This window comes from Gossypium hirsutum, chromosome D02 (assembly GCF_007990345.1).
Source record: "Gossypium hirsutum isolate 1008001.06 chromosome D02, Gossypium_hirsutum_v2.1, whole genome shotgun sequence".
In the NCBI taxonomy this organism is placed as follows: domain Eukaryota; kingdom Viridiplantae; phylum Streptophyta; class Magnoliopsida; order Malvales; family Malvaceae; genus Gossypium; species Gossypium hirsutum.
In genome coordinates this window covers 4595579-4662629 of record NC_053438.1, presented here as the reverse complement: position 1 = coordinate 4662629, position 67051 = coordinate 4595579, and the positions used below count along the sequence as shown (strand labels likewise).

At 31.9% G+C, this 67051-nt stretch overlaps 7 protein-coding genes across 10 annotated transcripts in view; 5 read left to right on the top strand and 2 right to left on the bottom strand.

Moving 5' to 3' along the window:
* Positions 1-9918: 9918 nt before the first annotated feature.
* LOC107927761 (ATP-dependent (S)-NAD(P)H-hydrate dehydratase) lies at positions 9919-13668 on the top strand. 2 transcript variants are annotated; one of them, XM_016858866.2, is made up of 12 exons: positions 9919-10071; positions 10206-10475; positions 10628-10704; positions 10800-10909; positions 10993-11116; positions 11856-11918; positions 12021-12184; positions 12748-12809; positions 12964-13030; positions 13106-13171; positions 13265-13393; positions 13471-13668. In XM_016858866.2, exons 2-12 carry the CDS (start codon positions 10244-10246, stop codon positions 13496-13498), a joined length of 1122 nt encoding a protein of 373 aa, XP_016714355.2. In that variant the 5' UTR covers positions 9919-10071; positions 10206-10243; the 3' UTR covers positions 13499-13668. The 2 variants fall into 2 exon arrangements, with proteins under 2 accessions (XP_016714355.2, XP_016714356.2); XM_016858867.2 differs by having other exon boundaries at positions 9941-10071; positions 10287-10475.
* Positions 13669-14179: 511 nt separating this feature from the next.
* On the bottom strand, positions 14180-16752 carry LOC107927762 (nuclear transcription factor Y subunit C-3). 2 transcript variants are annotated; one of them, XM_016858868.2, is made up of 2 exons: positions 16583-16752; positions 14180-15211 (listed from the first exon to the last, which is right to left on the bottom strand). In XM_016858868.2, exon 2 carries the CDS (start codon positions 15200-15202, stop codon positions 14426-14428), a length of 777 nt encoding a protein of 258 aa, XP_016714357.1. In that variant the 5' UTR covers positions 15203-15211; positions 16583-16752; the 3' UTR covers positions 14180-14425. The 2 variants fall into 2 exon arrangements, with proteins under 2 accessions (XP_016714357.1, XP_016714358.1); XM_016858869.2 differs by having other exon boundaries at positions 14180-15229; positions 16583-16720.
* Positions 16753-28487: 11735 nt separating this feature from the next.
* LOC107927625 (stem-specific protein TSJT1) lies at positions 28488-36817 on the top strand. Its single transcript, XM_041088110.1, has 5 exons — positions 28488-28880; positions 32946-33186; positions 34460-34580; positions 34656-34765; positions 36553-36817. The coding sequence occupies exons 1-5, from the start codon at positions 28678-28680 to the stop codon at positions 36601-36603; spliced, it is 726 nt and encodes a 241-aa protein (XP_040944044.1). The 5' UTR covers positions 28488-28677; the 3' UTR covers positions 36604-36817.
* A 988-nt stretch (positions 36818-37805) lies between these two features.
* On the top strand, positions 37806-39992 carry LOC107927659 (organelle RRM domain-containing protein 2, mitochondrial). Of its 2 annotated transcripts, none has more exons than XM_041088109.1 (4): positions 37806-38241; positions 38354-38422; positions 39267-39373; positions 39469-39992. In XM_041088109.1, the coding sequence occupies exons 1-4, from the start codon at positions 38019-38021 to the stop codon at positions 39481-39483; spliced, it is 414 nt and encodes a 137-aa protein (XP_040944043.1). In that variant the 5' UTR covers positions 37806-38018; the 3' UTR covers positions 39484-39992. The 2 variants fall into 2 exon arrangements, with proteins under 2 accessions (XP_040944043.1, XP_040944042.1); XM_041088108.1 differs by having other exon boundaries at positions 37830-38241; positions 39455-39992.
* A 1913-nt stretch (positions 39993-41905) lies between these two features.
* On the top strand, positions 41906-47376 carry LOC107927654 (DUF21 domain-containing protein At4g14240). Its single transcript, XM_016858764.2, has 14 exons — positions 41906-42246; positions 42370-42446; positions 43420-43503; positions 43589-43702; positions 43927-44010; positions 44106-44177; positions 44339-44406; positions 44637-44724; positions 44830-44865; positions 45502-45539; positions 46117-46471; positions 46721-46767; positions 46862-46943; positions 47039-47376. The coding sequence occupies exons 1-14, from the start codon at positions 41985-41987 to the stop codon at positions 47087-47089; spliced, it is 1458 nt and encodes a 485-aa protein (XP_016714253.2). The 5' UTR covers positions 41906-41984; the 3' UTR covers positions 47090-47376.
* Positions 47377-57828: 10452 nt separating this feature from the next.
* Positions 57829-62532, top strand: LOC121214451 (serine incorporator 3). Its single transcript, XM_041088107.1, has 6 exons — positions 57829-58195; positions 59205-59438; positions 60162-60273; positions 60355-60529; positions 61064-61304; positions 62009-62532. The coding sequence occupies exons 1-6, from the start codon at positions 58021-58023 to the stop codon at positions 62302-62304; spliced, it is 1233 nt and encodes a 410-aa protein (XP_040944041.1). The 5' UTR covers positions 57829-58020; the 3' UTR covers positions 62305-62532.
* Positions 62533-64714: 2182 nt separating this feature from the next.
* The window catches only part of LOC107927754 (mediator of RNA polymerase II transcription subunit 33A), a 10408-nt gene continuing 8071 nt past the window's right edge, over positions 64715-67051 (bottom strand). The window contains exons 10-12 of the mRNA XM_016858856.2: positions 66834-67051; positions 66242-66448; positions 64715-66083 (exon numbers count right to left, since the gene is read on the bottom strand). The exon at positions 66834-67051 is cut by the window's right edge and continues 443 nt beyond it. Of these exons, the coding sequence (XP_016714345.2) occupies positions 64966-66083; positions 66242-66448; positions 66834-67051 (1543 nt within the window). The 3' untranslated portion in view covers positions 64715-64965. The remainder of the gene's footprint in view (positions 66084-66241; positions 66449-66833) is intronic.

Sequence of the window (67051 nt, the reverse complement as noted above, 5' to 3'; positions counted from 1 at the left end):
AAAATATTATATTTATAAAAATAACTTAGGTTTAAAAACAATCACCAAAATAACCTGAAATGAATAGTAAAATTGGATTGTGGCCTGTCAATGGCCGGAACCAACTCGTATTTTGAACCTATGATTGCCTGATAATTGTGTCAGACTTAAAAAAAATGATTTTTCTGGTTCTGGCCTGTCAATGGCCGGAACCAGTGTATTTTTTTAAGATTTTATAATACTGATATACAAAAAAAGAATTTGGGTGCTGGCCTGTCAATGGCCGGCACCCTTGTACACGGAAAAAAAAATTTTCGAGTTTTATCTGTCAATGACCGGTACCAGAATACGAGAAAAAGTAAAAAAAAATAGTGGTGACTTGCCAATAGAGGTGTTCATGGGCCGGGCCGGGCCCATAAAAAATTTCGGCCCGCATACTAGGCCCGGGCCCGGCCCGCCCCGAAATATGGGCCTGAAATTTTGTCCAGGCCTGTCCCGGGAAAAATTCCTTAGGCCCGAGCCCGGCCTGTTTTTTAAAAATAAACACCACTTTTTTAAAAAAATTTAAAAAAAGCATTTTAAAAATATTTTAAAATTTAAAAAATATAAAAAATATTTATTATTATATATTCGGGCCGGGCTGGGCCAAAAAAGTCGTGCCCGAGGCCCGGCATGTTTTTTAAACGGGCCTCATTTTTTTGCCCAAACCTATATTTCGGGCCTATATTTTTACCCGAACCCTTCCATATTTCAGGCGAGCCGTCGGGCCGGGCCGGACCGCCCGGCCCATGAACACCTCTACTTGCCAATGGCCAGCACCACCTTTTTTGTGGAAAAAAAAACATGAAAAGTCACTAATCTAATTTTCAACTCAAGCAACTTGAATTGTATTGTGTATTGCCGCGTTGATGTAATAGTGAGAAAGAGAAGCTTATGAAGCGAAATAACATTAAAAAATCGCAAATAACCAATGGGGAAAGTTACCCGAATTTTAAGTTGAAGTTTAGAAATTGGTTTGTAAATCTAGAAAAAAAATCTAGTCTTTTTTTAGGAAAAAGGAATGTCAAAAACGAAAAGAGAAGTTAAAAAATAAGATAATGGTGAAATTTGAACTCAAATGGCCACGAGTAATTGGCGACTGACGATAGAGCATGGTGGCCGACGATAGTTGTCTACTCAAAATTTTTATATTCAGTTTGAAGCTACGAAAAATATTGATTTTAATTAAAGGAAAATTAAATTAAAAGAAATTCTAATTGGTTTTGTATGATTTTTTAGGAAATTGATACTATATAATTTTACATTATATATGTATTTCTAATTTTTTATATTTTATTTTTATAAAATTTTAAAGTTTATATATTTTTTATAAAAGAAAATTTATATATTATTATTTAAAATGTCACATGGTACTTTAGAAATGGAATGTTAAAGTTGTATACACAACCAACATGTAACCGCCTTGCCACCTGGCCGATCACACATTTATCATATCTCGAGTTTGTCAATGACGTGACTCTATTCGATAAAGGGTACCCACCTCCTATAAATACCCCAAGGCACGATGAATAAAAGATATTTCTTCCTTCTCAACAACCTTAATCTTATAGCAACGCACAATCTCCTCCTCATTTTCCTCATCTCCTCCCTCCTTGCTTACTCTTGCTCTCTGCTAGTTACGGCGAACAGACCTCCTTGTCACCACCATCATCTCCTCCGTATCTTACATTTACTAATATCCAATATCAATAGCCTTGATTCTAAAAAATCTAACCATCAACATTGTGTACTTTAGTTTTTTCTTTTTCAAGTTGCTTTTCTTTATGATCCTTTCACATAAAAAGTAAAAAAAAAAACAAATTTATTAACTAAAATTGATTAAAAATAAATAAAAAATGAAAATAGACAAAAATCCAAAATAATAATTTTTATATTTTCTTATTCTTTTAAAATTAACCCTTAATGTTACAAAAAAAAAGTAAAACTGAAAAAAAAAAGAGACCAAAGTTCAAAAGCTACCACCATTAGTCAACTGGTGACAAAAAGAAAAGTGAATAGTAAGGTGACAATTTTTTAATTTTTTATAATTGGTGAATAAACTTTTGTTTTCAAAAAGTTAATTTTTTAGCTTTTAGTTGAAATGATTGACTTGTTTTTATTAAAAAAGTCTAATAAATTTTCTTCTTTACAATATTATACCTAAAATAGACATTTTATTTTTTGAAAATTATTTTTTAACAATAATGATAGACAGTGTCAAACGTTGAAGACTTGATCAAATTTTTTGAACAATCTCATTATAGGCTTTGGTCGTATCTGTTATTTTTAACATAGTACCTAAAGCTACCCATAGCCCCTCTCTAACCCTTAAATATGAGGATAATGCGCTTCAATGCACTCGAACCCACATCCTTCTACACTGATATACCTATATCAATTGAGCTAAAACTCAATCGACTTTTACTTTTTTTTTTATTGAATTGGATAAATTAAATCAAAATTTTTTTATCAGTTCATAAAATACTAAATATTAAATTATATAGACTTGATTGATGAGATCCCCGTTTTTAATGGCATACACAAATTGTCCCCTAGATGGAGTCCTAAATTAATTTGCACTCAAAGTATGTGATCTAACATAATTTAATTTAATTTAATTTTGTACTCTTAAATCAGTGCACTGGAACTTTGATGGAAGTGTTTTAAAATACCAAAGCATTGGAGTTGAGAAGCAGAGTTTCCAGAGAGAATATTTTATATTTATAGTGATTTTAAGAAAGAAAAAAATATCAGATTATATATATATATATATATCCCTTCCTCACATTGCCATGTTATTGATTATTCATTAATTGAAGTATGGAAACACATTCCAAGAGATGCTTCCAAATAGTGTATGGATCTTTTTACCATCCAGATTTAATTAAATTTAGAGTTGAATCGGGTTAAATTTTAAATAGGGGCTTAAGGGTATTGAATTCATAATAGTTGGTATTATTTTGTTATTGATTGTACAAGCTGGTACGAATTTTGAAATGGTTAATTTTTATGAATAATAAAACTAACATGAATTTTGCATTAATTAAAAAATATTTTTTAGGTTTAAGATCATATTATAAGTACCTTGTCATGAGACCACCTAAACCTCTCCAAAAACGATACCTTAACAAAGTTAAAGAATACAAGAGCGCATATTCAAGACACTTGAGATCCCTTAAGAGTTATCTTGCCAAGGATTGGTGTTAAGCCTTACTTTGCATGACTTACACATAGACCTCGCTTAGCCTATTTTCATCACATCACTGCTCACCTAGAAGTTATCGTGCCTCCTCAATGGCTAACCATGATGAGACTTGTGTTATACACATGTTAAGACCTCAAGTTAAGAGAATGTTACATGCACCTATAAATACTTCACTCCAACCAAGAGAAGGGATCTTCCTCTTTTTTTTCCTCTTTCGACCTCTTTTATTCCTCTCCTCCCACTTAAGAATCAGATCTCAAACTCTATCATCTTCTACTCACAACTCTCTACACGTCATCTGGTGAACTGTCACCTCCATTTTCCTCATCTTTTTTCTCATCAATAGATCACAATTTTGATTTTTTTTCTAGTAGCATGTGTAAATTAATATTGATTGGCCTTCAGTAAAGCTATTTTTCTTATTTTCTTTTTCAAATGTACCAAAAAATAACTTAATATAATTCATTTATTTGTAAATTTTGTTAAAACCAAATAATATAATAATATTTTTCTTTAAATAACACACTTATTAACAATAAATACAAAAAATCGAAAACATAACGTTGTTGTCAAAGGTAAGGATTGTAAAACCCGAACTGATTTTCTCCAAATGGAATTGATTTTGTTTTTTTGTTTCTTTTGAAAAGTGGATATAGGGTGGGGTAAGGTGGATTTTTTTTAGAGTGGATGTACAGCCCAAGTTTTCATATATTTTTGAACTGTTTCTTTTATCATTTATGATTTTCTTTTATATATTATCTTATTCTAGATTGTTTTAGATTAACTAGTATTTGTCTCGAGTCTTATATTTTATTTATTTCAAATACATGTGTACATTTTTATTTTTATAAATACATACACGTTTATATCTTTACATTCTCATATAATATATACATCTTAAATTTTTACATATATGCATACATTTTGTGAAATATATCTGTATGTAAATATTTTATATAAACATGTACTTATTTTCATATTTTTATAATTTGTATACATCTCCATATATACCTATATACATTTTATTTTCATGAATATAAATATACGTACCTTTTATCTATATTTATATGCATATATTCTTTATATTTTATGATCTTAAACTATGCATACGTCTATATATTTTTGTAATACACATACATACCTATATCTTATAATTTATATATTTATTATATTTTGTAATTTTAAAATATGTATAATAAAAACATACATGTTTTATTTTATTTTATTTTTCTTTTACTCGATGTTTATTTATTAATTTACCTACATGTTTATTATTATTTTAAAAGGACATTTTAATCCTATTTGCTTATTCATTTGTTATGATGCGATTGATCCAACTCTTACTTATTTATTTCATTGTTAATGTTTGTTTGTATTGTTTATCCTTAACTTGCTGCATTCTTTATTGTTTCGTCACACATGTTAACACCATGCATCAAAACCTTTTTTCCTAAATAAGGCAATATTTCGCGTTTGGAAAATTCGAGAAAACGTGCCCTAACGTGCTGGGTTTCGATTTCTCGTTCGACCAAATAGCCAAATATCCTTTTTAAACTTTCAAAACGAGGCAATGTTTTGCGTTTGGAAATTCGAGAGAACGTGCCCTAACGTGCTGGGTTTCGATTTCTCGTTCGACCAAATAGCTAAATATCTTCTTAACTTTCAATCAATATTATTAGAGTTTTCTTTAAGGATCGTATTTTTAAAATTCTTCAAAGTTTTCAATCTTCGACACTAAGACACTAATTAATCAACTAGGTACCAATTTTGGGCGCATCGAGGGTGCTAATCCTTCCTCTTGCGTAACCGACTCCCGAACCCGTCTTTCTGAATTTCGTAGACCAAAAAGCGTTATTTTAATAAATCGAATCGTTTATTAAAAATAGCCATTTTTCTAAGGTGACCCGATCACACCTTATCAAAAAGGATTGGTGGCGACTCCTGTTTCATTTTTACTTTTCAAAACCCAAGTCGACTCGTTTTTTTCATCCAAAAAATGGTGTCAACAGCTTGGCGACTCCACTGGGGAATAAAATAAGAGAGTCAAGCCACGAGTTAATTATTTCTTGTCTTTTTGTCGAAAGTTGAAAATGTGATTTAAATATACGATCCTCTCATTGCATTTCATTTGTTTTGAGTTATAGTTTTCATCATGTTTTGTATTCTAAATTTTTATATCTTTCTGCACATTGCATTGCATGACAGTTGGTCACACCTTCTAAGTGGGAGTGAGAAACTAGTCCTTCGTGAGGTTTTCACCTCCGTGCAGGATAGTGGATCGCTTCCGGAATACATCTGTACCTATGTCTTCGTGAGATTTTCATCTCCGTGCAGCCATAGGGAAATGTATTCCCCTGAATCGAACTCGGTCTATATGAGCCTATAATGGGTGAAGATCGAGGAATCTGCTGGTTCGGGTACCTTGACTTTAGAACCAACCCTCATATAGTAGACTTAGGCTCTTAACCTAGGTAGAGCCACTCCAAACCCCTAGTATCTACTTGATTAGGTACTTTTTGTTTTCTTTGTTTGCTTATGTTTTGTACTAACCCCTCTTGTTGTATTTTGATTATGATTGCATTGCATTGCATTTGCATCTTAGGAAAGAGATATGGATTCAAGTTCGATTACTAAATTAGAAATCTTGTCATGGAATACGAATTCCTTGATAAAGTGGAAAATAATACGACTTCCCGAATATATTCTGAGGAACGCAAGAAGGGCGATGGAAGAGTCCGTGGCCCTGCTTCGTGGCCTGAAGATTCAAGGCGATTGTCTAAGAGCCTTCGACGTTCTAAGAAGCTGACGAGCCTTATGAAGATGGGCAGATGATGGATCGTGACCAAGATCAAAAGAAAGAGCTAACAATGACATCTATTGGCGAGATTACCTCAAACATGCGGATGAAGAAAAAGATCGATGTTGTTTCTTGGAATATGAGGGTGAGGCCGTACATGTATCCGTTTTATGTAAGAGAATTTGCTTTCTAGAAAAGTTTCCTAAATGTAATTGAATTAGAATCAACATCTCTTTAGGCATTCATTTCAAGCATTTGCATCACATTGCATTACATGCATTAAAATCCATTGAAAGAGTTTAAACGAGTAAATCTATTTCAGCTAACCTGGAAAACCAACCAACCAAACACCCTTACGGTATCCAAGCAAAGACTAGAGAAATGGAACAAATGTTGGAAAAATTAGAGCAAATGCAGATCCTGATGCGGGAGCAATTGACTGAATTTCAACAGGAGATGAGAGATCAAATGTTAGAATTACGGAGAACTATGATAAACCAGTTCAACCGATTGCTAGCTGGAAAGTCAAAAGAAGTGCAAGACCCGGTGGTTTACTTTAGGGTTAATAATGAGAATATTGTCTATTCCTTAGATTGTACCCCGACAAGTGCCCAGGTCCAGCCAGATGGGTGCCCACAAGGGGCACTCTTTACTATCGGATCCCAATATTATCAGACTGGTACATCGACACCAGTGAATTGCCTGACAGGCTTAGGATCCAATTTGAAGAACGATTTAGTTAATCATGTTGCTAATCTAGCCGAAATAAAGCAGATGAGGGTAGAGTACCCAGATACTGTAAATGCCCCAAGGAAAAAGGGGAATAAAAAGGATAACGCAGGCGGATATAACAAGGGCCACACAAAACCAATCACTATGGGAAGGCCAAAGACGGAGACCACCAGCCATCAGAGCCCTTTAAAGCAAGGACCTTGTGTGAAACAAGGTACGGAGAACCTCCAGTTTACGCCAATCTCGATGACGTATAAGTAGCTATATCAAAAGTTATTCGATGCGCACATTGTTTCCCCTTTCTACTCAAAACCCCCACAGCCTCCGTACCCCAAATGGCACGATGCGAATGCACAATGCAAATACCATGCGGGAAATACGGGGCATTCCATAGAGAATTGCATTGCTTTCAAGAAACTGGTTGAAAAATTCATCAACATGGGTGTTGTCAAGTTTGATGACTCTAGTGCGAAAAATCCGTTACCCAATCATAATTGATAATGGAGCCAATGTAATGCACAGAGAAGAGTGGGAGGTGTTCACATCGACGAAAAGCAAATGAAAATGGACCTTGTTGGAGTGTTTTAAGCAATTAGCTTGCGGAAGAGATCCCTATAGTTTTTAGAGCTTTTCTAGAGTAATGTTCAGAACATTTTGTTGTTTTTAGCCTAGAAATGATAGAAATTCCTTTGTGAAATAGGCTTATATCTGAACGTTGTTATTTTAATGAAATACATATTTGCAATTATTACTGAGCCAATATTTTCATTCTTTACAAACAATTCCAAATTCTTTCATTCTTTTGAATTTACTTCTAAATTGTTATTCATTCATTCATAATCATATTTTTCTTATTGATTGGCCTTCAGTAAAGTCTATTTTTCTTATTTTCTTTTTCAAATGTACCAAAAAATAACTTAATATAATTTATTTATTTGTAAATTTTGTTAAAACCAAATAATATAATAATATTTTTCTTTAAATAACACACTTATTAACAATAAATACAAAAAATCGAAAACATAACGTTGTTGTCAAAGGTAAGGATTGTAAAACCCGAACTGATTTGCTCCAAATGGAATTGATTTTGTTTTTTTGTTTCTTTTGAAAAGTGGATATAGGGTGGGGTAAGGTGGATTTTTTTTAGACAGTGGATATAAAGTAATTATGGTAATTGTTTGTCTCGTCCTGCCCTATCCCATTTCACTTTATGAAATTACCATGTTATTCTTGTGTATATATAATTATTAAGAGAGTAAAAATGTAATGTCTTCCTCTCACTGCCCTCGCGAACGAGAGAAATCAACACTAATACAAATATAACTATTGTAGCTTACTGCAAGTATGATAGGTTAATTGTAATTGTAGTGTTACAATGGAACATCAAAATATTCCAATGATCAAACTCAAAAGAATCAGCAATTTAGCGATTTCTATTCAAAAATGCATGTAAGAAAGGGGCTAGCAAGCCACGTACTCACTAATTTCCATAGTACGACAATGTATAATTGGATTTTAATTAAACTAATTAACTATCTAGCACTAAAGAAGATTAAATCGTAGAACATACAAAGTTATAAAACTAACGATTTAATTAGCAAACAATGGTTGGTTGACTTCAACATGGTTGATTAACAATTGAATTAAGGATCTAAATTACTTAAACTCCTAAAATGGCTCAAATTTGCCTTTCGGTCTCAATCTTACCAAGTTAGACAAATTAGTCTGATTTATCTCTCGATATTGTTCGACTAACCTGGGATTAACAAATTGATTGTTAATAAGATCTCCTCTCGGTTTCACTTATCTTAATTTTCCCTTAGGGGCGTCAATCCTAAGTTTTTATGTTAATTCGATTTAGTCCAAATTATTACAATTCAGTTCCTGACCTAAAAGTTAGATTACCCTCATTTCCATCAACCAATCTCTTTAAGTTTAGTTACCTATACTCCTACTTAAGCAAACAAGAACACAATAATAGCATAAAATGTGCATAAATAGAAAATACAATAAAAATAAAACTAGGTTTTTCTCGAAAAAGCTTAAAAGTAAACAACGATGGCAACAATGGTGAAGTAAACTAACAGTCTAACACTAAAGAACAGTTACAAAGAGTTTTTAAAGCATTAAATAAGGTCAATGAAACTAAGCTACATTAACAACTACTTAGTTACAACTAATACCCTAAATCTATATCTAAAATCTTAAGAAAAATAAAGAAGAAAACTATTCTAACCCTAAGCTAAAGATGAGAGGAAACCTAAACTAAAAGCTCTATTTTCTTCAATCAATTTTCGGCTTTTTAAAGCTGATTACAACCTTATTTTTATGATCAAAATGTCCTTAGACGTTTTTTATTTGATTAGTGCTTCGGGTGAACAAAAACTACCCCTGATGTCATTTTTTGTCCCCTCAAGATAGTGATGTCACAACATCGTCGACAATCTGCAAAGTAAGGGTTGGGGGTTGGATTTCGTTGCTACGTGGGAAAAGCCCTTGTCGTGACGTCGTGCGTGTTTCATGTCATGGGAGCTTCGTTCTCTTCATTTCAGGCCTGTTGGTGGTATTACGACTTCTATGCTTCGATGTCGAGATACCCCTTCCTTTGGTGATGTTTTCGCTCATGTTTGGGCCACCATCAAGCTTCTACAACACTCAATCAACCATTAGGGTCCAATTGGTGCATTCAACCAATTTGGATCTCATAATAAGCACAAAATGCACACTAATAACTTATTAATGCGAATCGTTAAACTAATTAAAAACACAATAAAAACATCAAAATTGCTCGAGAATAAGTTCATTAAGTGTAAGAGAGAGCCTAATTTGACATATTAAATTATGACAGATCACTTATAGAAAAAAATATTAAGGGTAAGTAGGGAAAAATTAAATTGAAATGGAATGAGGTAAGGCAGGACTGGGTAAGTAAGTCTTGGCCCTTTGATCAAATGGAAAATTTTAATTAATAGTCTCTCTCAAGTATAGATTATTCATTTTAAGCTTTTTAGTCATTTGAATAATGAAAAAAATTATACTTTTGGCCCCTCAAAATTTTAAATTTTTATCTTGACCCCTTGATAGTATGCTAAATTAAACAATAGGGACTAAATTTCGAATTAGACCAGGAACCAACACTAGAATTTGATCCTTCTTTTTATCGGCGCACCCTGTTTTGTCCGACCCAATCTAACGGCAAATACACAAAAATGTATACATTACGTGTTAAAAATCCAGTTTGAAAAAAAAAAAATCAGCTAATAACTGAAGGGCCGAAGCTGATCCATTTTTCATCCATAATTTACATCAATAATTTCAGGTGAATTTTTGCATAAAGTTTCAATTTTTTTTAATTAAAGTTGCTTTTGATCAGTACTTTGTCAAAATTGGAATTTATATTTGTTAATTTTAATAGCTGATGCATGTATATATATTGTTTATTGTGGTTCACAGTTTAGGAAAAATAATTTGCAGCCTTTTCTTGATTGCTGATGTTTGTTAAGCATGGAATGAATTCTGGGTTTTCATCTTTAGCTTCATCAGCTGTTTTAAGGAGGCAACAGTTTCTTATAAGATCTCTAAAGGGGTACAGTGTCAGTGACAAAATAAGAATGGAAGCTGTGAAATGCTTGAGTGGAGGAGCCTCTTTAGAGGCTAATGCTGAGTCTGTTTTGAGAACAATTACCCCATCACTTGACCCTACTAGACATAAAGGCCAAGCTGGTAAGCCCTTTCGAATAATAGGTCATCTCTCTTTTTTTGTGTATTTGTTTTAGGGTTTAGGGTTTAAGGCCAAGCTGGTTGAAGTTACTTGAGGTTTTAAGAATGTGTTTAATTGAATTGGATTTGATATGGGAATCCCATTTCTTTTACAGGGAAGATAGCTGTTATCGGAGGGTGTCGTGAATATACCGGTGCACCTTACTTTGCTGCTATTTCAGCTTTGAAGATTGTTAGTGAATATATATACTGGTTTCCATTCTAGCATTGTATCTATAAATGACCCTTCGGTTTAATCGAATGTGTATCTTTTTCTTCCTCTTGCAGGGCGCGGATTTGTCGCATGTTTTCTGTACAGAAGGGGCTGCCACAGTTATAAAAAGTTACAGTCCTGAGTTGATAGTGCACCCTATTTTAGAAGAGTCATATAATATTAGGTGATCTCTGTCTCCATTTGCAAATTAATCTTTCGATAAAAATTGGTTTAATTTCTGACTGTTGTGCTGTTTCAATGTGAAAGTGGTGTTAATGATGAGGGCAAAAGAGATATCTCAAAGAAGATTCTTTCCGAGTTTGATAAATGGATGGAAAGATTTGATTGTCTGGTTGTTGGTCCGGGGCTTGGAAGGGACCCATTTCTTCTGGTGTGTTTTTCTCACTTAAGATACATGCATATGCATTTTTTATTTCTAAATACTTTGAGTACCTTTTCAATCTAATTTGCAGTTGTGTACGAAGAATGTGCATGTTACATGGAAGCTTTTCGGTTTTTCCTTAATTCTATTTGGGGAATGTTCAAGTAGTATCGTGGTCATTTTTCCAGCTTGTACTTATGAGAATTTAGCTTTTAGCTTTCATGGATAAAAACATGCGATATATGGCAATACTTAATGGTCCCAATGCTGTTAAAATGCATCTTTTTGTGGAGTTACATTCGTCCATTGATTGTGAACATGTTTGTTCTTTTGTTTAGCTGACCATTAACCGGAATGTATATGACAATTTTGCTTTAATCATGCTCTGAAGGGTCATAATACTGTTTGGCTTTGGTCGTAGCTGACTTAGTAATGCCATGCTTGGTTCATTGACCGAGAATTGTGAATGCATATGCTTTAAACCCAAGCAAAGCCTCTGCAGAATGCAAAATTCTTATTTTAATCTCGAGGAAAAATGGTTTCTAACCCCCCCCCCCAAAAAAAATGTGAAATGAATAAACCTTTTTCTCGGAATATATGATTAGAGCTAAGCGCAAGTGACTTGTTCCTTGTTCCTTGACAAGCTAGATATTTTCGATGCAAATATTCTGCAATTGTTCTTGGTGACTGCATGGATTCCTAGTAATAGCTCTTTCATAATCACTTTCATTTTGCGAAATCTTTTCAGGAATGTGTGAGCAAAATCATGACACGTGCAAGGCAATCAAATGTTCCAATAGTTGTAGATGGGGTATGTAATCAGTAAATACGAGTATGCGGCATTGTCTGGTGAAATTTCATGCTACATACCAGTTTCTATCTTGATTTCCTTTTAATTACTGTTATTTCCTAGGACGGACTCTTCCTTGTGACAAACAGTATCGAGCTTGTTAGTGGCTATCGCTTAGCTGTCTTGACTCCGAATGTGAATGAATACAAGCGCCTGGTTCAGAAAGTTCTAGGTTGCGATGTAAACGATCAAAACACTCATGGGGAACTGCTTTCTCTTTCGAAACAGTATATTCCTTTTGCAAGTTCTCTTTTTTCACATTTTCCCCCATATATGCATTTAAAGCAACGATAATTTATTATTGTCAAGATATTTTCTTTGTCATGAATATATAGGATCTAAACCTTTTTTTTTCCTTTCTGGTGAAAGCCTCAGAGATTTCCAGTTATTATTTTATCGTCTGTCAGTATATCGACATTGTTCAAACAAAACTGCATGCTTATGGAATTATCTTATAGCTGTCGGACTGTTGAGATTCACTCTGCATATTGTTTTTATCCAACGCATTGGTTAGGAAAGAAAACTGATTACGTCCGTAACATATAGTGACAATAGAGAACGTCTCTGCATTTTTCTTAGGTATAGTCAATGTAAGTAGAGCTATTTATTCAAGCAGCGTTGTATATCCCTTTAGAATTCTTTCACTTTCGAATGATGGACTTAGAATATCGAGACCACCTTCTTTGTATTTTCATTTGTAGTGTTGCATTTGCTATACTATGTACTCATGCAATAAATTTTATTGCAATATCCCAAAATTTTTCTAATTTGAAGTGCCCCTATTGGTTAGGATCGGTAATGTAACGATCTTAAGGAAAGGAAAGTCTGACCTCATTAGTGATGGTGAAAAAGGTATGGAACCCTGACTCATAAATGTATTATTCTCTAAAAACTATGCTCTTTATTACAACATGAGTCAGGAACGGATTTCTGAAGCACCCTATATATGTTTTTTGTTTGGAACGTGTGGAACTATTTTTAATGTTACACCTTTTGTTTTATATAGTCCAATCAGTAAGCATTTATGGATCTCCACGGCGCTGTGGTGGCCAAGGTGATATTCTTTCTGGAAGGTAATTGGTTCATTACGATTTCCTTTCAGTTTGTGCATTGTACATTCCATTTGATCATTTTGGCTTTTCTACCAGTGTTGCGGTATTTTTATTTTGGGCTCGTCAATGCAATTCGGCCGCCGAAAGGGAATCAACTATCAGGTAGTTCTGGCTCCAGCTAACTCACTGTCATTGCTCTTATCTTTTCTACTACATGATCGTCAATTGTTTTCTTAAAACACGGTGTCACTACAGTCGAACAAATCCAACCGTGTTGGGTTGCATTGCTGGATCAGCTTTATTGAGGAAGGCTGCAGCTCTTGCTTTTGAGCATAAAAAAAGGTCAACTCTTACCACCGATATCATCGAACACTTGGGGCAAAGGTACACTCACCTATCATGAGTATCAGTTTAAAGTGAAATAAAATTTCAATCTTACCAGTTACTTCCGAACAATGCAGTTTGGAAGCGATTTCTCCAGCATCTTGATAATAGACACCAATATAGATGTCTGTCCCCGTATGCACTCGGAAGGCTGTTTCGATGACAAAAGTCTAGTGTGCTAAAAACTTTTCTTTCATGTAATGGAATATAATAATATTTCAGTGTTTGCATGGAATGTTGATGAACATAATGTAAAAGGTGAGAGGATTCTATTATAGGGTGGAGAGCAATGAAGATCTCTACTATTTTATCTTGAGGTGATTAAAGTACCTTGGTTAAGCCGTTGACCATTCGGGTACTTTCACTTTCTAGCGTCACGTCACAAGCCAATATTGTCTTCTTTTGAGTACCTGCAAGTCTCTCAAGATCCCTCCATTCGGTCTGGCAGGGCAGGTGGGTTACTTGAAGAAGACAATACCAGTTTGTGATCACTATGCCAACACAGTGCAACTACCCGGGGAAATGATAGTATTAGGTTGGCCAGCGAGTTGTGACGGTTGTACAGGCATGTCAAAAACATCAATAATAAAGATGACTGAATTCACCCATGTTGGTCCGATTTAACATTCATGGTTATAGATATGATTTTCCAAATACATGAAAAACATGTCACTTCGAATTTACAACTACCCAGGGAAATGATAGCATTAGGTTGGTCAGCGAGTCGTGACGGTTGTACAGGCATGTCAAAAACATCAATAATAAAGATGACTGAATTCACCTATGTTGGTCCGATTTAACATTCATAGTTATAGATATGATTTTCCAAATACATGAAAAACATGTCACTTCGAATTTACAAAAGCAAGTATCTTTGAACTGTTACACTATATATATAAAACTAAATTGTAATGCAATATAGCAATGCACTGATATGTTGTAGAATTCAATCACATATTAATATACTACGGATATGATGATTAATTCACTTGCACTGTCCTTTAAGCTCTTAAGTAGACATTAAGATCACATTTATGAATCCGGAGGCGGTTGCTGCTGCTGCTGTGGCGGCCATACCGGCTGACCGGCATGAGGGCCAGACTTTTGGCCATAAAAGGTGGGATCCATCACCGGCTTACCTACAGTCATACCCGGAGCACCAGCCTGGGGAGCAAGTTGAGGCGGCATGTAATAGTAAGGAAGACCATCAGCCGATCCTTCAACTCTCGGAACAGATGCGAGAACCTCATCTTTTATATCCTCTCTCGGGACGATATCAACCAGAAAATCGAATATATCGGTCCTTGTTATTGCTGCTCCGATGTCATTCTTCTGAAGGGTCCTCCTCTTGTTTTCCTCGGTGTGATTCCACGACCTCAGTGTCAACTCGAGAATGAACATTTCACAGGCCCTAGCAAACACGACCGGAGCTTCAGCTGATATCATCCTAACATCCTCATCTGCCTTCATGATCTTCTTAATCCTGGCCAACGGTAAGCTATGGTTTTTAAAATCCGTAGCCTGCTCAATTTCTTGATACTGATTCGCCCAAAAGCGCTGGAGTTGTTGTTGCAATTGCTGCTGTTGTTGTTGGTGGATATGCTGATAAGCTAGTTGCTGTTGTGCCAGCTGGGCCGATGAAGCAGAGGGGCCAGCAGGCTGAGTAGGGGGTTGGACTGAACCGACTGATCCAGGAGTCGAGGTTCCCATCATTTGATTCGCTTGATAGCCGGTTATACCATAAGGAACTGCCGCTGCACTACCAACTATGCCCATGGCCGAAGTCTGCCCATGGCCTTGCTGATCCATAACCACAAACTGCAGAGAAAACCAAAACTATTTGGAAAAACAATGATGGCAGAGGATTGCTTTAACAACAATATAACCACAAACTACTATCCTAAAAGAAAATAAAGTGTATAAAAATGGATTTCCATAACCTAGAGAACTCAAATATGAGTCACTTTTGATCTTTGATGGAAATCAAATTACCAAAATGTCTTTTAACTAATTCATACTCAATGGTGAAAGAAAATGGTAAAAATAACAGACAATCAAGAGATTTCCCGTATTTAACAGGTAAAAACTCAATAGTAAGAAATCCTACATCACCATTTGTCAAGTTGCTGATCTGGGTTTAGTTATGTTTTACAAGCTTATTCTTCGAGTCTAGCTAGTACAAATAGAAGGCTGAAACATATTTAGTTGCAAGTCCTAAGCCTAAAGCATCATGATACCGGAATTAAACACTTGGGACAAATCAGGGAAAAAACATTTATCTTTGGTTAAGCATTTGCCGGTTATAGCTGCAACGATAGATCAAATTTGGACAAGTTAGTTATAGCTAGGACTATGGACTGAATCCAGTATTTAACTACGGGCAAATCAGGGAAAAAACATCTATCTTTGGTTAAGCATTTGCCAGTTATAGCTGCGACGATAGATCAAATTTGGACAAGTTAGTTATAACTAGGACTACGGACTGAATCCGGTATTTAACTAGTAAAAACTCAATGGTAACAAATCCTAGCTTATAAATGCAGTGCAAAAGGACTCCCCACCCTGCAATTGTCAAGTTGCTGAATCTCGGTTTAGTTGCCTTTTTACAAACTTGTTCGTTTGAGTGACTAAAGTTTTTGTTAGCACAGATAGAAAGCTGAACTTAGACATATGTTACAAGCCTAAAGCCTCATGATAACGAAGCTAAAGTCTTTATCCATGACAGAAGCCTATCTAGTTGTATGGATTAAATTCAGATGCCGAAAAAGTTGGCTAGATACATTTGACAACAAAAGAAACAATATATTGATGTCAGAGTTAGATTGCTGTCGTTTCCTTGTAAATTCCGCTAATCAATCCTAATTCATAATCCAAAAGCATGGAAACAGTCTAAATATTCTAAAATAACATTGAAATTAATTCAAATCATTCAAGAACCAAAACATCAAAACCAAACCAAAACAAGCATAGAAGTTATACATAACTATATAAATAAAAGCAGTTCAACCAGAGAAACGTATAAATTATGAATAAAATCAAAATCAAAATCAAATGAAATTGCTTTGACAAATCTATATATGAGAAAACATCAAAAAACTAAAAAATTCAACAGAAAATTCAACGATGATCGAAGAAATAAGTTGAGCTATAAAATTAAAACTGTAAAGAAAAAAAAGGAAAAATTTGTACCTTATGCTGCTGCTCGTTGTTTAGCTTTGGATCAGTTGATTTTGTTCATAAATTGGAACCCTAAATGGGAAAAAGAAAATTGAGAGAAAGGGAAATTATTGGTCGATTAGTGGAGAGAAGAAGCTGAAAACTGTGTCATTATTATTATTATTAAAAGAAGTGAGCAACTTTCACTATCTCCCCACTCACAACGCGCGTTGACTTTCAGTTTGACTTTCTTTGTCTTGCCTTTTTTACCCTTCCTTTTCTTTCCTAATTTAATTATAGTTTATTTTTTTTTATTTTTTTATTTTTTTTTGTGAATGGAAAGAATTGATTGAATTATAAAATGTAATGTGAAATTTAGTCCTTAATATTTATATTTTTTATTAATTTAATTTTTTAGGTAAATTTAATTTTCAATTTTGTAAAAAGAGTCTAATTTAGCCATCAATTTATTTTTAGTCGAATTATTATTTTTTAACAGCATGACAATTTACGTGTATTTCATTTTTTATGTATTCTTTAATTTTAATTTTTTTTTTGTATATTTTTATAATTTTTATCATTAGGTTTTACCTTAAACACTTTCTGCTTGTGCATGTTCCATTATATTACTCAACCAATATTGATAAATATTTAATTAAACGGATGTTATTTTTTATTTAATTCATTTCATATGAGTTTAACATTATGATTATTAGTCTATATTTTTTGATACAATGCCTATAATTATTGATAGTCTTTTCCCAACTCTTAAATAAAAGAATAATGTGTTTCAGCGCACTTGAACCCAATATTTTATTGCAATGGCAATAATGTCGATGTCAACTGAGCTAAAGGTGTGTTTAGCATTGCTTTTTAAAAGTATTTTTGGGATTAAAAGTGCTTTTGAAGCAAAAAGAATGCTAAACAAACTACTTTTGATTAAATTTTTTGAGTTTTTAAAAGCATTTTTGAGAAGAACCAGAAGCTAAAATTTTTAGCTTTTATTCTCCCAAAAGTACTTTTAGTCTTTAATTACTTTTTCGCCCCTCCAACATGGTATTTTTCCTTCTTCTTAATTACGAATGTATTAAAATCATTAATTAAAAATAAAAAATTATTTTTTAAATAATACAAATGTGTTAATATTTAATTACAAATATTTAATATATATTTAAATATTTAAAATATAGTTTATATATTCTAATTAAATTTTATAAATAATTAATATTTATTACTTAAAAATATTTAAAATTTATATTTCATATATTAAAATATTAACAAAAAATTATAATAAATTATTTTTTATATTCTTACTAAAATATAATAATATTAACTAATTTGGACATTATTTAAATGTATATTTGTTACTTTATAATATCTAGTCTAAAATAAACATTTTATTTCTCAAAAGCACTTTTTGACCACAATACTAAAGAGTCAACTCTTAAACCAAACTTTTCAAAAGTACTTCTAAAAAATATTTTTCCACAGCACTTTTCAAAAGCACTTTTCAAAAACAATACCAAACTAGCCCTAAGACTCAACCGGCTTATACAAATAGTTTTAGAAGGGTTAATTTCAAAACAAATTCAAAATTTAAAGCGAGCATGCATGTTGATATTGGATATAAGATATATTATACTTAAATGTGTTTATGGCCGGGTCAGGTTGGGTTCAAGTCGGTTCTAGGTATAATATTAATACATTTTATATTTGTCTAAATTTGATCTGGCCTAAAATATGAGCTTAAAATTTTGCCTTAACCTGCTCATATTTATAAATAGCTAACCCAATCCTATTTTAGACTCACCCATATTGTTTTTGTAAATAAAGATATATTTATATTATTTTTAACTTAAGATTTAATAATTTTATATATTTTTATTTATTAAAATTTATTTATATTCATCTTAACACTTTTTAATGTTTACATTTATAGTAATCTATAATACTATTATAGATTTAATTTTTATGTGTTATATATTATTTCAGAATAGGGATGGATTTAGATTGATGTAAACCTAAAGTAGTTTTATACCCTTCCATATATTTTTGCACGATTAATCTTTTAATGATCCAACCGTTAAATTTATCAATATAATTGTACTTGTCATTATTGTAAATTTTCGAGCTGATCCAATGTCTTTCATATCAATCTAAAATATTGTATATATTAATATTAATTGAATAGTTGAATTTTTTTATATAAAACAAATAGTTAAACTTTTTTATTTTATGTTAAAATTGGCGGGCATGATCCATATAAATGGAATATGAAATTTGACGGTTGGAATATACGAAAGAGTGTAAGACGACTTTAGTTTTACACCAGTGTAAGTGGATCTCTCCCCTTACATAATATATAACATTATAAACTAAAAAAATGGGTTGGGTCAAGCCAAGCTCGGCCCTTGAATGTTCAAGTCGTAACACGACCTATATTTTAAACGAGCTTAATTTTTTTGCCTAAACCCATTTTTTAGGTCTAATATTATTGTTCAAGTCCTCCCAAATTTCAAGCAAGCATTCGGGTTTGGGTGTGTAGCTCGACCATGAACAAGTCTAAATTTATACCTAAACTCATAAAAGATGGATTTAAAAATGCATTTGGTTCAATAAATGTAAGATTGCCTTTGATAATAGAATTATTATGTACGATTACTTAGCACATTATTGGATATGTTAATTACCATATTTGGCTCATTTGATTGAAATTTATGATTTTATTATTTGATTGACGAAATGTAAGATTATCTAGGAAACACATTTTCATAAGCTCTCCTCGTAATAAAATTTATTTATTTTTAAACAAGTTTAGTTCTTGTAATGTTTATTAGTCTCAATTTCCATAAATTTATCATAAATTATGATGATTATTGTTTTTATTACAATTTATGTATTTATAAGTAAATATATGGTGTTGAAATAAATTTATAAATCACAAGTATAACAATTGATGAAACTTAAAATAATAATTTAAAATAATGTAATAATCAATAATAAACAAGATTAAGAATAATGATTTTTATTAGACTTATATTTTATTTAAATAAAAATTAAATTGATTAATATAATAAAAGCAAAGGGTAAATTTGTCTAAAATGTAAGATTCTGGCTGAAATGTAATACAATCAACCCTCTTTATAACAGTCATCTGCTAAAATAACGTTTCGTTATAATAGTCAAGTTTCTAGTAGAACCAATTTTTAAAATTTTATTTTAACCCTCCATGATAGTATTTCCACTTATAACAACAACAATCATAGTTATGAAGTACATTGTTTATTAAATTAGTTCTCTATAATAACTTATTGTTTAAAATTTTGAGTAAAATTATAGTTATTTCATATAAGCAAGCCTATTAACTATAATTTATTAAATAAAAACGATCTTAATTAAAATATTATTTCAATAAAATGTTTAATTTTCAGATGAAAAGTTCTATTAATCATATTTTATTAAATGAAAATAATCTTTAATTAGTGAAATTAAAGATATCAATTCAAAAAACTATTAAGTTCTCTAATGTTTATTGAGTCTTAGCTCAAGTGACATCGACATTGTTGCTAGTCTAGAAGGACGTCGGTTTGAGTGCGTAGAAGTATTTTATCCTCCTATTTAAGAGTTAGGGAGTGACTACGGGTCCTATATTTTATTTTTGTTGATTTGATCCCCACATTTTTTCCTTTTTTGAACATAATTCCCATTTTTTTCTTCGATGGGAATTCACGATTTGAATTTTATGATTGGTTTACAATAATTATCTCTCTATAACAGTATGATGTTATGAATGTATAACAACCATATTTCTATAACAGGTAAAATCTTAACAAACAAATAGGGTTTTTATAAAGAGTGTTGACTGTATTACCTAAAGAATAAGTAGTATTGAGACTACCCTATATTTCGAAAATTGTCACTATTGAAAATATGAGATTACCTTCTCAAGCCAATGTTTAAAACATGTTAGAGTTGTGTGACCCAAATTCTAAGAGACTGCTTGCAAGTCAAGTTAAATAAAATATATCTTCTTTCTAGAAGATTTAGTATTTATGAGTATAATATATTTAACATTTATTCGCATAATATATTTGACTTTAATTAGAATTAGGTTTTTTAACCTATAAATATATGTAGTTGAAACTCCTATTGTAATCATTCGAATTTGACATAGTGAATTTTCTTTTCCCCTACCCGTGGTTTTTTTCTTAAAAGGATTTTCATGTAAAAATCTGTGCGTTATTTATTTTTATTTCTCTTTTCTTTGCAATATATTGTCATTACCGACGTTCTATTTTTACAAATTGGTATCAGAGCTTCCAGTTTGTTTATCTCGATCACGATAATGACGTCTTTGAAGTATGAAATTCTGTTGTTGAACACCATATTTGTGTTGTGGCAGATTAAGATGCAAGCAGTTCTTGCAAAGATGGATCTGGAGGATACCCTGCTAAGGATAGATAAGAGGCCTTCGACATTAACAGATGAAGAAAAGAAGTATAAAGATCAAAAGATATTAACACAATTACATCTGCATTTGTCTAATGAAATTTTGCAGGATGTGATGAAGGAGAAGACCGCCGCTACATTATGGAAGAGGCTGGAACAAATATGTATGTCAAAAATTCTAACCAGCAAGTTGCATATGAAGCAGCGTCTTTATACTTATCGTTTGGAGGAATGTGCGTCTGTGCACGAACACTTAATAGTCTTTAAAGAAATTTTCTCAAACTTGGAGGCCATGGAGGTTTAGTATGATAAGAAAGATCTAGGGTTGATTCTATTTTGTTCGTTGCCTCCGTCTTATTCAACCTTTAGAGACACGATTTTATATAGCCGCGAGACTCTCACAATTGATGAGGTTTATGATTATTTGACCTCGTATGATAAGATGAAGCATCTTATGGTTAAACTCGACTTTAAGGGAGAGAGTCTCATTGTTCGTGGGAGACAAGAATGGAATACTGATGATAATCGTGGAAGGACATAAGAACGAAATCCTCACGATAAATTTAAGGGTAGGTCGATGTCTTCTAATAGAGGTAAAACTTGTAACTTCTGCAAGAAGAAAAGACACATTAAATCTAAGTGTTATAAGCTACAAAATAAGATTAAAAAGGAGGTTGCGAATCAAAAGGGAAAACAACCAGAATATTTTGGTGAAGCTGATGTTGTAGAAGACTACAGCGATGGTAAACTTCTAGTCGCTTCTGTCAACAATTCTAAAGTGAGCGATGAGTGGATTCTTGATTCGTGCTGCACCTTCCACGTGAGTCCCAATTGGGATTGGTTTACAACTTACGAAACAGTGTCTGAAGGTGTTGTTTTGATGGGAAATAATGCTTCCTGTAAAATTGTAGGTGTTGGAATGATTAAAGTTAAGATGTTCGACGGAGTTGTCAAAACACTTAGTGACGTGCAGCATGTTCCAAAATTGAAGAGAAATTTAATTTTGTTGAGTACTCTTGATTCAAAAGGGTACAGATGCACAGCTGAAAGTGGGGTTTTGAAGCTTTCTAAGGGTTCCCTTATTGTGATGAAAGGGCAGAAAAACATTGCCAAGTTATATGTTTTGCAGGGTTCTACTGTTACTGGTGATGCAGTTGTCGCTTCCTCTTCCTTGCCAGATGATGATATTGCTAAAATTTGGCATATGCGCCTAGGGCATATGAGTGAGAATGGCATAGCAGAATTGAGAAAAAGAGGACTTCTTGATGGGTAAGGAATTTGCAAACTAAAGTTTTGTGAGCACTGCGTTTTTGGGAAGCAAAAAAGAGTTTGATTCACTAGAGGAATCCATAACACGAAGGGAACATTGGAGTATATTTATTTTGATCTGTGGGGCCATCCAGAGTGCCTTCAAGAGGTGGAGCTAATTATATGCTAACTTTTATTGATAATTTTTCCAAAAAAGTTTGGACGTTCTTCCTAAAGCAGAAAAGCGATGTGTTTTCTGCATTTAAGTCTTGGAAAACAACAAGTTCTGTGAGGACTGCATTTTTGGGAAGCAAAAGAGAGTTTGGTTCACTAGAGGAATCCATAACACGAAGAGAACATTAGAATATATTCATTTTTATCTGTGGGGGCCATCCAGACTGCCTTCGAGAGGTGGAGCTAATTATATGCTAACTTTTATTGATGATTTTTCTAGAAAAGTTTGGGTGTTCTTCTTGAAGAAAAAAAGCGATGTGTTTTTTGCATTTAAGTCTTGGAAAACTATGATTAAAAAATAGATGGGAAAACAAATAAAATATCTCCGTACAGACAATGACTTAGAATTCTGTTCTGATGAGTTTAATAAACTATGCAAGTCAGAAGGGATCGTGAGACACTTGACAGTTAGTCATACTCCATAGCAAAACGGCATTGCATAATGAATAAACAGAATAATCATGGAGAAAGTTCGATGCATGTTATCAAATGCCAACTTACCAAAGTCATTTTGGGCCGAAACAGTCTCTACTACATGTTTTTTTATCAACCGATCTCCATTCGTTGCCATTGAGAAAAAGACTCTACAAGAGATAAGGTCTGGTAATCCTACTGACTATTCTGATTTAAAAATCTTTGAGTGTCCTACGTATGCTCATGTTGATAATGGAAAATTAGAACCGAGACCTATTAAATATGTTTTTCTTGGTTATAAAGCTGGTGTAAAAGGGTATAAATTATGTTGTTCTGAAAATAGAAAAGTTGTGATTAGCAGAGATATTGTTTTTGATGAAACTACTATGCTACCTAACTTATCTCTTAAATACTTTTCCAATAAAGAAAATCAAAAGCAGATGGAGCATTAGATTAATCCAGAATCTACAATAGATAAGAACTCTTCAAGCCAATACAAAAATTCAGAATAGAGTTGTTTTTTTACCACAATACTCTATTGCCAAAACAAAACTAGAAGAGAAATTAAATCTCCAAAGAAGTATGCCGAGGCTGATCTAGTTGCTTATGCTTTAAATGTGGTGAAGATATAGATGCAAACCAAGAGCCATCTAATTATTCTGAGGCGGTTAGCTATGAAGACTAAAAAATTAGATGTTTGCTATGCAAGAGGAGATGAAATCACTCCACAAAAACAGAACATGGGATATTGTGAAACTTCCTAAAGGTAAAAAGGTTGTTCATTGTAAATGGGTTTTTAAAAAGAAAGAAGGGACTCCAAGAGTTGAAAAACACATATATAAAGCAAGGCTTGTTGTAAAGGGTTACAGTCAAATTCCAAGAGTGGACTTCACAGATATGTTCTCCCCAGTTGTGAAACATAGTTTGATTCGAGCTTTACTTGATATTGTGGCCATGAATGATTTGGAGCTTGAGTAGTTAGATGTAAAAACTGCATTTTTGCATGGAGAACTTGAGGAGGATATTTACATGCAACAACCATAGGATTTTACAGTCTCAGAAAAATAGGGCTATGTTTGCTTGCTGAAAAAGTCCCTTTATGGTTTGAAACAGTCACCAAGATAGTGGTACAAGAGGTTTGATTCCTCTATGATTTCTCATGATTTCAAAAGAAGTAGTTTTGATAGTTGTGTTTACTTTAAGAAAAACAGTGATGGTTCTTTTGTGTATATAGTCTTTTATGTTGATGACATGTTGATAGCAGCAAAAGATAAATGAGAGATAAGAAAGGTCAAAGCCCAACTAAGTGAAGAATTTAAGATAAGAGATTTGGGACCAGCAAAGAAGATACTTGGCATGGAGATTCTCAGATATAGAAAAGCAAGTAAATTGTACCTAATTCTGAAGGGGGACATTGAGAAAGTTCTTTGCAAGTTCAATATGCAGAGTGCTAAGCCTGTTAGTTTTCATTTAGCAGTCCATTTCAGACTTTCATCGGCTTTATCTCTACAATCAGATGATGAGATTGAGTACATGTCACATGTTTCATACTCTAGTGTTGTGGGATCTCTCATGTATGCTATGGTTTGTTCACGTCCAGGTTTATCATATGCAGTCAGTGTAGTTAGCAGATACATGGCAAATCCTGGTAAAGAACATTGGAAAGCAATTCATTGGATTTTAAGATACTTACGAGGTACTACTGATGTTTGCTTGTAGTTTGGAAGAACTAGAGATGGAGTCGTTGGGTATGTTGATGCTGATTTTGCTAGAGACCTTGATAGAAGAAGATCTCTTACAGGTTATGTCTTTACAATCGGAGGTTGTGCAATCAGTTGGAAAGCCACTTTGCAAACTACAGTCACTTTGTCTACCACTAAAGCTGAGTACATGGCGATTACTGAAGCTTGTAAAGAATATATTTGGTTGAAGGGACTCTTTAGTGAACTCAAATAATACCTTCAAATCAGTACAATATTTTGTGACAGTTAGAGTGTCATATTACTTACAAAAGATCAAATGTTTCATGAAAGAACAAAACACATTGATATTGGGTATCATTTTGTTCGTAATATTGTTGCTCGTGGTGATATTGTTGTAAGCAAAATTAGTACTCATGAAAATCTTGTAGATATGATGACTAAGTCACTTCCTATAACCAAGTTTGAGCATTGCTTAGACTTGATTGGTGTTTATTGTTAAAGTTAAACCCTTAAGGGGTTTTATAGAAGAGGTGAAAAACTTGTTTGTTGAGAATTCGTGTCAAGGTGGAGATTATTAGAGTTGTGTGACCCAAATTCTAAGAAATTGCTTGCAAGTCAAGCTAAACAAAAAATATCTTCTTTCTAGGAGATTTAGTATTTATGAGTATAATATATTTGACTTTGATTAGAATTAAGTTTTTTTAACCTATAAATAGATGTAGTTGAAACTCCTCTTGTAATCATTCGAATTTGACATAGTGAATTTTCTTCTCATCTACCCATGGTTTTTTCCTGAAAGAGTTTCCACATAAAAATTCCGTGTTTTTTATTTTTATTTCTATTTTCTTTGTGATATATTGTCATTACCAGCGTTCTATTTTTACAAAACCCAAACACAATAATCAAATTTCACAACCATACATATTTATATTTGGATATTACATAAATTAAAGTTTATCAGCATGTCCCGCGAAAGTATAATAGACTGACAGTTGTATAGCTAAAATTATTCTTAGCGATCTTAATAAATTATCGACTTTTGAAGACCCACCTGATCATGCTAATTCTTTGTTCGAAGAAAATGCTCATCAACAAGTGGTTAATATAAGCTTCCATCAGCCTTATTGTAGGCAGTTGTTTTCTATAAATAAATAAAAAAGGTTATCGGACCCGCTATTACAGCTAAACTTTCCCCCAAAAGACGGATTCCTTCATTGGTTTCAGGATGGAAGATAAGCAACTTGCTTTAAATATACTCATATAAAGACATTAGATATGCTCCAAATTCTTGATTCTATCATGCAATTTAAAAATTCCATCCATAATTTATAAGATATTAATAATATTAAAGATAATTTAGGTTCGAATAAAATTGTAAAAAATAATAATTAATAATTAAATACATATAAAAATTGAATTAATAGATATTAATTGGCCAACAAATAATTTTAATAGTTTTATTTATAAAAAAAAATATTGTATTAATTCCACAAGTAGAATTAAAAAATTACTATTGTCTCATTTATTTTATATACATTTTTATTTGGGATAAATATATATTTTTTGTCCCTGAACTTGCAATTAGGTTCACTTTGGTATCTCTATTTTTTTGTCCACTTTGGTACTTATACTTGACGACTAGGTCCATTTTGGTCCCTTAACTTGAATAATAAAAAAGTTTGATGGCCGTGCCACATCATCATTTGAAAATTAAATAATTTCAGAGTGTCACATTTAGTACTTTAATAACCAGACCGGTGGTTGAACAAATCAAACCACTTGTTCTCAATTCAACCAGTTTGATCTGTTCGGACATTGGACCAACAATAATTAATTAATTAATTAAAAATTTATAAAAAAAATTAAGCTAATTCAACTTGTTCAACTATCGACTTTTGTCTTGGTTTTCGATTTTGGTACCCCTTTGTCCAACTTGTTATATCAACCAGTTCTCGATCCGTCTAATCCAGTCATGTTCCAGTAACACTGGTCATATAATCAAATATTGACAAAATCTAAATTCATGGATAAAAATGAATTTACTTGCCAAGCTCAAGGACTAAAATGGATCAGAGAAAAGTATATTTATCAAAACGAACCTAATTTCTAAGTTGAAAAGCAAAAATTTATATTATTCTTATTTATGTCTAATATTTTAATATGCTCAATTGAACACTTATCATCATCATAATACTACATATGAAGTCTAAAAACTCGGTTTACGAAATATCTTTCTTTAATTTTAATTAGTAAATGCATTTCCCTAATTGTTCATAAGAAAAATCATATTCCAAATGCCAATATAACGAGGATGCTATCATAGGCCCCCCCGCAACCTAAGATAACGTATGTCACGACCAGAGCATCTAAGCTAAGAATAATAGCCAGCTTGGTAGGACCTACTGCCACGTGTCCCATCTTCATTCTTTAGATTATTAACGTATGCCTTATTTTTTAATACGAAAAATAAACCCAATAAAAATAAAAACAGAATCAACGAGATACGTGTTTACGATAATGCCCTTGTCGTGTATAATGGTTTAATTTCATCAGACGTCCCCCGAAGTTCCAAACTATACTTGGGCTTAGATTCTAAATTAATTTTTAAACTTCAAAATGTTTAAAGCAAATTCTCTAAATATCAATATAATATAAATTAAGTCCTTCAATCACTATGATGCAAGCTTGAGTGCTAAATAGACTTGTCCATGAACCGGATCACCAAAAAGTTCACCCAAAAAGTGAAAGAGCTTGGAAAAATATAGACTCAAAAAATGAGCTTCGATAGGCATTGGGTAAGATTTTTTACCAGGGCCCAGCCCAAATTTGCAAAAAAATAAAAAAAGTGCTATTTTTTTACTGTTTTGCTATCATTTTACTGTTATTGTTTAGATATTGTATAATTCTTATTTTATTATTAATTTTGCTACTATTGTAGAGATATTTGCTTGTTAAGTTGCACTTATCTTAGTATTATTTAAGTATATATATATTTAAAATCATTTATAAGGAAACATTTATTTTAACGTTTTTAGTGTATTTGATGTATTATATTTTTTTAATTTATTTTTATATAAAAATAATAATATAAAAAATTTTAAAATAGAAGGGCCGAGCCAAGTTCAAGTTTTAGCATTTTTATCCAAGCCTATATTAAGAAAATCTAAGCCCAATTTTCGGGTTAGGCCAAGGCCTAAAAAATGGGCCTAATTTTTTTACTTGGCCCGGCCCATAGACAACTCTAGTACTAAATGCTAGTTTGAATTTAACATAGAATATATTTAAAACACGTAGACGTGTTATTTATTACATAAATAACTTAGATATAATATAAAGAACGGTGGCATTAATATTTACAATTTTTTAAACATGTTAATTCTAAATTGTTCATACCATAGATACAAATATGTTTATGATTTGGTCCACATGTTTTAAATAAGGTTAATAAATTATTTGGTATTTGAAAATTTTTTGTCCCAATTTGATACTTAAACTTGACTTCAATGTTCACTTTGGTACATGGATTTTTTCAATTTGATACTTAAATTTTCCTTTTGTCTTAGCTAGATACTTGAATTTGGCTTCGATATTTATTTGGCACCCTACCTTTTTTTTTGTCCCAATTAAGTACCTAGGTCTTTTTACTAAAACACACGTGTCAAACGTTCATTGGGTCACATGAAATCATTTGGTATCGTCTAGGCACCAAATTGAATATTGAAGATAAATTTAAGAATAAAATGATATAATTAACCTTTTAAATATGATAGCCCGCAAATCTGAGCTAAAATTTAGCGTTCAATTTGATGCATAGCCATAGACTAACACAAAGACTTTGAGGATTTAATTAAGATATTTTGAAGTTCAGGGACTAATATATAATTTAGATCAAACTACTAAGGACATTTAATGAAATTAACCCATATATTTGTATTTATTTCCTATAAATGCAATTGCGTCCCCGCCCATTTTTGTTTATTCATTCCTATATTCGAGCTCTGTATAGATTCTTCTAGTTCCGACCAAAAAACAATTGCTCATCTTTCCTTCAGAGAATATTTGTTTTGAGTGAAAAAAAAAATGTTGGGAGTATTCAGCGGAGCGATAGTGTCCCCGCCGGACGAGCTGGTGGCGGCCGGTTGCAGGACGCCGTCGCCTAAGATAACGGCGGACGCTCTTGTGAAACGGTTCATCGAGGCAAACCCCTCCACCGTGTCCTTGCAGATCGGAGATCATGTCCAATTCGCGTATTCTCACCGTAACGAGTCTGCTTTACTTCCCAGGTAAAAAATATCAATCACGTTGGATCTTAACCATTGGATCATTTGATGATCGATAAGGCTAAGAAACCGTCGTGATTTTAATTTATTTCATATGTTTAAGTGAGATTAAGAGCAAAATTATCCGAATTTAAAATTTTCATCTCTAGCTTCTTAAGTTGATCAAAACAGTGGTCAACTGTTTCAATTAAAATTTCATAATTTACAATATAAATTTACGCAAATAATTACTAATAAAATTTTGTTCATATAAAATTTTCATCTATAGCTTCTGAAGTTGATCTAAAGCTTCGTAATCCCTGAAGATTTTTTAAAGGAACTGAGAAATTAATTTAATTAATCGGAGGCTGACGATTGTTTTCTAGATGAACAAATAGAAAATTATAAGTATTACGTAATACTTGACGTTCAATTTATTCTGTTTTTAAAATAGATTCAACACCCAATTATATGCTTGACATTAAAATTTTAGCACTTTTCCATAAAATTTGTAATAAATAATTTTTTAAATATTTTTGTATGAACTTAAATTTGAATTGACGTCACGTAATAGATGTTAAAAAAATAATTTTGATATATATAATATTATATTTATTTAAAAATAAAATTAATTTCATTTAGATATTTTAAAAAATATTAAAATATTATATTGTTTTTTATAAATATTTTTAAAATATATATTTAAAACCTACTGTTATTTAGTTAAACTTTCATCATTTAGTTAAATTTTGCACATCACACCCATTAAATAGATTATTTTAATAATTTTATATAAATTATTAAGAGAGATTAATATTATCGTAATAATATTTTTATTTGTAATATATATATATATATATATTAGAATTTTTTTCAATTAAGTTGGTAATAGATTAACTCAAATCGTATCTTTAAGTGAAAGATTGATTTATGTTATAGATTTATAAATTTAAATTTAAAAACTTATTAAAATATAATTCAAAAGATTTGGAAAAAAAGGTTAAAAATTAAAACTTATTTATGTGTGCACAAATATTTAAGTTTTTTAAGTTTTAAAATAATACAATTTAAAAGATTTTCTATTAGTTCAACATATATAAATTTATAATAACTAGAATAGAAACATTACAAGTGTTGATTTGAATAAAGAATTTTGTAGGTAGAATAGTAGTTTAGATATTTTCCAATTGAATTGGTGTTTATTTGACTTGTGATACCGATTCAATTAGTAGAGACAAATTTGAGTGTTTAAATAGAAATTTTGTCATATAAGTTACTATTAAATGATTAAATTAAAATTAATTTATGGTAAAATTGTATTTTAACCTCCAAAATGAAGAAAATTATGTTTAATCCCTTAAAAATGATAAAATCATAAATTAATACATTGTAAAATTATGCTTTGATATCTAAAAAATTTATTATCCAATTTTGGCCTATTAAAAAAAATATGTGAATTTGCCCATGTCAACTAGGAACTGAAAATTAAAGTAGATATAAAAGAAGAGAGAAAAAAGGGGTAAAAATATCGAGAGGCACTTGTACAAGGAATTGAATTGTATTTTGCTCTTTTCACTAAAAAGATGAGCAAATTAACCATTGTATGATAGAAAAAAAGGTACAAATTGGTCATTTTGTTAAATATTTTATTTGTATTTGTTGTAAGTGATGGTTTGATTTTTTTCAAAATAAAATTATGTAAGTAAGATAGATTAAAGGATAAATAGGATTAAAAAAATTATGTTTTCATTTTCCCATTTATTCAATTTTTTTAATATATCATGTTGAATTTTACGTTTTCTAAAATAAAAATAAATTTCATCTTGGGTATTATTTTTCACATCATCATTTAATTGTGGATTTTTAACAAAAAAAATTTATTTTTAAATTATTTTTAAAGTATAGAGATTAATTAATTAACTTTTATTTATACTAATAAAATATCAACAAATTATAGTGAACAAAAAATTCATTTTAGTGGAAGTCCTTTTTCCGTAACACTACAGACTCAGATGACACAATCACATCTATATTTGTTTTGCGGACCACAGAACCAGATAACTCGGTCCAACGTAAAGTCATAATGATTTTTCATTTTCATTGGTGGGTAGGGAGGGGTCCGGGGATTGGTTTACGTGTGGCCATATTTTGATGACATTGAAATACGGACTTTCAAAATAGGATTTTTTAGATTTAATTTCAACCATACACGTGTCTAACATCCAGGACATCTGATTGTAACTTATGAGTATAGTCACCACTAGTACTAGTGGATGGCCAGATGATTTTGTACATAAAATTGCTATTTCTTTATTATATGATATTGATGGGAATAAATTTTGGATTAGTGTTATAAATTAAAATTATTTCAATTTAATTTATATTTTAAAAAAAATCAATAAATAATTTGATATATGATTAGATTGAACTCATGACATTTGATTAATAAAATTTTAATTTTATCATTTAATCAAAATTTTATTTTAAAATAATTTATACATTTTAATTCTATTTATACGCTTTATTACCTCCACCAATAATAGTCGATTTAATATTTTTAAAATATTTACTTATTTAAATTTTATTTTATTCACAATATAATTTAATTTTTTATTTAATATCATACATATTACATGTGTTGTTATTAATTAGTTTCAAATTATACATTATTTTTAAACGGCATAATAAATTTTTTGGTCCTCCAATTTTATAAAAAAAATTATTTTAACCCTCCATTTAATTTTTCACCTCTTTTAGCTCTTAAATTTATATTTTGTCAAATCACCCTAAAATAGATAGAAAAGTTAACATTTGTTAACTTTGCTGATGTGTCATATATGTGGATTACCAAATAGATGACACATTAACATTTAATTAATTTAAAAAAAAAGTTTTTATAAATTTTTTTAAATTTTAAAATTTTAAAAAAGTAATTAAATACTGACATATCATCCAAATGTATGTAACATCAACAAAGTTAAAGAAAATTAATTTTTTCATTTTTTTGAGTGATTTGATTAAAAAAAAATCAGTTTAAGAGTTAAAAAAGGTGAAAAATTAAATATAAAGCTAAAATAATTGTTTTGTATAATTGGAGGACCAAATAAATCATTATGCCTTTTTAAATATACCTCTATATTTTAAATATGCTGGTTTAGGGTTTATTTTATATTATTATATATAAAGTTGTTTTTTCTTTTTCAAATTTCTTGCATGGCAATGACCTGTGGTGGGTGGGGGTAATAAATTAATCTGGATAGCATAAAGGATAAGGTTGCCTAAATAGGATTGGGACCCTCGTGGTGGACAGTGATTTGAGGCCGAAAGGGCAGTGATATGCTTGTTAGGTTATTGAAAAGGAGAAATTATTTAGGTTCTATTTTTAATAATTTAATGATATTTTAGTAATTTTTGTACGTTATTTATATATAATTTTAGCATTTTTTACTATTTTGAACTTGAAATTTTTAATTTGAATTCTAAATCCGAACTTAAATATGGAATCCTAAACCCGAATTTTAAATTCAAAACATAAAATCCTAAAATAACCTTAGAGTTTCAAGTTTAGGTTCGAGGTTTATATTTGGAGTTTTGAATTTCAAGTTTGAGATTTAGGGTTCGGGATTCAAAAAAAGCAACAACATTGTGTATGAATAACATGAATAAAATTGTTGAAATATGATTAAATAATTGGAAAGGAACCATGAAAGATATGGTAGAAATGATTTATAAAATAAATTTTCATTGAGAAATAATGGTTAAGTTTTAACATAATAATAAATTATATTTAATTATGAATTTCATCTTTTTATTTTATAGAAAAAGTGAGAATTTTAGTTTTTTAATTTTTCGGACAAGTTAGTTTTCTTTTAATTTTAATATGTTAGAATTCAATTATTTTATTTTATAAAAAGTGAGAAATTGGTCTAATTATCAGTAATATATGAATTTGAACTTCTAACTTTTATTAATTTATTAAGTATAAATTATTAAATTGTTGATTTTTAAGTAAATAATTTTATGATGAAATTTAAGTGTTTTATCCAATGGGACTAACCTTTTCAATTTCATAAAATACGTTAATGGCAGGTCATTCGCGGTGAAAGATGAAATATTCTGCATGTTTGAGGGGGCACTTGATAACTTAGGGAGTTTAAAGCAGCAATATGGACTTGGTAAGTCAGCAACAGAGGTGGTGTTGGTGATAGAAGCTTACAAGGCTCTTCGTGACAGAGCACCTTACCCTCCCAGCCATATGGTTGCCCATCTGAATGGATCCTTTTCTTTCATTGTCTTTGACAACTCCACCTCCACCTTGTTTGTGGCTTCTGTAAGTTCAATTACTCTCTCTCCTTAATCTTTAGATGTTGTTTTAAACCTATCAATTTTGATCTAAATTAAAAAAAAAAATAGATACACTCAAATTTATATAGATTTTACTTAATTTGACAACAATCCAAACTTTTTTAACCCAAATTTAGATTAGGGGTGGAGACAAAAAATTGTTTTAAATGCCCATTGTCTTTATCCGTGTTCTAGATTAATTTAATCATAGACTTGAAGTAATTAGAACATTTAATGACTCGTACGTGTAATGACCTGGTTTGAAACTTTAAAACCTCAAACAAGTAGTTTGAACTAGACTTGTCCATGCGGCCCGGCTCGAAGGCCCGCCCGAAATATGGGAGGGTTCGGGTAAAAATATAGGCCCGAAATATGGGCTTGGGCAAAAAAATGAGGTCCGTTTAAAAAACGGGCCAGGCCTCGGGCACCATTTTTTTGGCCCGGGCCCAGCCTGGCCCAGCCCAAATATAATAAATATATATTTTTATTTTTATTTTTTAATTTTAAAATACTTTAAAAATACTTTTTAATTTTTTTATTTTTAAAATAATTTTTTAATGTTTATTTTAAAAATGGGCCGGGCTGGCATGGGCTTATGATATTTTTCCCGGGCCGGGCCTGGGCAAAATTTCGGGCCGGGCTCGGGCCTAGGAGGCGGGCCAAAATTTTTTCTGGGCCCGGCCTGAACCCGACCCGACCTGAACCCGACCCGGCCTGGCCCATGGACAGGTCTAGTTTGAACTTGATTTTAAAATTTACCTAAATCCTAAAGATGATTGAATTTCAAATTGTTTGAAAAAAAATGATCTAATAATTTTTAATATCTTGTTGAAGAGAGTTTGACTCTTTTTCAAAATAATTTTCGAAGTGTTGTCCGTTTGGAGTTAGTAGACCTTTAAATGAGCTATTATTGTCCTCAGGTCGAGTTGAGATTTTATCTCTCGACTCTATAGAGAGTTCGAGCTAAAGGTGAGGTTCATAGAGTAGGAGCATTTTGTCGGATCGGATCATGCAAGGCGCATGGTCACCTACCAATAGGATCCAAGAAAGCGCTCTTGTTTTATAAACCCCACCTTTGGCACTTAGACTCTCAATAGAGTTACTCTTAGCTCAAAGATAATACTAACTGATTGAAAGATTTGTTGATTTTGGACAAACAACAATTTAAATTTTTTTTCTAAAAAAAGTCCTCCTCCTAAATCCGTTGACAAGTTGGATATTAATTTGAGAAATGTTTGGGGGTGGGATGATATTGGCAGGATCAAGTTGGTAAGGTTCCTCTTTACTGGGGAATCACGGCTGACGGACATGTGGCCTTTGCTGATAATGTTGATTTGCTGAAAGGTGCCTGTGGCAAATCTCTTGCTTCTTTCCCTCAAGGTGGCTCCCCTAAAACCTTTTTTTTTTCATTTACAGTGAATTTGACATTCACTAATTAAGTTCATTTTTCCACAGGCTGTTTCTTCTCCACAGCAGTTGGAGAACTAATGAGCTATGAAAACCCTAAGAACAAAATCACTGCTGTTCCTGCAGAAGACGAGGAGATGTGGGGTGCTACATATAAGGTAACATGATTTTTTATATATACATATATTGTCTCGAGTTTAGGTTTTCATGAAATACTTGTGTTTGATGCATTAATATTGAAGTATGACTTTCAAAAATACTTAAAATTATATATATAAAAAATTAAAATATTTTGATTATATCTATCTCAGACAGATACTTATATCCGATACTTATATTTAAATATAAATAACAAAAAGTTGGTCCCAAAATTTATGGTTTACATAGGAATATGGTACATGTGATACCAACAGAAATTGGTTCACCAAAAAGGTGGTTTAAAGGTTGAACAAAAAAAAGGAAAAAGAAGAAAAAAAGGTGGTTTAAACTTTAAAGCTTCTTATCTTTTGTTGGTAGCAGAAGAAGAATGGTACCCTATGAATAAAAGTAAAGAGGCCACTAAAATTTACTTTATTTGCATCATTATATGCATCACATATATTCCTACGTAAAGGAACCTTTAGTAATGAATTTAGTAATTTTTTTCTCCTTATTAATATTTTTATCTATATTAAATTTGAAATTTAATAATTTTTTTAAAAATTAATCTTTAAACTTGAATTTCATTAAAGTATGTTGTGGCATTGAGAGTGTATCACCTCATTTCTTGATTTTTAAAATAATTAGTTTCTACAATTATTAATTTACTGGCATAAGCAAGTAATTTTAAGATTGTGGTGAAAAATAGTTAGCAACTTGTTTTCAAATAACAAAATGGTAAAGTATCATGGAGATCTCTCTATTATGTAGGGGTGTTCATTTGGTTAACCGACTGGTTAATCGACCCGAAATAGCATTAACCGACCTTTCAAAATTTTTAACCGTTAACCGAATTGAAATTTTTTCAAAAAAATTAACCGAACCGAAAATTTTTCGATTAATTCGGTCGGTTAACCGAATTAACCGAAAATTATACGTTTTTTATTTTTGGTTAAAAATTAGCCGAATTAACCAAATTAATCGAATTACCCGAATTACCCGAATTACCCGAATTAACCTAATTGAATCATACATAATTAAATTATTTTTAGACTTTTATACTTTAGTTTTAGTTTTAGTTTTAGATTTTTATTTTTATTTATTAAATTATTTGTAATTTTATGATTGGGTTGGGTTGTGTAATTGGGTTGGATAATTAGGTTGGATTGAATACTTGGGTTTGGATTGGGTTTAGGTGAATAGTGGGCCTATTTATATATTATAATTTTATTTATTAATATTTTTGGTTAAATCGAAAAAATTCGGTTAACCGACCGGTTTCGAACCGAATTAACCGTTAACCGAAAAATTAAAAAAATAATTAACTGACCCCCGACCCAAAAAATTCGGTTAACCGACCGATTAACCGAATTCGGTTGGTTAACCGAATTCGGTTGGTTAACCGAATTTTTTCAGTTTTACCCGAATTTTGCACACCCTACTATTATGAGGTGAATTGTATTTTATACTTTTTATTAGTCTTTGAACGTTAGATCAAAGAGTAAATTGACTTTTTTGTTAAAAAATTTATCCATTTGTACTGTTAGAAAGTGACATGACTGACGGAATAATCAAACAATGACACGCGGCGTGTCATGTGTACTTTATGCTGAAGTACAAAGATTAGTTTTTAACAATAAAAATGGATGAAAACTTTAGTAAAATTGACCAATTTACTTTTTGATCTAACGTAAATGGGACAAAGGCACGTGAGGTGTCATGTATATATCAAGCTGGCGTAAAAGGACCAACTTTTAATGGTGCAAATGGATGAAATTAATGTTGTGTGTTGGATTGTAAATTGCAGGTGGAAGGGCCAACAGTTGCAGGCACCGAGTCTCCTATGCTCAGTTTCTAAATCCATGTGAGAAATGGTAGTAACTCTGTTTGTAACATATATATATATATATATAGGTTTTGATCTTCTGTACAGCTCTAACTTGTAGTGTAATACAAGTTTGAGGGTCCTAAATTTGATATAGACCTTATTAAATAAGAAGACTACAAAAGGACTTCATTTTCTACATTGTGGATCTAATTTTCTTTTTGATGGAAAAAAATATATTATATCACTTTGTTGTTCTTTTTTTTTCTTTAGCCCAATATCTTATTTTATAGAAAAGGTCAAATATATTATAATTATTAACGAATAATCGTGTTGTATAGACGTAATTTTTGTATGTCAAGTTATCATATAAAACAATATAACCTTATAAAAAGATATCTCATTAAAAGATACATTGTTATAAAAAAAGTTACGACAAGATACATTTATTTAGTATTTATATAAAAAAATTTTTCGTTGGTTAAATTTTCACAATTCTGTTTGGACTGTTGAAGGTTTTGTTTTATCTTGGAAATATATTAAAGCTTTAAGTAAAGTGTTTTATTTACCTCAAAAACATTATATTTTACTAATATTATATTTACTTTTCTTATTCGCATATTAAATTAATTGTGCATATTAATTTAAATTTAATAATAATGTGAGTGATGCAATAATAATTAACAACATGATAAGTAGTCTAATATTAGTATAAATATATACCAGTATGATACGGTTTGAAAAAAATATATGGGTGTTGGTCATCTAATGTTCAAAACTCTAAAAATTATTTTTTTAACAAAAAAAACAGTGGCACCGACCATCTAGTCCCATAATATAATTTTACTGTTCATTTCAGGTTATTTATATGATTGTTTTTGAATTAAAGTCATTTACGTAATTAGTTTTTTTAGGTTATTTGGATAAAATAGCCTAACTCTACTATATTTATTCCTACAAATACAAAAAAAAATCACCTTATTCAAATTGGATCGAGCTAAACTTACTGAAGCCTAGTTTAGAAATGGTTCTTAAAAGGAGGAGAAACTAAAATTTTCAACTTTTGAAAAATGTGCTTTTGAGCCAATTTTTAATTTTGTTTGGAAGAATACTTCGGGGACAAAAAATACTTTTAAGAAGCGTTCCTAATCTAACCCGACGGATAGATTAATTCTTGAAAAAAATTTATAAAAAATTATTTCCTTTGTATTTTATAAAGAAATAAGTTTTATACTCTTTTTCCCTTTTTGAGGGAAAATACACATCCCTTGATAGTAAAGGATGTTTTAGCCTTTTAGGCTTTTGTCCAGGCACAAAGATGAACCCATCAAATTTTAGGGCCATAGGAAAAAAAATGTTTCAATTTGGTCTTATAAAATTCTCAAAACAAAAACCCATCAAGGCTTTGGGCATTTGCAGTTTTCTTTTTCTTTTTCTTTTTTTCTCCAATGACAGTACTTTGGTCATCTTCTTCAATTTCACCACCACTTCCCTCCCTTCAACCTCCAATACCCTCCACAATCACCTCAAAATGCTCAATCTCCAATCCCTATATCCCCAAAACCTTTAGACTAGGCTTCCCATATTTGACCCATCAACCCCTTTGCTGTTCTTACTCCACTTCTCAATCAGAACCTTCTACTTCTCCTTCCACTGGGGTTTTCATCAAAGGTTTAACAAAAAAGTTTCATGATTTGTGTATTTTTTTTGGATTTTTGGTTGTAATCATTTCATGCAGCTAACCTGTTTGTGTTTTTGTCTGCCTACATTTTTGTTATCTTAGGATTGCCTCAGTCAACAGCTGAAGGACGTCTCAAGAAAGTGTTTTCACAGTTTGGGGAGGTTAAACAAGGTGAAAACTTGTTAATTTCTTAAGAATGGTACTTAATTTGAATCATTTGATGTTCATCCATGGAATAGTTCTAAATTCTAGGAAAGGTGGTGTTTTTTTTTTCTATCTAATTAAGATTCTTGAAATATATTTTTGAATAGACTCATGTCCTTGAGACAGATTGTTGCTATGTTAGTCCATACATTTCCAGACATGGATATGGGGTACGATCTTCCAAATATATGGACAAACTTAGAAAAAAATTTAACATATTCATGTTGAATACGGACCCTTATCCAACACTCACCCTCGAGTCAAAGTGACATAGGATTATTTTGTAGTAGATATTGCTTGAATAAAATGTTATTTATGGAGAAGAACTAGTGGCAAAAGAATTTAGTATAGGCATAAAGCATAATTTTGTTCCTGAATGTGACAGTTTTCCCATTTTAATCCTTGAATTCTTTTTATTTGTATTAGTCTTGGAACTTCTGAACTTTTTCCAATCTGATCCCTAAATTTGGATTTCATTAAAAGGATAACGTGACACTTTGAGATTGTACTAGATCATCACATGGAAGCTTTAAATTTTTTGTAAAATCTACATAAAGTACAAAAATGTATTCATAATATCAAAATGTCACGTCATTATACCTTAATAGGATCCAAGTTCAAAGACCAAATTGAGAAAAGTTATTAAGTTTTGAGCCTAATGCAGACAGAAAAAGTTCATGGACCAAGGTGGTAAAGGTTGCCAAGTTCAGGGACTAAATGTTAAGCATTGTTATTTTCATCCAGATGGTGATGAACTTCAGGTTCTTTTATATCGTGGCTCTCTCTTCAATTGTTTTGTATGATATTGCAGTCCATGTTGTGAGGGAAAGAGTATCCAAGCAGTCTCTAGGATCCGCTTTCGTTTGGTTTGATAACGAAGAGTCTGTGCAACTAGCCGTTAACGAGTTGAATGGGAAGGTAGCATTTCTGGCAATTATGGTGACACTCATCTCATGGTTCCCTCCCCCATCTCACATTCATCACTACCGAATTGTTTAGTTTTTCGATGGCAGGTTCGTTTCAGTTAAAATTGCTGTTCCTGGATTGTCGAAGAAACGGGGAAGGACAACACAGTACAAGTTCTAAACTTTCGATGGATCATTTTGTGCCGACAAAATAGCAAAATGGCCTTGATTTATTGACAGATATGGATAGCATCGGCAGGTAAGAAGTGCTCAAGGAGGTGATATGCAGTATTTACCATTCTGAACACTTGAAGTTTTAGTGTACAGATTACACAAATGCAAAAGAGTAGGGTTGGATTAGGGGGCTAAATGTTGCATTAGGGTATGCTCGATTTATTTCGGGTTATTTTCATATATTTGAAAGATCATATAGCAATCTCGTATCTGTTTATCTGTCCGAAATAGGTGTCGGACACGAGTATTATACGAGTAAAAAAGCCCGGGGTAATATAACCCTAAAGCAAGGAGAGTTAAATGTTAAATCCTATATCATGACTTTCCATTGTAGAGATAGTTTGTGTAGTACTTCCATTTTCTTTTTCATAATTTCATATCTGAGTTACCTTTTATAATTCCAAATATTTCTTATAATTACTTTTTAATTTATGGTAAGGAAAATTTTTCATTTTTGTCATGGGAATTTTATCATAGTAAATTAGGTTATTTATTATAATTTATAAGGTTAAAATATGTTTTTATTGCTTTATGTTCTTTCCTTTTCTGTCTTTTGTCCCTTTCTTATCACCTATTCTTGATTCGATGAATTTGTCCAGTTTAATTAAATAAATTATTTAAAAAATCATAAAAATTATTACAAAAATACAAAAACATGTTCAACCGCGAGTTAATTAATCTAATGCTTTTTTTTTCGGATTAGTACCTCAATCGATTTCCGTTTCGATCTGGTTTTAAAAATCATGGTGTTGACTCAGCCTCTTGACGATGGATGGAGTGTCCTGGTAGGTTGGGTTCAGTGATTTAACCTGTGGTTGGGGATTTGTTGTTTGCTTTGCATTTTCATTGTAAGCTTGGTTACAATTGGACTGTTCTTGTAATGTTCTATGCTGGCTTTGGCTACCAATATTATGCGCCTACGCATAAATCATCCTATTTTGGGTAGCTTGCTCAGCTCAACTTGGCCTGACCTAGGCAAAAAATTCTGGTAAAATCACCTCTCTAGTCCTCAATTTCGAATTTGCCCATTGTTAGCTTATAATTTATTAGTTTTATTATATTTTTCTAAATTGAGTTAATGTCATTTACTCGTAAACCGAACAAAACTCGTTTAAGCATTTTATTTACTTTTTTTTAAAGAATAAATTACAACTATAATTACAACCAATGCAATCGAAATAACTACAATTATTGTTTATTATTATAATGAATTATTAGTCAAATAATCAGAACTCTAAAATAATTCATACATGATGAAACTTTTAACTTAAAACATCAAAGTTCCATATTATTATTATGAAAAGTTATTTGATACTCTACAAGTAAGATTTAAATGGTGATACGTGTCATAGTAAAAAAAACATGTGAAAATTTTTAGGGTAAATTGCACTTAAGGTCATTAGATTATTAGTAAGTTTACATTTCAGTTATTCTAAGTTACAAAATGATTATTGAAGTATTCAAAAGTTTTCATTTAAGTCAATAGGCTGTTAAAATCACTGTTAAAACTGCTTGTACCAATCGAAAGCTTTCATTCCCTTCCTTTTATGTAGTTAAGTTTTTTTTTTCATGAAACAACTTTGAACATCATGAATCTACGAATCAAAATCCAAATAATTTTTTTCTCCAATTTTCAACACTAACCTTTAGATCGATTTGGATATAAGACATGCCTTGTTACTCGTTTATGTTATTGATTCGTCGCACCAATCTTCAAATCCTCGCTTGGAGCTCGCTAACCAAATTTTAAAATAAAACTTAAAGCTCAATGACTTAAATAAAAACTTTTGAATAGTTTAGCGACTTAAATGAAAACTTGTGAATAATTTAGTAATCATTTCGTAATTTTTTGAAGTTGAGTAATCAAAAGGTAAACTTAATAATAATTTAATAAACTTATATTTTCCCAAAAGGTAAATTAATCATTGTATATTAGATCAAATAATAAATTAATCTTTTTTATTAAAAATTTTATTTATTTTTATTTTTAAAAACTGACTTTAACTGATGTAATAACTAAATAACTCACGTGTATCTCATTTTATGTGTAGAAGGGAAAAATTGCAATTTGATTTATAATATAAAGCGGGGATAAAGAGCTTTATAAGTTAGGTAGAATTGTTCTATTTCACCCACGTGTTTCCAACTAACCAAGCATCACCGTTGATTCAGTTCTTACCGGTATTTTCACCGAATCCCATGAAAACGACCTAGTAAAACCTTCTCCATACCGCCACGTGTTCTCATTTGATTGCCTCTTTTTTTTGTTCCGAATATATACACAAATGAAATAAATTTGAAAAAAAAGAGTTCTTTTGTTTTTTGTTTTTGCTGTTTATCGTTTCTCCCTTCTGGACTGTTGTTCCCTGGTGATTGAAAAACAAGCCACAATGCAACCGATAAATTCGGTGTTGGTGGCGAGGATGCTGTCGAGGACGGCGGCGGCGACGGAATCCGTCAACGGATTGGAATCCGTCGGGGGAGGTTTGCCGTTCGGATCTCTATGGTGGTTCATATACGCCGGCTTTTCTTGTTTTTTCGTACTCTTTGCGGGGATGATGTCGGGTCTCACTCTCGGACTCATGTCCCTCGGTCTCGTCGAGCTCGAGATTCTACAAAGAAGCGGCACTTCCACTGAGAAAAAACAAGCTGGTAGAAGGCATTACTTTTTTTTTTAATTTGAAAATGATGTGACGGTTCCGTTTTGAAGTTTTGATTATTATTAGATTGGATTTGAGATCTTGTTGTTGTTGATGATGATGATGATGTTTTTAGCTGCTATTTTGCCGGTGGTTCAAAAACAGCATCAGCTTTTGGTGACTTTGCTTCTTTGCAATGCTGTTGCTATGGAGGTAAAAACTGATTTAACGACTTTTTTAGTTTAATTAAATAAGAATTTAAGTCGAATTATGACTTTTTTTGTTAATTTATTTCATTCTCTGATGCAATAGTATTTGATTAAAAAAAAGTTGTCTAATACGAAGGATTAGATGTTTTAAATCACAAAGTGAATTTTTGAGTTGATAATTAAGGTTAATGTCGTTGCTTTACGTGCAAGTTAGACAAACTTTGCATGTGGACTCCATCAACCCATGTGATAATAAACAAGGGCGTGATTGAATGGAAAGGTTTTAACAGTAAAAAAATATAATTATAGCAATAATAGCTGCCGATGGGAACAGAAATGAACAGGGGAGAAAAACGAAATGGCAAAGATGGCATCTGTGATGACTGATGTGTAACACTGAGAGTTAATGGTGTCAGGCTAAGTTAATATTAAATGGGTTTAATCGTGGGATTCGGCATTTAGGTTAAATTTTATAATAAAAAGAAGGAAGTCCAAAATTTAGGTTTAATCCAAAATTTTTAATCCAAAGTTTGAGCCAAAGTTCTTATTTTTTAATCCAAAATTTCAGTTTCCAGTTCTTTTGTCAGTTCAAATCGGTTTTTACAATGTAGTTATATTATATTGGTTGAATCGTGGGATCAGTCGATTTCCGGTTCAACCAGTTAAATCCGATTCAACGAGATTGCCCACCGCCACCATGTACTTTTTGCTTGAATTTGGTTGTAAGAATGGGATTGGTTTAGCCTAAAGTTGTTAAGAATTGGTAGTTGGTTCTTTCTCTAATGTTGATATTTAACTGATGGACCTTAGTAATTAGCTTGTTAGAAACATATAATTGTTGTTTTATTTATGCTTCCAACGGGGGTTGATGCTAGGAAATGATAATGAAGATGTTCTATGAGTAGCTATTACATTCACTGATAATGTTCAAGAGATGGTTGACTTTCATTGACAGCTTTGATATTTCCATTTTGCAGGCCCTTCCTATATACCTGGATAAGCTTTTCAATGAGTATGTTGCTATCATACTTTCAGTGACCTCTGTTCTAGCTTTTGGTGAGGTAGGCTCTTCTAACTTTTGTACTACATTAATTTGGCATCAATCCGTGAATCCTTGACTATGACTGTTCCTTTTAACTTTTTAAGGTTATACCACAAGCACTTTGCACCAGATATGGGCTTGCTATTGGTGCAAATTTATCAGGACTGGTGCGGGTCTTAATGATTCTTTGCTTTCCAATAGCTTATCCCGTTGGAAAGGTATGATAGGTTTGCACTCTGTTAACTCCCTACTGTAGAAACTTTATTATACACTAGACTTGAGTATTATGTAGTTTCTTAGAAATCACGGAGCGGATCGATGCAAAATCCATGCAACAGCTTGGGTTTTGCGGAAGGAAAGAGAGAAAGGAAAAAAAAAAGTTGAGTTTGAACATAGTATCTATAAGAGTTGATTTGTCTTCTCATTTGTGTATGTTTTCCAGGTTCTGGATTGGATGTTGGGGCATAATGAAGCACTATTTAGGCGGGCTCAACTAAAAGCTCTTGTCTCCATCCACAGCCAGGAGGTAAATACAATATGATACTGAAGAAATTTTCCATTGCATTCCATGTCTCTTTCTTCATATCATGATGTAGATTGTTTCTTGAACTAATTATTTAGGCTGGAAAGGGAGGTGAGCTCACTCATGATGAGACCACAATTATTAGTGGAGCACTAGATTTGACTGAAAAGGTATGCACCTCAATGAAACTAATGTCATTGATGGCCATATGTAATATTGATGACAAAATTAACTAACATAGAATTTTCATGCTAATGCCTGGGATCTGTTTGAATCAATTTCAGCATCTTTTAACTTTTTGGTCCCTGTTTTGTTGTAATTATTTGGACAGACGGCTGAGGAGGCTATGACACCTATAGAATCAACTTTCTCTTTAGATGTCAATTCAAAGTTGGACTGGTAATTTTGGTCCTCAGTTCATATTGTAGTTAATATAAGAAGGATTAATACATCTGCTGGACCATCGATAACGCGTTGATATTGTCCTTTTATCAGCACGATGCTCTAACAACATTAATCCATCATTATAAGTGCTACATTAAGTGCAGTTGTGTGTTTACTAGCATTGATTATTGCTTTTGTTTCTCATGCATTCCTCAATGTTTAACCTCAAGTTCAATTTACCTCAGGGAGGCAATGGGTAAGATCCTTGCACGAGGTCATAGCCGAGTCCCGGTATACTCGGGGAATCCCAAAAATATTATTGGACTTTTGCTGGTATGTGTTAATTTGATGGAGTCTCTCATCGAAAGCTTGGCTGATCTTGTTGGTTATTTTTACTCATTCTTTATCTCAAATGTCTTGTTTGAAAATTGGAATAAGGTGAAAAGCCTTCTAACTGTGCGTCCAGAAACTGATGTTAATACAAAACTCCGGTAAGGAAAAAACTCGAACACACGATCGGAACTCGAAAAGAAAAAGAAGAAATAGGACAGGCTCCAAGGCGTGTATCAAGCCACTATCTTTAAGGTTATATTCGCCCCCACTTATCTTCAGTGTGCAAACGAGTTCCAAGCAAATTAACCTCGAGGATACAATGAAGCCAATGACTATTTGCGTTTTGCACTGACGAGAATAGTCCACTATGCACTGAGTAATGTATAACAAAAACTCAATTTCTACAAAGGATTTCTGCAGCAATACTTTATAGAATAATCTAATAATATTAGAAAATGAAGGAAGAGAAGAAATAATATTAGAATTTGTTGATATGATTTCCAAATGAAATCCCATTCCTATTTATAGGAATTTTCATGTCTCTTCATAAAGACATCTTTCAATAGGTTTCTTTATGAATAAATAAATAATAATAATTATTCATTTAATTTTGTAACTATTCAAATAATATTTTTGAATAGTTATAATTCTTTTTTAAAAAATCAAATGATATAACTTTTGACCAATGACCAAAAGTTTTATCTTTTGATTAATTACACCCATTCATTTATAGTTATTGGGATACTATAAATATTTGAAAATATTCCAACAACTGAGACACCGGTCAGTGCTGTTTCCATCCGTAGAATTCCAAGGTTTGTTAGTTTTTCATAGATTCTTTTCTATTTTTTTTTGTAATTTTTATTGAAGTCACCCGACCAGCAAAAACTCAAATTCAGCTTAACTTAATTCGATCACAAAAGTCAACAATTCGAATCTATCCAACTCTAACCCAAATTACCTAAACTTGAAAAGATCCAAACTCGAAATGACTAAACTAGAAACAACCTGAACTTGAAATAATTTAAACTTGAAATTATCAAAATTTGAGTGAGCTCGAATCTAGAATGGCGAGAAACCCAAATCATCCAAATCTAGAACAACCCGAACTTGAAACTGACCTGAGATAAAATGTCCTAAGAATTTTCACTTTTGATCTGTTACAGATGAACTTGAACCAAAATAAATCCAACTCACCGAATTAATAAATCCAAGAAACTCAAATAGTCTTGACTCAAAACAATCTGAACTTGAAATTGACCTAAATCTAAAAAGTTTTAAGGTTTGATTTGATTCAGATTTACCTTACCTAAAACCAATCCTATTCATCCAATTATAAGTAAAAATAAAAAATGAGGTGGCATCTGATTCATGAATGGATGTTTTCAACAGGGTTCCATCTGACATGCCTTTGTATGATATATTGAATGAGTTTCAAAAGGGCAGCAGTCATATGGCAGCTGTTGTTAGAGGCAAATCTAAGAATGCTTCTGCTACAGTTGATGGAGAAAAAAGTGAAGAAAATAATAGTCTCTCCAATGCAGCAGAATCCCAACTGACAACTCCTTTGCTTCCCAAACAAGACGAGAAGCCAGAGTCCGTAACTGTTGACATTGACAAGTCTTTCAAGCCTCCTTTATGCAAGAATGCTGCAACAAATGGACCGTCTATGACATCAGAGGATATTGAAGATGGTGAAGTTATTGGTATTATCACCCTAGAAGATGTTTTTGAAGAACTTCTACAGGTAAATTGAAGTCTTCTAAACTCGAACTCGAAAATTAGATCTTTTCAGTTCAATCTGATTTTATAACTCAAACTTATCTAACCCAAATCTGAAATGACCTGAACAACAAATGACAATCTGCCTAATTTAGATGGATTAGATCCAAAACAATCTGGTTTGTCTGATTGATAAGTCTAATTAATGTTATCTTGTTTTATTCTTGACTGTGTTTAATGTTAATGAGCTGTTGAATTTCTTTACAAAACACAGGAGGAGATAGTGGATGAAACAGATGAATATGTTGACGTGCATAAAAGGTAAATTGGTGTGCTACAACTTCCAATATTCTCTTTGGTTACCTCCAAAAGAATAAAAATGTGTAACAATGGATATCCTATATGTATATTGCAGAATCCGTGTTGCTGCAGCAGCTGCTGCTTCATCAGTGGCACGAGCACCGTCAAGCCGGCGGCTGACCGTTCAGAAAGGAGTGGTAAGGAAACATATTAAAATGCTTTGAAACAAATTATTCAAAAAGGAAAAAAAGTAAAAGAAAACATTGATGGGGTGATTCTTGTGTTTCTGTAGGAAATACAAAGTAAACAAGGACAAGGACATGCCCCAAAAAAGCTTGTGTAAGGTGATATCTTACCCCCACAGGGTAATAGGACCAGCTGAGAACAAGTGGAGTTCTGTTTTTAATTTTGGTTTCTAACACTGCAAGGGTGGAAAAAAGAAAAGGAACATAAAAAAGCCTTGTTCATTAAGTTTGGTTCCTATGTCTCGAAATAAATTTCTTGTGCTTAATGGTTGATCTAAATTTATATGCAGGACACGAAACATGTAATTAAAAATCCAAGTTTTTATTTAGTTATTCATTTTTTGGGTGATGATATATGGAATTGGCCCTTGGGTTACTTTGGTTTGCTTCATGAGCTGAATTTACTTGGATTACTTTTGTAGCGTGAATTTCTCCATTGCTCCTCATTGACCCATTCTTTCAAACCATAATATTGCCTACATATTGGTCTGCCATGTAGGCTTGTTTAAGCTGTAACAATCCACACATATATATACCAAGGCAAGAGAAAAGGGTTATCTAAGTTTCAACTCAATATCTCATATCAGCAAGACTTACAAGTCATTTATCACTACTCAAGTAGTTAGTTGATCATTTTAAATTTAAGTCAATTTTGAATCAGGTTTCTCATTCAAGTTTTTCTGATTTGGGACATTTTAAGTTTTGTCATTGGGGAACACTCAAATTCAATTATTTTGAGTTTGAGTTATTTCTGATTTAGCCTATTTTTAGATTAAGTTGAATAGATTCGAATTATTTATTTTCTATGATTATATCTGATTGAATTGAGTATGAATTTGATTAATATAGTTAAATTTTTGATTTAAAATCCAAATTTACGAACTTATAATTATATATAAACTCATTAAAATTCTTTTTTCCTCTTGCAAAAACAAAGTCTTTCTTAAACTTTCTTTTCCCAATACAATCGGAGAGGGAAGTGGTTACATATAAAAATTGTATCAAGTTGGTGATCACTACGGTGAAAACTATTTGAGTGGTAACCAAAACAGGAACCAAAATGACATGGTCTGTTAGAATAAAAAAGTTAAAAAACAGTAACAACCATTATCACATAAAATGAAGAGAGGAAACCTTAAACTCAACAACTTTATCTCTTTATGGAAGTGTCTCATCCAAACAACCAAAAAAAAATGGAACTTGTTTGTAAAGAGGTAAAGTAGGCTCAGTTCGGGGGTTCCTCTCTTCATTTTAGATGATAACGATGTGATATGATTGATTCACTGTAATTGCTTTTTTAATTATTTTTCATTTAACAATTTATCAGTTTGTAAAGAGATAAAAGAATATCTGACAATAATATTAATATTAATCGAACTAATACTCAATGAATTAAGAAAAATTATATTTAAAAGAATAATAAAGAGTTAAAAAGTTAACTAATTAAATGCACAAACAAAGTACAAGTAGGTGATCATCATTTAAATCCTAAGAGCTAACACATAGGAATTTTTCCATAGGGATGATTGGTGAAGCAGATTACTAATTTTTGGAAAGGGGTTGTTAAGTTTAAGAAAAAAAAATTCATTCACAATAAAACCAACATGAAAAATGCTAGAAAAAGGGGGGGCGGGGCGGGGAAAAAGCTTGATAATTTTACAATATATTTTACAAAAATCAGTGTACATTCTAGTTTCTAACTAGCCTAAGCCAAAAATTTCACCTCTTACCTCATTAGAAGCTACAACCTTTAAGTATGTAAGGAAGGGAAAAAAAGAGAACAACAACAGTAATTTGAGCTTTCCATTGTTGAAATACGTAGTTATTAATCCTCCCAACGTAGAAGCAACACAGTGCATCTCCATATAATGTAGAACCTTGTTCGCTGCTCTTTCACCAACCTCGAGCACCTCCGCCATAGCCGAAGCTTAGGGATCCCTGTGACTTTAGGGCTGCAACCAGATGCTGCCATGTTCAAGCAGAGACTCGACATATATATATATGATTATAAAGGTATTTGACAACTTTGGGTTTATGGTGTTTTTATGATTGTTGAAGCTGGGTTTTGTGTGTTTGTTTTTGGGAACATTGAACTATATATAGAGAGAGAAGGGAAGGGAAGGGTATGTGTGTGTGTGTGTGTGTGAGAGAGAGAGAGAGAGAGAGAGAGAGAGAGAGAGAGAGAGAGAGAGAGAGAGAAATGGTATGTAGTTTGGGTGATTGGAGAGAGACAAGTGTTGGCTAAATGTGGGTTAAGATGGAGAAGGCCCCTTTCAATCTGTGCTTGACAAATCAACCCTGGAATATGCATTCACTTGTACTATATATGAAATGGAATTCTTTTGCCCCTACACTGTAAACTATTGTTTGTATATGAAATGGCAAAATTGATGTTTTCAAGTTAATTTGATTAAAGAAGAGTTTGGATGTCTGGTAGAGTGTGGTGCGTTTAGTTTACTTTTTATCTTACATTAGAATAGTTAATCTCATTATTATTATTATTTTTATACTAATTACAGGTAAACGTATCACCTATTCAAACTCATTCTAAATATGATTTACCTTAATTTAAATTTTAAATTTCTTTTTTATTTGTAGATTGAGTCTTAACTCGATTGGCATCAGTATTGTTGTCAGTGCAGGAAGATATGAGTTCGAGTGCACTGAAGCGCATTATCCTCCTATTTAAGGGTTGGAGAGAGGTTATAGGTAATTTTAGACATCGTATAAAAAAACAGATAATAAAGAACATATAATGAGATTGATCTTCAAAAAAATTATTATTTCGAGTTTGGTTGTTTCGGATTTAAATTATTTTAGATTCATATCATATTATTTATATATTTTTATCATGTTGTCTTGGATTCAAGTCATTTTAAAACTTGATCGGTATTTTTTGTGATTAAATAAAGCTAAATTGAATTTAAATTAAAAATACTTGTATCATGATTTATATTTTTATTAAATAGTTTAATAAACATATATATATTTAAATATAGATTTGACATTTAATGATAGACAACTAAAAATGGATATCACAGTTTGACTTGATTGTTGCATTCCTCTTTTGTTATGTGATTTCTCAATTTAGAATATAAGAAGTTTGGTTATAAAATAAAGGTCAAGTCCTGCTATTAGTCCCTGTAGTGTATATAAGTTGTGGATTTAGTCCATGTATTTTAATTTGATCAAATTTTAATATTTGTATTTTTTTGAATTGATCAATTTTTAGTCCTTATAGTTTTGAATTTTGAAATTTATGTCATGACCAAATAGTAGCAGTTGAATCCGTTTGGTTAAAATTTGTTATTAGTCATGTATTATGCGTAAAGTTTGTAGATTTAGTCTATATTCTCCAATGTGATCATTCTTAGTTTTAATATTTTTTGAACTTTGAAATTTCAAGCTTGAAGCAAATGGTGACAACCATTAAACTCACCGATCGACCTTTGTGAGTTATATATGGAAATAACAAATTGACATTGCATTACACTTGTGTTAATATGTTTGCCGCACAAAATTTTAAAATTCAAAAAGTATAGGAATTAAACATGATCAAATTAAAGTATAAAGATTGGATTCACAACTTACGCACAATACAAAAACAAATAGTAGAACTTAGTTTGAAGAAAAGATCACTATAGTTTTTAGAGTCAACTAGACATTATTATATCTACATGACAATTTTACTTCAAATGTTTTTTTTAAAGAAAAACAAATACTTAAAATGCTAATTAGATACTACTTTATATTATGTAAATTTTTATTAATTTATAAAAATATATAAAAAGATAAAAACACACTTACAATAAGGTGTTAGTGTAATTAACTTAATTGGAGAATTTTTTGTTAATTTATACATTTATACATTATGTCAATAATTACAACATAAAAGTCTTGGCTTGAATAAAGCGGTAGTTAAAATTCTTGTCAAATACTCGTTTTTGCATGAATTTGAACTGTGTTACCCTTATCTCCTACCCCTAATATTGTATCGAAAAAATAATCACAACATACAAGTGAAAATATTTTGTAAATTTTTTTTTATAATTTTTTAATTTAAACTTCATAATTATTATTTTTTAAATAAAATATTTTGAAAGAAAATTTAATTGTTAAAGGGCATGGCTCCTAGAGCATGTGGCTCCAGCTGTGCCTCCCCCTGTCTGTATAACAATTATTTGTCCCAATTACTGTTTTGTAAGTGAACAAAAGTAGACCCACCATTAATCATTTTTTTATAGTTTGGTTTTTATTATTAATAGAATTTTTATAATTATTTTATGTTTCACAGTAAATAATTTAAAATGAAAATAAAATTATTTTCATAAAGATAATATAACAATATTTATTATATCTTCTAAGGGGCGAAGTTAGAAATTTTTCTAAAAGCCTACCTCATTTGATTTAAGACTCGACTCTTAATATAAATAATGTTATAATATGCTTTAAGTTCGTATACCTTTCATACATTTGAAATTTACCTCATCTACTTTTATTTTTAGGAATTTATAGTTCATCTACTTTTTGAATTTAAAAATTCAAGTTTAATTGTTAACATCAGTAAAAAAAATTTTATTAAATTTGTTGGGGTAGCATTTTGAAATAGAAAAATATTAATCACTTGATAGTCATGTAAGAAAAAAAAAGACGCGGTGATGAACCTAAATTTGATGGAAGAAGTTTAACCGTGTTAACAATTGGAGGTAAAAGTATCATGGAGGCCTCTATACTAGAAATTAAATTGCATTTTGCCCTTTTTACTTAAAAAATGGGTAAATTAGTCATTTTACATTAGATTAAAAAGCAAACTGGTCCTTTCTGTTAAAAATTTCATCTATTTTTACTGTTAAAAACTGGTGTGGTTGACTAGAGGTGATCATGGGTTGGGCTACCCGGCCCAGCCCGACGGCCCGCCCGAAAAATGGGAGGGTTCGGGTAAAAATATAGGCTCGAAATATGAGTTTGGGCAAAAAAATAAGGCCCGTTTAGAAAACGGGTCGGGCCTCGGGTAAAATTTTTTGGCCCGGCCCAGCCCGAATTATATATTAAATATATATTTTTATTTTTAATCAAATATATATTATTTTTAATCAAATATATATATTTTATATATTAAATATATATATTTAATATGGGCTGGGCCAAGCCGGGCTCGGGCTTAGCAATTTTCTTTCGGGCCGAGCTTGGACAAATTTTTAGGCCCATATTTCGGGCCAGACTGGGCCCAAGCCTAGACAATGGGCTTAAAATTTTGTTTGGGCCCAACCCGGCCCGACCCATGATCACCTCTATGGTTGACGAGTGTCACACAATTACACATGGCATGTCATGTGTACCTCATTCTAACTCATAGAACCAGTTTTTAGCAATAGAAATGGATAAAATTTTTAACATAGGATCAACTTACTCTTTGATCTAAAGTACAAAGACTAGTTTATCCATTTTTTAAGTAGGAAAGAAAAAATATGGTAAAAGCACCATGAAAGCCCTTGTATTTGGAGTTGAATTGCATTCTATCCCGTTTACTAAAAAAGGGGTAAATTAGTTTTTGTATGTTAGGTTAAAGAGCAAAGGGTCCTTTTGTTAAAAATTTCATCAATTTGTACTATTAAAAACTGTCCTTCTACGTCCACATGAGATACACGTGGCACACCACATGTAATTGTTTGGCTATTCCGTTAGTCACGCCAATTTTTAACAATAGAAATGGATGAAATTTATAACAGAAATGATCAATTTACTCTTTAATCTAACGTACAAAGACTACTTTGCTTAATTTTTTAGTAAAAGGGACAAAATGCAATCTAATAAATAAATAGGGATCTCTATGGTACTTTTATTGGCAAAATGTGATCTAACTTTTAGTACAACGGTTCCCATGGTACTTTTATCACAATTGGATTTATGTTCTTAAAATTGAAATGTAAATGAACTAAATTCCTAAAAATAAAAGCACAAAAACAAAATTACAAATATATGAAGAGTATAAAAATTCAAAAGGTAAAAAGACCTCTCTAGTCCCTTTCAATTTCAAAATCGAGCAAATTGGTCCTTCTCAAAAAAAATAATCCTTTTCAATTTCGAACGTGAGCAATGAAGGACAATTAATTACGACATTAATGTCTTCCGTCAAAGGTTTCGCCCCCCACCCTACGGAGAGCCATGTACGATTCACGGAGGGAGGCGCCTCGACCATACGTGGACGTACGATCACTCACCAAGAGACTCTCCATGTTTGGGGACAATACCTTCCATTGTCGAGGGATTGAATCGGCGTCCACGATAACAACACTTCGAATACTACTCTCAGAGGAACTAATTCTTCTTAACAATAAAAGATTAAATTGCTTTGATATTTTTTAAAAGAACTATTTTTCTCAACATTGAGAGTAGCAGAGAGAATTTTTTTAAAATTCAAAGCCAGTCTTATGTTATTAAGTCAGATCGAGTTGGATTTCTTTTGCTAACCCTAAATTTTAGACCAAGATTCCACTGACAATGAAGGGTCCACTTCCTAGTTTCTACCATTGGAACACAACAGAATCACGTGCGCAGTTTCTCATTTTCCCAAACTGCTGCTTCGATTCAACTTCAACAGTATATACACCTTTTTTATTTTAATCAAATTACAAAAATCTTGCCGGCCATTGATGAATTGATTGCCAAGCTTTTCTTAACCAGTTCTCACATTAAGCTTATCAAACATCAAACATTATCTCCTACAGTTACCATAAACCCTACAGTTTCTTTTTTATCCTTTTGTGAGACCCCCATTTTCTTTAAGCTCCCTCAAGGCCTAAGACAAGATTTGTTGGATACCCCATTGACCCCAAAATTAATTAATTAATTACTCAAATTGTGGCTCATAATATCTGCTGCCATGAGAAAGAAACATTTATTATATTGTAGAGTTCTTGGTTGGACCACTAGATCATGATTTTTAACAACAATATTTTTGTTTGGTTGCTTAATTCCATGCATGTATTGGTTTAGAGTTTTGGGTTCAGTGGTCAGTCAAAAAATTTTAATTTGGGGTTAAAATTGAATTATAATTTTTTTGGAGGGTTAAAATGAACTTTTAACATTGTATTAACTTATATTTTTATGATTTTTAAAATGATTATATTAAAATTTTTATCATTTTTTGGGTCAAGAGTCCTACCTTCCAGACCAATCTTCCGATTTTTATTGGCATAGGTAATTCATGCATTTTTTATGTGAAAAATATGGCATTTACTTAGTATCCTCAAAGTATCAATATCGTGTTAAGTCCTTTCGTCAGCTTAGCGCTATTAATCTAGGTGTTAAATGTCAGTTTAGATTTAAGGTAAGCATATTTAAAAAATGTGGATCAAATTGTAAACATGTGTATACTTACATGCATTGATAGTTTGGGTCTAAAAAGACATTATGAATAGATTTTAAAAAGGCTAACACATCAAATACGAGCAGCTTATGAAGTAGGTGCAGATACGATTTGAGTTGCCATTGAATGCCTAGATCAGTGTCTAGGTTGACGAAGAACTTGATTGATACAATATTAATACTTTAATGACTCAATCAATTAAAATCAAATGGATTATACTTTAAAGATGTGTAATGCAATTAGACAAAAAAAAATCAAATGGCAATAAGCTAAATGCCAATTTCACATATGGATATGCATTGTAGAAGGGTGATTGTCCTCCGTCACATTATAACAAATCAAGGCCTTGATAAGCTGCACACTTCCTTTATATCCCAATGTCAAGCTCAAGGTGGATTGTCAATGTTAGTTGACACTATTTTTTCCCTATCTTATTTATACATGATAAAAGATAATGAAAACTACATTCGATGGACCCTAACTTTTGGTCTATTGATTAAGAGTGTTCACTTATATACTCATATCATGAAATCAAATCGTAAAAAATATTTATTAATAGTGTATGTGGTAATAACTTTTTTTTTATCTATAAAATTCGAATCTAAAACTTTATTTAAAAAAATTAAACTCCTTACTACTCGAACTAACTCAGATCGATACATATTTGTTGGAGTTAATCGGTCAATAAGTGTTATCCTTAAGCTTCAATAATGATTACAACTAAAGATTTAGGGTCACACCCTGATAGTCAAATCATGTCCTATTGCCATGCAAAAGGATAGCAAGGAAAACCCCAAAGCCTTATCTTAAAACCCAAAGTATATCAAAGATAAGATCTTTAATACTAACTTATAAAACAATGTGGCCCTTTTTAAACAGAAATTTGATCAACTGAGTCCAGCTAATAATGAATGAGACCATGTTGGGACCTTATTGTGATTAGGCCAATAGACACCATACATGTGGACCAAAGAAATGTAATACACGTTAGACATATATTTAATCACAATTTAAGCACACATTTAGTGAAAAAAAAATCAAGAGATTATGCTTTACTAAAGGAGAAAATTTCCAAGTACTTATTTGTGTTCCATTTTGTTGGGAGATTGGATAGTCAATAATAGGAGGCAAGTGGTTTTTATCCTAAATGTTGAAAGTGACTATGTGAGACCCCAAGATAACAACATTCAATTTTTCTCAAAAAGAAAAAATGTATTTCATGTCCCCTTAAATGGGTGGTGCATCTATTTACAATTAGCGTAAAAGCAGCGGTGACGGTAAGATTAGACCCTATAGCAATATTGTAATGTGAGACAAAACAAAAAGCTAAACGCACCACACTAAAGGTGTTTACGTCAATCCAAAAAGGCCTTTCATTAAATAAGAAATTGTACATGATAGTCAAAAAAATCGAAAAAAACTTGAATCCAAGAAGCTTAAAAATATAAAAATATAAAAGGGACACAAATCTTAGCCCAATCTCGTGAAAATGACTTAAATTGAATTTTTAAAATTTAAAAGTGATAAATAATATAATTTTTTAATAAATACATTAAAAATATTAAGTTAAATTATTAATAATTAAGAACTAAAGTTGGAATTTTACTATTTTTACAAAAGAGTTTTACTTTAAACACTTTGACCTAAAGAGGTAAAACTTTACAATTTTACACCACCCAATCTTGTGAAATTGAATTTTAACCTATTTATTAGAACCAACACTCAAAACAAATTAGATTTCACTAAAATGTAGTTGATTGAGTCTTAGCTCGATTGGCATAAACATTGTCATCAATATAAGAGGATGTGAGTTCGAGTATATTGAAATGTAATTGTCCTTTTATTTTAAGGGTTGAAAATGGGTTATTTAGAATTATTTAATTTAAAAAAAAAACTCAAGCTCTAAAAATACTTTAACCCAATTAAAATTTTAAATAAAAATAATAATTATTTTTTCTAAAGGATAAATTTCAGTATCAATCTTAATAATATTTTTAAGTAATTATCTAAAAAATTAATTTAATACTATTTGGTGCTAACAAGTATTTGCTGTAAGTGGGGTGTACAGCCCAAAAATGGTGTAAGCCCAAAATAGGCTCAACTACATTAGAGCTTACTTTAGGAAAGCCCATTGAATATCCAATCCAATTTAAATGATAAAGCAAAATACAACATAAGAGAAAATACCTTTCCAAAATTAATTTCCAATTATTCAATCCAATCCAATCCAATCCAATTACGATAGACTTGTTCATGGGCCGGATTATTTCTCTAGCTTTGAAGGCCCGTCTAAAATTTGAGATAGGGGTGTGCAAAATTCGGGTAAAACCGAAAAAATTCAGTTAACTGACCGATTAACCCAATTCGGTCAGTTAACCGAATTTTTTCGGTCGGGGGTTGGTTAATTATTTTTTAATTTTTTGGTTAATGGTTAATTCGGTTCGAAATCGGTCGGTTAACCGAATTTTTTCGGTTTAACCGAAAAAATTAATAAATAAAATTATAATATATAAATAGGCCCACTATTCACCTAAACCCAAGTATTCAACCCAACCCAATTACCCAACCCAACCCAATCATAAAAATTACAAATAATTTAATAAATAAAAATAAAATTCTAAAACTAAGACTAAAACTAAAGTCTAAAAGTCTAAAAATAATTTAATTATATAGTGATTCAATTTGGTTAATTCGGTTAATTCGGTAAATTCGGTTAATTCGGGTAATTTGGTTAATTTTTAACCAAAAATAAAAAACATATAATTTTCAGTTAATTCGGTTAACCGACCGAATTAACCGAAAAAATTTCGGTTCAGTTAATTTTTTTGAAAAAAATTTTGGTTCGGTTAACGGTTAAAGATTTTAAAAGGTCGGTTAATTCGGTTAATGTTATTTCGGGTAGGTTAACTGGTCGGTTAACCGAATGAACACGTCTAATTTGAGAGGTTTGAGTAAAAATATTAGACAAAAAAATAGGTTTGGACAAAAATTTAGGCCCGTTTAAAATATGGGCTAGGCTCGGAATCGAATGGATTGGTCGTCGGATCAATCGGACTAGGAATACTAGTCTGGAGAAATGTATTAGGTCAATTGACACAGGAACCAATATGGATCGGTTGAATCAAACTAAAAATTAAAATTATTCTTTTAATAATTTTTTAGTAATTATTTAATCAAATTGGGCAATTGAACGGATAACATGATGAATTCAACCATCCGTTCATTTTAAAAATCCTGATTTTTGAATCAATTTAAATAAATAGTTGGATTTTTTGAGTTAACTGAAGTTAAACTTTTACAGTTGAAATAATTAAAATTAACTACTTATCAAAAACTAATTATAAAATTTAAACTTCAACTAGTGGTCGAACCTGTAACTTTACGTACCATTAGATGCATTGAACAAATTTGTAATTTTCAATTAAAATTCAACTTATTACAAAACAAAATTAACATTAATTAAATAACAACTTTTTAACAGTTTAATCCCATGTTAAAAAAGAAAACCAGAATTCTCAACTGTTCGTCACCCCCTCTGTCATCTCCTCAGCTACCATTCAATCATTTAATTTTCCTTTTTATCTTTGGTTTTTAATTTCCTAATAATTACTTGAATTCGATCTGTTTTTCCGATTCTTAGATTGAGGGAGTTTGAGTGAGATGTCTTGCTTAGCTTCTTGCTGTGCTGCGTCCACATGCGGCCTTTGCTCAACGGTGGCGTCTGGGATCTCCAGAAAATCAGCCAGGCTTGCTTATTGTGGTCTCTTTGGGCTTTCCCTTATCGTTTCATGGATTCTTCGAGAAGTTGGTGCACCTCTTTTGGAGAAGTTACCTTGTAATTTTTCCCTTTCTTCTTTCCTCTGGTCATATGACGTTTACCATATGTTTAATTCTTACTTCTTTCAGGGATTTGGGGGTTTATTTTGGCCTTAATTTTTTAAAATAAGAATCGGTCCTTCAAAGCTTTTGGAATTTGCTTGTTGGGTATCTCGAATATTGATGTTAGGTGATGAAGTATATTTATTAGAAGTTCGGATTTTGGAACAATGAAGTGGAAGCTGAGCTATTCATGAATGCAATTATTGACATATTGGAACCTTAGCTTCTAAGTTAAATTTTGATGTAAAAATGATTTTCTCCCCTCATTGGCATTTGGCTTGCTAAGTAGGTTTTGAATTGTGGAGTGAAGGAACAGTCAATTTACTTATTGAATTATAGGAGTTGTGATCTGTAGACAAGTTTTCTGAGTTTTCTTTATATTGCTTTGTATGCTATTACCAATCTAAGCCATTGTAAGCATGACTGTTTGAGTGTTAAGGATGTGAGTTCATATTGGTAGAATTAAATGGGGGCTTTAATGTTTGTATCCTGTACGTTGGCTAAGCATTCTTTAGTTGAGTCATTGAACTCTGTTTATTTTTTTTCCTTTTATGATAAATTTATACAAATAATAACAGAGTATTTGGAAGAACCTGGATCTTGGTTCACTTGGTTCATTTAGCCATCTTCATATAAAAAATTAACAGATAGTTTGGATTACACTGCTTATTCTAACTCAAGTACCAGACAGAATCAACTATACTTTTATGCCATCTAACTATTTGGACATCATTGTGTTGATATTCTGATATTGTACAATTGGTCTCATCTTTTATGTTCTATTGGGTTCTTGACATTTAATAAACTATTTTGTATTAATAATTACCCTATTGCTCCAAAAGATCATAACAAATCAATGCGCTTTCTCCTGAATACATGAATTTTTGGGTACGTTTAACTACTTTTACTATTCTGTGTTGTACAAGTAATATATAATCACATGTATTCTCATGTTTTCTTGGCAGGGATAAAGAGTTCTACGCAGACAAAAACATGGTATCAAGAACAGGCAGTACTTCGTGTCAGCTTGGGGAATTTCTTGTTTTTTGCTATACTAGCTCTAATAATGATTGGTGTCAAGGACCAAAATGACAAACGTGATTCATGGCATCATGGTGGATGGACTGCAAAGATGGTGATCTGGATTTTGCTTGTGATCCTTATGTTCTTCCTTCCCAATGTTGTCATCACAGTCTATGGTTAGTTTTGCTCCTTAAGCTCAATTATTAAAATCTTCCTCAATCTGGAGGTCTGTAAGTTCACGTGGTTATGGAGACACTCTTTTTTCTTTTAAATGGACTTTGTCGTTCCTTATTTTCATACACTAATGGCATGTCTGCCAAGTAAGGATAGCTAACTCTTCCAAGACCCAACAATGCAGGAGGCTCATGCAATGGATTGCATTGAACCTGCCTAATAACATGCTGCAAGCTTGTGTTACAAAGAACTTTATTTTTGCTCTATGCAACTACATGAAGCAATATTTAGGTTTTACTGCTAACTATTTCCCAGGTTTGCATGGTGTATCTGTTATAAAGATAAATCTGGTTAAGATTACAACATAAGAAAAAGACTGTTCTTTTGGAATGTTACATGAATTATCAGTGTGATCAAATATTATGTCTATGAAGTAATTATCCAGAATATATGTGTTTTTAAAGGCATAATTAATCACCAAAAATGTAATTCAATAGGATTAATTTAAGAGGTGCCATTTCTTATGTGCCATTAAATTCCCAGATTCAGAAAGAAAGGGAAGAAGGCAGGCATGTCTTCTTCGTTTTATTGAATTATGATGCTTTCTCTTGGGGCTATGTTGAATTAAATTTCTTGACTTCTAGTCTTTTATGCGTGTGTAAATATTTTCGTCAGATATGATACTGAAATTTGCAACTAACCTGGTAAACTTGCTATACTTTCAGAAATACTATCAAAATTTGGTGCGGGCATATTTTTATTGGTTCAAGTGATTATATTACTTGATTTTACGCACTCATGGAATGATGCCTGGGTTGAAAAAGATGAACAGAAATGGTTGGCTCAATTCCAGTGGTTCATTATTGTTCTCCATTGTTTCTGTTATTGATTACTAATGTTTAAATTCTGTTCCTTCAGGTATATTGCTTTACTTGCTGTATCAATTGGTTGCTACCTTGTAGCATTTGCGTTCTCTGGCATTTTGTTTATATGGTTCAACCCTTCTGGTCATGACTGTGGTCTCAATGTCTTCTTTATTGTCATGACAATGGTTCTGGCATTTTCTTTTGGAGTTATAGCTTTGCATCCTGCGGTAAGAATAAGCTTGTTTTTCTATTTATTGCTTTTACATGATCAACTGACCTGCTGCAAACAACTTGAGTTGATAAGACATATATTTATGTATTGAATCATTTAAAGAGTAGGTTACTGTAGAATGACAAGAAAATTGGACATTATCTGGTTAGCTCCTTAGGCTATCTGCTAGTTTACTCAGTTTTTTAAACTTTTATCTTTTATAATTTTATAATAAGAAAATTGGAGCTATGATCCTCTTGGTAAAACTACCAAGTCCCAGATTTCTTAACTCTCAAAGCTATTCATTATTATCTAAGCTATTCATTATTATCTATACCAAGCCTCCAAGGGACAGCTCACACCATAAATACGAAAAGCTTGCTGCATAAATCTTCCGTTGGAAAATTTGCATATACATGTAAGACACAACAGTGTAATAAGTCTAACCTTGGGCTTTGGCAGGCTTGTAGTGTTTAGTGATATTGAATTAATGAAAATATTTTAGATTTTTGCAACTGACAACATAATTGAAATTGAAAATCTTTAACAGGTGAATGGCAGTCTTTTGCCTGCTTCTGTGATATCAGTTTACTGTGCTTATGTGTGCTACACGGGTCTCTCCAGTGAACCTAGAGATTATGTATGCAATGGTCTCCATAATAAAGCCTCAGCTGTTTCACTTAGTACTCTTATTCTTGGGATGCTCACGACAGTTCTCTCAGTTATCTATTCTGCTCTTCGTGCTGGATCCTCAACGACATTTTTATCACCACCATCTTCCCCAAAAGCAGGTACTCAAAATAATGCAATACTTGTAATCTTTTAAAGTCCTCTGAAACTGCATAAGTCGAAGATATTTATACAAGTATTCCATCTATTTCCTGAAACTTTCCTGCTGACATTTTCAGATGCCTAAGCTAGTGCATTCTATTTTCCTTTTACATGATTCATTTTTTATTGACTGTTATGTTTTGTTTTCTATTCCCTTGGGTGAAATATTGTGATACTCTGAGGTAGACTTGAGAACAAGGCCAAACTGCTATTGGTAGATCATTTAATTATGCTACAATTGACCATGTATTGAGACAATAAAATAAAGTGGCTGCTGAACTTGCTTATCTGGTACCTTTTTCTGAATACCAGTTGTTTTGCTTCTTTTTTTTTTCATATGACATTTAATGCAAATTTACTAAAATCAAGTGGCTATATCTGCAGTTTATTACTCTTCAACCAGTTATTAATTCACAATTTTCTTTGTCTGTGCTTCTTGTAAATTGTAATTATCACAAGATATAATGCTTCAAACGTAGAACCAATGAATGAAGGTAGATTCCACCCTGTTTTCAAAATGAATTAAACAACAATTTCCCTGCAGCCTCTCGATGATACTATCTGAACAGGCTATAACCTTGAATGCCATTTGATAAGCTTCTGCATTTCAAAAGGCAGAAAGTAGAAACCACTTTAATTAGGAGATTAAAACCTTGTGGTGCAGGTACAAAGAAACCACTTTTAGAAGGGGACGACCTTGAAGAAGGCAAGGAAACAAAGGAGAAAGAAGCTCGACCAGTTAGTTATTCCTATTCATTCTTCCACCTGATCTTTGCCTTGGCAAGCATGTACTCTGCTATGCTTCTTTCCGGATGGACCAGCTCATCTGACAGCTCAGATCTTGTAGATGTTGGCTGGACATCAGTCTGGGTACGAATCTGCACCGAATGGGTCACTGCTGCACTCTACGTTTGGACCCTTGTGGCACCTTTGATTATCCCTGACCGTGAGTTCTTCTAGACTTTTATTTCAGCAACATATCTAGCTATTCTAGAAGCTATTAGCATCTAAATAGTATATAAAGCTACTCATTTCTTAGAACTATCAAATGTTCTGTTGACTTTCCTTCCTTTTGTTGGAAAGCAATGGTTGTAGATAGTGAAGCTAGGTTTATTTGTTTGTTTGTTGTATCCTGCATACAAAATCAGCATGATGAATGTATAAATACAAAATTGTTATTGTAGATTAGATTCCTCTCTTTTAGCTATTCTTTTTAATCAAATTTGCTCTCAATTGGTTTGGACAGTGGTAAAAAAACCGGTCTCATCTACTGAATTGGTTGAATCAAGAATCGGTAGCTTATTTAGTCTGTTCAAATTAAAAATCGGGCTTTGTTAATCAAGTTGAGCAGGTAGCTTGACTTTTGAACGAATCTAATTATAATTAAGTTTTTAAAGTCAAGATTGATTGTTGAATATAATTATATTGATTAGGTAGAAATCAATTTTTGAAGTTTAGACTCATCTCAATTTAAGATATATAATACTTTTATTTAATTTTAAAATTTACTAAAATTTTTAATATTTTTATATTTTTGAAAATTTTGCAGCCACTAGCAAAATTTTTAATAACTCAGTTCATAATACTTATTTTTTATGGTGAGAACTAACAAAGAAATGTTTTGTTGTAAAAATTTGACCCTTTAAAATTCATCATGCAATTTTGTCAAAAAGCATTATGAAGAATCACTTAAGTGCTATTTTCTTAGCCTAAATGATTGGTTTTTGTGAGACTTTTTTGCCTCTTTTTTTTACTTTACATTTCATAGAAGATCAAATTAAAAAGGGGATCAAAAATATCGAAATGTTCATATCAATTGTTTTCTTCTTAAAGGTGAACGTTTGATCGAATCGAGTGAAAAGATTTTGAGTTAATCAAGTTGGCGAGTTCTATTTTATCGTTATAACTCAATTTGAAATTCTTTTCAAATTGAGTCGAGTTAAATTAAATAATTAAACACATCGAATTAAAATCTTGTTGCAATATAACACTTGAATCATTAATTAACTTATTTAGGTCCCAATATTATTATTTTAAAATTTATTAATTTTCTTTATATATTCTTTAGAATTTTTTTAAAAATTATTATGCTTTTTAAAAAATATATAAATTTTGAAATTTTTATAAATATTTTGAATTTTAAAATTTATTTTGAATTTTTTAAATTATTTTGAATGTTTTTTGAAATTTTTGTTGAGAGAGACTAATTTGCTCATTTTCAAAATTGATAGGGACCAAAGGGGTATTTACAATTCAAATTATTCGAATTTTAAAATTCAATTCGATTCAAACTCGAAATTTGAATTACTTATTTGAGTTGACTCAAATAACTTGATTCGATTAACTCGAAATTCGAATACGTAAACTATACATAAATTACTAAATTATTAGTAAGTTTAGGTTTTGGTCACTCAACTTTAAAAAGTTACAAAATGATTATTAAGCTATTTGAAAGTTTTCATTTAAGTCACTAAACTATTCAAAAATTTTTATTTAAGTCATTGGATTTTTATTATTACTATTTTTTTAAAAGTTAGGCTAGCAAGCTCTGAGTGACGATTTAGAAATCAGTACAGTGGATCAATATCCATCGATGAGTAGAAGAACAATCTTAGATCCAAGTCGATCTGACGGTTAGTGTTGGAGATTGAAGAAGAAAGATGTTTGGCTTTTGGTTCATATATTCGTGGCGTTCAAAGTTATTTCATGGAAAAAAAAGTGTGATCTATAGAAGAGAAGGAGAAGGAGAGCTTTCAATTGGTGCAAGTGGTGTAAACAGAGAAGACCATGTAACAATGGTTCTAACAACCTAGTGACTTGAATGAAAACTTTCAAATAGTTCAGCAATCATTTTTATAACTTTTTGAAAGTTAAGTAATTAAAACGTAAACTTACTAATAGTTTAGTAACTTTGGATGCATTTTACCCTAATAATATTGTATTAAATGGAATATAATATAACAATAAATAATTCATTACGAAATAAAAATTATTTAAAAATCGAACTCGAGACAAAAATCTTAAATATAAATATTGATAACGGGTAACAAATAAAAATTTATTTAAAAATTGAACTCGAAACAAAAATCTTAAATTCAAATATTTTGATATTTCACCTGTGATTCAATAGATATCTCTAAGTACGATTTAAAATTAAGTCCAAAGCTTTTTGCTACGTGAGAATGAAGAATGTGTAGAATAAAAACTAAGAAAAGAAAACCGCGCATGAGGACGACACCGTTTCAGACTCTTTATATTAGGCAAGGGCAATGTAGAAATATAATGCTAAACACAATATAATTTTTAGATGAAAAAGGAGTGAAGAAAACAGTGTGTAATGTGAAATGCAAATTTATATTAGGCAGCCTCATATTAAACAAATTTTATAAAACAATATTCTTCCAATACAACCTAGTTTTTTATGTACAATATCACCCTACAAGCATCTTCCATCAAAAGAAATATATTCAGTCGCGACAAGTCTGAGATTCAAATCCTAATATCTGCAATCCCTTCCCCTATTCCAAACTACGCCCTCCATTATATCGAAAAAGAACTATTCTGAGTCGACGAAATACTAGTGTACAACCGGCATCCTACACAAAATGTGGGAGTTTTAAGTTAGGAGTCAAAGTGTTCAATTATGAGTTCAGCAGCAGCACCCATTGTACCAACCCCTCCAATGCCAAGCAAGGCCAGAGCAAGCTCCTCCTCATTCCATTGTCTTAATCCCTTGCTTAGCCTTCTTAACACATCTACATCCACCTCTAGGACCCAATTTGGGGTGCATCCAACCATTAGACTTACGAATCCGGACACATAGGCATGCCATGTGGCTCCATCACAACCGAGTGAAATCTTTCCATCTAGTGCACTTGCAAGGAACTCCATGTGTGAACCAAGGATTTTGGGTCTCCGCTTTGATGCTGATGAAGAAGAATCAACTCCCCAAGCAAAAGCACCACAAAGCACTATGAAATATGCAAGTGCATATCCACCGAGCATTGCCACGAGCCCTGATCCTTGATCCCGGTCAGACCTATGAACGGATATGAACCAAGACGGTAAAGTTTCCTTTATCAATGACTGAACCAGACCATGGCCACCGGACAACCATACTAAAGAAGCAGCTAGGGAGGCTGCAAGTTTCACCCTTGTCATTGCTGCAGCAAGAGAAACCTGCCCGTATTTCATTCCATTCTTGCTTCTCTTCAGCTTGTCTAGTTTCTGTTTTGGGAGACCACTGCATGCTATTTCTCTCACAGAATGCATCAAGAGAGAAACCACCTCTTCTGTTATGAACACAATATCTCTGATGGAACGGTAAACACGTAGATAGAGAATCCCTGGAGCAACAGGTGAAAGCCCACCGCAGAAATGTGATCCAAATCCATGGCCAAGAAGAGCTCCAACACCACCATTGCTGGAGATTGGTGCGATGTTCAAGCCAAGTGTGGCAGTGAAACAGCTTTTAAGAAGCTGGACGATAGCATCACTGTTATGGAGAAAAACAGTGCGAGATGCAGAAAAGACAAGGAAGTCAAACCACCGCTTTGCCTTTTGAGTCCATAGGGAAGCCACAATTGGCATGCAAGGCCATGGACAGTCTGCTGCAAGGGACTCCAAAGCTGGGCCAGCCAAATTGAGAAATCTTTCCGAGGTTTTGTCGATTTTGTAAGTAATGGTGAGACTTACAAAAGCAGCCAACGGTAGTGGAAGAGTAGCTGGAGAGCTACCACCTGTTTTTGCATTATGCATCAGTCATACAATCACAAAAAATGCCATTGCCATTCGGTAAAGACATAGGAATGAGTTAACTATAAATGCAAGTCCAGATCACAATCTGTAAACTTTAATGTTATAAACAATCAGAATTTAAGATGGCAACATTAAAAACCTGCAGAAAGTCTAGGGACATCAACACCGGTGGCTGCTAGAATTTTTTTGATATGCTCTTCAACATTGGACAAATTTGCAGCAGGGCTTGGCCAGTCCATACCGTTCATAACAACAGGTTTCCATACACATCGACTTACTTCAGCAGAGAAGTAGCTAACAATTGTTGCCAAAGATGCAGGAAGAAAATCAGCTAAATCCTTTAGCCCTGAGACATTAAAAAGATTCTGGTTATAACTATTTATTTATCAGAGCTAAGCATCATATCTAGGTGTCACATTAATTCACATAAAAGTAGTTCTTTTCCACTTCTCCTCTTTCCTATGCATCCTCTTCCCCCTCTTTTTACATGGTTCAACGAGTCAAGTTTACTTAGCCATGTGGAAACCAATCTATGGTTTCATCCTACATCAAAACATATAGATGGAGGGGTGGCATTTAGCCCAAAAGACCTCAACCATTATCGTTTTCCCCCAAGAGAAACAGCTCCTGGAAAAGAGACATTTATCCTGAACAGCAATATCTATGACTCTCGTCTTCCTCATTATGCATTAGTGCATAAAGACAAAATGAGATAAGCACACCAGACTAACCTGTAGCCAGCTCACGTGGAGAAAGTTTTCCATGAGCACATGCTGTTAAAGCAGCATCAACAACATAAGGAACAGCTTCCAGGATATCCCAGGCAGGCAACTCTGGTTTCAGAGAGTTATCCTCGATTCCAGCACCTGATGAACTACTACTTCCGGAAGTAACAGAAGTTATCGACTGGCTTCCTTTATTAATCTTTCTGAACATCATGTTAAGAAGT

What these genes read in the sequence shown, in the direction of transcription:
- LOC107927762 (XM_016858868.2), bottom strand. Translation starts at nt 15,202, where the DNA reads ATGGATCAGCAAGGCCATGGGCAGACTTCGGCCATGGGCATAGTTGGT.
- LOC107927625 (XM_041088110.1), top strand. Translation starts at nt 28,678, where the DNA reads ATGTTGGGAGTATTCAGCGGAGCGATAGTGTCCCCGCCGGACGAGCTG. An exon ending in GAGTCTGCTTTACTTCCCAG is followed by an intron (nt 28,881 to 32,945) that starts GTAAAAAATATC and finishes CGTTAATGGCAG; the next exon opens with GTCATTCGCGGTGAAAGATG. An exon ending in TGTGGGGTGCTACATATAAG is followed by an intron (nt 34,766 to 36,552) that starts GTAACATGATTT and finishes TGTAAATTGCAG; the next exon opens with GTGGAAGGGCCAACAGTTGC.
- LOC107927659 (XM_041088108.1), top strand. Translation starts at nt 38,019, where the DNA reads ATGACAGTACTTTGGTCATCTTCTTCAATTTCACCACCACTTCCCTCC. An exon ending in CACTGGGGTTTTCATCAAAG is followed by an intron (nt 38,242 to 38,353) that starts GTTTAACAAAAA and finishes TTGTTATCTTAG; the next exon opens with GATTGCCTCAGTCAACAGCT. An exon ending in TTAACGAGTTGAATGGGAAG is followed by an intron (nt 39,374 to 39,454) that starts GTAGCATTTCTG and finishes CGAATTGTTTAG; the next exon opens with TTTTTCGATGGCAGGTTCGT.
- LOC121214451 (XM_041088107.1), top strand. Translation starts at nt 58,021, where the DNA reads ATGTCTTGCTTAGCTTCTTGCTGTGCTGCGTCCACATGCGGCCTTTGC. An exon ending in TGTTGTCATCACAGTCTATG is followed by an intron (nt 59,439 to 60,161) that starts GTTAGTTTTGCT and finishes CTATACTTTCAG; the next exon opens with AAATACTATCAAAATTTGGT. An exon ending in ACCATCTTCCCCAAAAGCAG is followed by an intron (nt 61,305 to 62,008) that starts GTACTCAAAATA and finishes CTTGTGGTGCAG; the next exon opens with GTACAAAGAAACCACTTTTA.
- LOC107927654 (XM_016858764.2), top strand. Translation starts at nt 41,985, where the DNA reads ATGCAACCGATAAATTCGGTGTTGGTGGCGAGGATGCTGTCGAGGACG. An exon ending in TCTCCATCCACAGCCAGGAG is followed by an intron (nt 44,011 to 44,105) that starts GTAAATACAATA and finishes CTAATTATTTAG; the next exon opens with GCTGGAAAGGGAGGTGAGCT. An exon ending in TTTTTGAAGAACTTCTACAG is followed by an intron (nt 46,472 to 46,720) that starts GTAAATTGAAGT and finishes TACAAAACACAG; the next exon opens with GAGGAGATAGTGGATGAAAC.
- LOC107927761 (XM_016858866.2), top strand. Translation starts at nt 10,244, where the DNA reads ATGTTTGTTAAGCATGGAATGAATTCTGGGTTTTCATCTTTAGCTTCA. An exon ending in GAAAGGGAATCAACTATCAG is followed by an intron (nt 13,172 to 13,264) that starts GTAGTTCTGGCT and finishes GTGTCACTACAG; the next exon opens with TCGAACAAATCCAACCGTGT. An exon ending in ATCGAACACTTGGGGCAAAG is followed by an intron (nt 13,394 to 13,470) that starts GTACACTCACCT and finishes CGAACAATGCAG; the next exon opens with TTTGGAAGCGATTTCTCCAG.